At 35.8% G+C, this 72,089-nt stretch overlaps 1 long non-coding RNA gene across 1 annotated transcript; it reads left to right on the top strand.

The window, feature by feature from the left end:
- Positions 1-33,871: 33,871 nt before the first annotated feature.
- LOC145795400 (uncharacterized) lies at positions 33,872-59,824 on the top strand. Its single transcript, XR_014336314.1, has 2 exons — positions 33,872-34,544; positions 59,335-59,824. It is a non-coding gene; the product is annotated as an uncharacterized LOC145795400 (long non-coding RNA).
- The last annotated feature ends 12,265 nt before the right edge of the window (positions 59,825-72,089 follow it).

Here is a 72,089-nt window from a genome sequence, read left to right on the forward strand (position 1 = left end):
TGAGCGCGAGTTAAGGAAGACTAAGGCGGCCCAGGCACAACCCCCCGGGCACGGAAACCCAATCATGGAAGAAAGGGTTACCAGTCGGCTCATCAGTTCCGCGCTTGCCGATTGTGAGACGGCGAGTATGTTCGCAATGGAGAACGCGAAGGGGAGGGTCTATGAGAAAGGTTTCCATGAAGGCCGAAAAGTTAGAATCGAAAACACCAAGGAAAAACTTGCCGAAGAAGTTTGCCGATGTGAAAATCGTAGATTTAGGCACGGTTGGATCAAGGCATCTCAAGCCGCAGAAGCTCTTCGTGCGTCGGGCATTGATTCGGCATCGCCACTCTACCACAGTAAACATTTTTCGTTTTCTGCTTTTGAAGTCGAGAAGAGTGAGGATGAGGGTGATGCCGTATAAGTATACTTATTGTAAGGTTGAAACGCAGATCGCGTTCGAAACTATGTAATATATTGCTTGTTTTATTGAATAAAAAACGTTCTATCATAAATATTTTGTTGCAGTTCGTATTCAGTATGTATGCGTTTCATTTTACTGTATATGTTTGAATGAATGTATAGACGTTGATCGGCAGGGTTGGCCCATACGTGATAGCCGTTTATTCCTGAATGAGGCTATTATAACTTATGGAAGCCGAAAGCCAGTGGGTAGAGTGGCTGCGGCAAATTCAACTCGGCTCGGGACCTAGATTTTTGGCTAGTGCACGTGCTTTAAAAAGTCATTTGGGATGACTACACCGTGGCGAATGTCAACCGACGTTTTTCTCATGGAGTTTAGTGTTAGTGAAATCACCTCGGGATTGGGGGAAGCCACGGATCTCTTTAATGCCGTGGGCTGTCGGGTAGCGCACAAGCTGATGATAAGTGCTTGGAACGGCCTTCAAAATATGTATCCAGGTTCGCCCTATGATGACATTATACGGCGAAGGGAGCTTTACGACCAGGAATTCTACTTCGACCGTTCTGGAGCCCGCTCGAACAGGTAGTATGATCTTCCCTAACGGGTATTCAGGATTCATATTAAAGCCGAACAATGGGTGAGGCGCCGGAGACAAATCTGACTCGCTGAGGCCGAGTTTGATAAAAGTTTGGTAATACATAACCTCTGAAGTACTCCCCGGGTCTATGAGAATGTGTTCAATGGTGAACCGATTTATACGTAATTTAATGACCAACGGATCGATGTGGGAAGCTGTTATGCCGCTAAGATCGGAGTCATTGAAAGTAATTGTCAGAGCTTCTTTGGGCCATTCAGTCGGAATACGTCGCTTTTGGGGGATTGGATGCGATTGAATTGTGTGCACGGTTGGGGGTGCAGGCGGGCTTTAGATCATATGGATCACGCCAAGTGGAGGTGAGTCCTGCCTCAAGGTTAGTGCCTTGATTGGTTTTCCCTTTCTCACATACTATTGCAGTCGGCCGTCTTGCACTAGTTCTTTCAGGTGATCTTTTAATGCGTAACAGCCCTCCGTTTCATGACCGTGATCTTTGTGATATTCGCACCGCCTATCCCTTTTTCGCATGTCGGACGGCCCCACCATCTTTGACGGCCATTTGAAGAATGGAAGGTGTTGGACTTTGGTCATTATTACAGCGATTGGTTCTAACAACTCTGTGTACTTCTTGTCGGCACGCCTCGAACGCCTACTGTCGACTTGCAGTTGTTCATTCGTCCGGTGGGAGCATTGATCGCTTGATCGGCGAGTATCCCACCTTTTGTCACGTTTAGCGTGTTGCCGAGGCTCTGGGCTAGGAGGTGGCATGAAACTTATTGGTTGAGCAATTTCAGGGGGGGCCGTTCTGTTGGACATTTGGCCGGCTTTTATTCTCAAGGCATCATCTTTCACTTTGCAATACTCTTCAACTTTCTTCATCAACGCCCAGACTGTTTTGGGAGGTCTTCTGGTCAGGGAATTGCGAAGAGGACTGTCAGGATGTAGTCCCATTTTGAAGGCGGTGATGGCCATAGAGTCGTTGCAAGCGTCGTCGACGAGGTTGAAGCATTCCCAATAGCGCGCCGAATACGCTCTGAGCGTTTCTCCTGACTGAATCTGCATAGCCCACAAAGAGTCGGCCTGTTTCGGCTGTACCTCGTTGGTGATGAACCTGGCCCTGAAGGATTTCTGTAATTGATGGAAGCTTTTGATCGAGGCTGGCTCCAGCTTGTAATACCACCTGACAGCTAATGGCCCCAGGCTGCTGGGGAATATTCGGCACATGAGGGCTTCGTTGTCTGCGTGCAATGTCATGGCCTGCTTGTAGTGACGGATATGATCAGTGGGGTCTGATTTTCCATCGTAAAAAGTGAATGACGGAGCTTTGAACTTCTTGGGCAGGGTCGCCCTTGCAATCCGTCGGACAAAAGGATCGTGCTGGTCCTCTTCGTCTGAACAGCTCCTCCTGTGCTTGTTCCTTGTATGTAGACTTTTTTCAGAGGAGCTAGAAGTTTCGGATCGTCCCTTCTTGTTGAGCTCCGTAGGTAATGAGTTGGAGTCGCTATCGGTATCCTTTGGTCGGGCTCGGGGTTGTTGTCCACCGGCCCTCGGAGGTCGTTCAGTCTCTTGGCGCATGGCTTCTCTCGATTTTGCGACTTCGAGGGCCAAATCTTGACGGAGATGTTCATTTTCAGTGATCATGTTCTCCAGCCTTTGTTGGTTCTGCTTTACTTGTTCCATGACCGCCTGCATTGTCTCTTGCGCTGAGGTCGTTGGTGAGTTGAAGTTCAAGGCGCGTCTTGTAGCGATGGTTTCTTTTCCGAGCATATTTGCTGGAGTGAGGTCATCTCCCTATGTGGTCTTGTCAATGGCTACCGGAGGATCTTCAGTCATGCTTGCCATGGATGTATTTGAGTATTCCCACAGACGGCGCCAATTGTGGAGAAGTGGTTTGGAAATACTCTTCAAATCCTGGGAGACGCTAGTGATCCTCAGCTAGTCACCTGAAAAGATACAAACACTCCGGTCGGGGGTGCCGGAATTAGCACTCCGACGGACAAGTTAGTTCAGACACTCAGGATAGCTTGTTTACTAAATTTAGTGAAGTGATTCTTACATACCTTTCAATAACCGTTATTCCTGTATTTATACCTGTTTTTTTTTATCCTCGGGGCCAGGACCTACTTTTTAATCATTGTCCTTTCTTTTATTCGGCCCTAAGGACTTACATTTATTTGGCATATATATTAAATTCGGCTCCCCACTCTCGTAGGATACAGTCGACTAATATCAGTCTTCCAATGGTACGCACCTTCTGATTTTACCATGTATTCGGCTCCCAAAGAGCCAAGTCACTATTTTGTTTTGTTTGGAAGTGGAGGTGGCAGTGGGTCTTGTTCGGCCGTTGGCGTATTTGGCTTCAGCCAAGGTAGCTTCGGCCATGGGTGTTTTCAGTCATGGAAGATTCGGTCGACGGAGGTGGCAGGCATAGGAGACACAAAGTTGTGTCGTGAGAGTAGTGGGGTTGTGCCTTGGGAGTTGAGGCAACCAAGCGTGGGTGACACTAGTAGTGTGGTTTTTGGTGTCTCTGTTTTGGGTTATGTGGATTGTTCTTTTGGGGATTCAAGATTTTTGTTTTTGTGTAGTTAAATCCTTCTTAACTTTAAGGAAAAAAATTAGTTTTGTTTTGTTTTGGTTTTCTTTTCTTTAAAAATTCGTGAGGCCAAGGGGTTGGTTGTTTGTTTCTAATTAGCAGTAGTAGGGGTACTCAGTGCTGTCCAAATCTCTCTCGATGAATTGCATCTTTCTGTACCTTTAATGTCATGTTTTTTTTAATGAAATTTCATTTTTGCTGATCAAAAAATTAAGCCAAGTTGTTGATAGATTGAACTAAAAGTATAAATTGCAGAGCCTTAATGAGTCACATTTTAGCATCTATTACCCATTTCACCTATTCTTAACATAATCATTTTTTTCCATCACTAAATCATGTTTCTTAATACAAACATCTTTAGAAATTGTAACCTTTCCTCTTCTACAAATTGAACATTTTCCTTCACATTTTTTTATAGCTTTTCCAAAGTTTTCTTCGACTTGTTTATTTAATTTTTCATTTTCTTTTCCATCTTCACCAAGATTTTCATCTATTCCCCCCCCCCAAAATACATATTCCTTTAAATCTTCTAATTTCCATCACAATTTATTCATAAGATTTTGAGAAATAAATTCATTTTCCTTTTGTACATGATTTCAATATTTTATACATTCCACATACTCTGAAACTTCTTCGCTAGAAGAAAAACAAAAAAAAATCATTTTTTTGCGACTACTTTTGGTGATGAAGTTAATTTTTTGTATGCCGAAAGCACAATTTCTATGACACAAGTATAATCTTTGTCGGTAAAAGTTAGAGTTTTAGCGACATGATTCCCAATCTATCATTATATAGTCAAAGCATTTATTAGGTGCCAAAGGGAGAAGGCGTGTACCAAAAATGTATTAGTTTTAGCTTGGAATGGCAACGAATAACCTACCTTGTGGGTACCCATGGAGACCTAACCCAAATACATAGGTTTTCTCCTTTTTCTTTGCCCATCGGGTCGGGTACGTGGTGTTTTTTAAATCTCCATCGGGGATGGGTACTGCCCATTTCCCTATATGTTTTCACTACTCTGTTTACTACTAAGGTTCTCATTCTCACTCTCTCTCCGATCTCTAACTTAAAAACTTGAAATTAGGCTAAATTCGTCGAATGAAGAATTATAGAGGTAACTGTCATTGTGTTTTATTCTTTCTTTTCTTTGATTGACTTGAGCTAGCTGCTTTGTCATTCGTATTTGTTTTGGATTTGTTGTTAAATGTATGTTTTAAGGAGTGGAGAGAGAGAGAGAGAGAGAGAGAGAGAGGGATCTCTGTACTTATTCCTGTTATTTGGTTTCTGTTTCTCTATTCATTTATGTGTGTGTTTGGTTGCCGAGAAAACCAAGGTAAAATAGAAAGAAAATCAATTCGTTTTGATTTTTTTTAGTTAATGTTTACCACAAATAATGCTTGTGTTTTTCTTTGTCTTGAGTGTAGATTTCTCCATTTTTTTTTCTTTTTGTTTCTCTGAAACCAAACGGACCAGTCATTGTTTTTTCGACTTTTCTTTCACTTTAACTAATGTGTATTTGATTTTGTTGTTGAGCCAAAATAAAATAAAATAGAATATATATTTAGATTTGGTTGTGAACCTTTAAAAAAAAATGAGGGGCCCAAGTTGGGTTAGGAAAAATCCAAACCCTTTATTAGGGTGTTATGAGAATAGAGAGAGAGAGAGAGAGAGAGAGAGAGAGAGAGAGAATATAACTCTGTATATTTCAATGAATGAATATGAGTGAATACAAGACTCCTTTATATAGGAAAAGGAGAAGCTAATATGGTAATAACACAATATGGTAAGAAGCTAATATGGTAATGCACAATATGGTAATAACACAATATGGTAATGCACAATATGGTAATATAGATGTGTACAGCTAACACCCACCCTCCCTCTCAAGCTTAAAGTGGTAATGCAGATATCAACTTGAGCTTGGAAAGTAAGTCAGAAAGGTGTCTTAGAGGATGAGTCTTGGTGAAGATGTCGGCTGTCTGATTGACGGAGGTAACAAAGATAAGACTAATAGTGCCAATAGTAACATGTTGTATGAAGTGACAATCAATCTCAATATGCTTGGTGCGATCATGAAAGACATCATTATATGCAATCTCAATAACACTCTGATTGTCACAATAGAGATTAATGACAGTCGGATGAGAAGCTTTCATATCAGAAAGAAGCCAACAAAGCCACACAAGCTCTTGAGTAGTGTTAGAAAGAGCACGATACTCAGCCTCCGTATTAGAACGAGCAATAAAAGTTTGCTTATTGCTACGCCAAGCAATGAGAATAAGAGAGTTACCTAAGAAGAAGCAGAACCCTATAGTAGAACGTTGATCAGTAGGATCCCCTACCCAATTTGCATCAAAAAAAGCATGTAGCTGTAGAGAAAAATGTGCTGAGTAGTGAAAACCATGAAACATAGTGTCTTTAAGGTAGCGCAAAATGCAAACCAAAGCATCATTGTGTGGAGAGTGAGGAGCAGCCATGAACTAACTGACAATATGATCAACATAGGCAATGTCTGGACGAGTAACCGTGAGATAGACATGATTGCTAACTAGCTAACGATATAAAGTAGCATAAGATAATAGGTGATCGTTAATAGGTGTGAGACGAGTCTGAGGATCAACTGAGGTAGGCACAATCTTGCAATTAGTAAGACCAGCACGAGCTAAGAGATCAGATGTATACTTCGCTTGAGTGAGAAAGTAACCAGAAGGATCTTGAGAAATTTCCAAGCTGAGGAAGTAGCTAAGTAGACCTAAATCTTTCATCTCAAATTGGCAATTGAGGAAATGTTTGAGACTAGAGATACCCACTGTGTCATCCCCAATGATGATCATATCATCCACATAGAGAAGAATAGGAATAATACCACGCTCTGTCTTTGTATAAAGCAGAATCATGGGCATTAGAGGAGAAGCTAAAGTCACAAATGGTAGAACTGAACTTGGCAAACCAAGCACGAGGAGCTTATTTCAAACCATACAAAGCACGGCGAAGTTGGAAAACTTTGGTGGACGGAACCAGGAGGAGGTTGCATATAAACTTCCTTAATGAGATCTCCATTGAGAAAAGCGTTCTTGACATCCATCTAACAAAGACTCCAATGGTGAGCAGTAACAATGGGAAAGAGGCTGCGAATTGAAGTAAGACGAGCAACGGGGGAAAATGTTTCCTTATAATCAATCCCATATTCTTGAGTAAACCCTCGAGCAACAAGTCAAACTTTGTAACGCTCAATGGAACCATCAAAATAAGTTTTGATCTTGTAAATTAATTTGCAACTAACAGCACTCTTTCTAGGTGGAAGGTTAATTACATCCCAAGTATGAGTTTTATCAAAAGCGTGCAGTTCATCAATCATAGCTTGCTGCCAAAGAGGGTTAGAGCAAGCCTCTTGATAGAAAGTAGGTTCACGAGAAGAAAAACCAATAGAACCAACAATGAAACCACAAAGAAGTATAGAAGGTTGTGTTACTCGAGTAGAATGACGAAGAGGTACCTTTGGTATAGAAGATAATGGAGTAGAATCAAGGGATACAAGAGGCTCACTGTGAGAGGGAATGGAAACAGGGCTAGGGGGTGGAACATGAGTAGGAGCAGGCTCAAGATCAGAGAGTGGAGTAACAAGACCAAGAGACGGACTCGTCATGTCGGAAGTAGGGTCTGTATCAAGCTTATCAAATAGAAGAGAAAGATTTGTAAAGAATGGTGTAGTCAGAGGAGTGGACAAATGAAACTTAGATAGAGAACATAACATCTTGTGTTCCCAAAATACCACATGACAAGAGACACAGAGGAGACGACGAGAAAGAGGATCCCAACAACGATAACCTTTATGTTCAATCCTATATCCTAAGAAACAATAAAATTGGGGAGGTTCTAATTTGGTATGCTCATGAGGTTGAAGAAGAACAAAGCAAGCACATCCAAACACACAAAGACTAGTATAGACAAGAGGTGTGCCATACAAACGCTCATATGGGGTTTGATTGTTGATGTTAAAGGGAAAGGACATAGTTGCTAGTGTAGACGGCTGTGAGAGCAACTTCCCCCTCTCCCCCCCCCCTATAAAAAAAAAAAAAAAAAATTCAGGATAAGAAGAAGATATTAAAATAGCACAGACAGTGTCTAAGACATTTCGATATTTGCGCTCAGCACGACCATTTCGTCTGGAGGTACTAGGACAAGAATAGCGAGAAAGTGTACCATTTTGACGAAGGAATTTCAAAAAATGAGTTTCTTTATATTCCTGGGCATTATCAGCTCAAAAATTTTTGATGGTGGAAGAAACTGAATTTTGACCATTTGTGAAAAATCATAGTATATTTGGTGTAACTCAAAATGAGATTTCATAAGAAATAACTAAGTAAAATGAGTGAAATCATCAACAAATATGAAAAAGTATTTAGATCCCCCCATAGTGGTATTAGGTGAAGGTCTCCAAACATTAGAGTGTATGAGATCAAAAAGTGCATGAGACATAGAGGTACTAGTATGAAATGGTAAAGCAGGTTGTTTGGCAAGTTGACAAGATAGACAATCTACTTTATCATTTGGAATAGGACCTACTTGACCACTTGAAACTAGAGATCGTAAACGACCAAAAGACACATGACCTAACCAAGAATGCCATAAAACAAGAGAGGAACTAGTAATAGCAGGAGCAGCAGTTTGGATAGGAGAATACTAGATGATGAATGCATAGATGGACGAGCTTATACAGACAACCATGTCTGCAACCTATCCCAAGAGTCAATCCCGTCTTCGGATCTTGCACACCACAACCAGTTACATGGTTGACCAATAGAGATAAGATTAAGTGTAAGGTTAGGGCTCAAATAAGTGTGAGGTAGAGAGATATTAGAAGTGGAGATATGACCTATATGACTAACATGCATTTGAGAGCCATCAGTAGTGTGAATAATTGGTAAATTAGAAGAAGATATAATGGAAAAAAAAAGGTGTAGGGTCAGAGGTCATATGATTGCAACAAGCTGAATCAAAATACCAAGAAGAGGTACCTGGAGCGACCGAGAGAGTAGTAGAGGGTGTACTAGAGGTAGAAGTAGAAGGAACCTTTTTCACAATGGCTTCAATATCATGAAGAGTGTAGGTTGGTGAAGATGCAGAAGAGCGACCTGGAGAATATTGAGTATGTGGCTAGTGATGAGTAGCAGTTGAGGCAAAGTAAGCCAAAGAGTGATACCGACTATGAGTCATAGGTGGTTTAGAAGAACCACTATGCTAAAAAGAGTTGATTGAACAATTTATAGAGTGAGCAAAAAGGATCTGGTAGTGTCGAAGTAGAACTGGGTAAAATTGAGTGTACCAGTGAATTCAGATGGTCGAAACCAGTCAGGAAGCAAGCCAAAACAATCAAAATAGGGTCGAAAATAGATTTTAAAAAAAAAATAGTCAAAATAAGAAACAATGACAAATAAGGGATAAGGCACAACACACATTAGCAAAGGAGCGCACGGTGCAAAATATCAGTCAGGAGGTGTGGCGCACTGGAGACCAGGGCTGACGTCAGTGATGAGATCAGTAACAAGCGGCTCATGATAGCAAAGGAGGACGCGGTGCAAGTGTCATAACCTGAACCCATCCCTAAAAGTTTGGGTCATAACCGGCCAACAATCACTTGATTACAGAAGGCCTTAAACAAACATACAGAATAATTATAATAATGGGGCCATGGGCGGAAGCATACAACAAATGAGAAGTCCATTAAGCTATGCCAACATGAGCAAAATTACAAAGTTAACCTCATAACGCAACCAAACATTTATTAAATGCCCATGCAAAAATAAAAGTACCATATGAAATTTTCATCCACATCAATTACATAACCCAAGGCAAAAATAGTAAAACAAAATAAAGTCGAGGTATGATGTGAGTCAAAGACAAAACTCCATCTCGGAGACATGACTCGACTGGGTCACAAAAATAGCTTCTGAAGCTGACTCTAAGGATGGGCTCCATGTTACGGATCACCTACATGTGCATACATAATATTGGGTGAGCGAAGCTCAATGAGTAATAATACAGTAAAGCAGTATAATTAAATGATCATAAGGTTCTCACAATATCCATAATCATAATATGGAACGACCTTGGGCCCATTACATAAACAGAATGGCCTTAGGCCCATTAATATCAAAATGTCCTTGGGGCCCACATATTAACAGAATGGCCTCGGGCCCAAGCATATTATACAAAACGGTCTCGGGCCCAACATATTATATAGAATCACCTCGAGCCCAACATATTATACAGAACGACCTCGGGCCCAACATATTATAAAGAATGGCCTCGGGCCAAACAAATTATACAAAAAGGCCTCGGGCCCAACATATTATACAGAACGGAGTCAGAACGACCTTAGGTCCACCTTGCACATGTCATATAATATTAATGGAGTTCATTCATTTCGTTCAATCACAATGTTGACACCATTCACCATTCATGGTTCGAGGTACACAATTAAGGGCATAAATGTACAATATTATTACTCACAGTGTGCTTGATCTTGCGGTGTCTTCTCTGCCACACGACCTACACAAACATTTCACACACACATTCGACAAATCATTTCTTTCCATTCGTACACTTATCTTTCATAATTCACAACCTTCTTTAATGAGTTTCTAATCATCATTTCACCCCCAAAAGGGTTTAAATAAGGTTGAGAATGCGTTCCGGGGGTTGGGAGTACCAACACGAGAAAACAGGGCTTTCTTCCCTGCCTGGCCACACGTGCGGTCGGTCCAACCGCTCGAGCGGTCTGGCTCCGCTTGTGCAGAAGCTTGAGCCGCTCGAGCGCACAGAGCGGTTTGGTCTAGGCTTGGTTCATGGGTTGCTCGTGCGGAGCCCGTGGCCGCACGAGCGGTCTAGGCACACTCAGACAGTCCAAAAATGGCACAAAAATGCAACTACCCAAACTTATTTCCAACCCCAAATTCATGCAAAACGAACCCAAAAACATGATATACTAGCATGATACAAGTGTAATTTCACTAAAAACATGTCAATCTTGCCTTAACTTTAGATTCATTGTCTCATCTCTTTCTCATATTCATAATTTACATAAACAAGTTCAATATACATACAAACATGGTGAATCTCCCAACAAATCTTGGTTGTATGAACCATCTAGGGTTTATTTCATGGATCAATCACAAGAATGAACTCAAATCAAGCATGGATAAAGAGATTAGCGCTCAATCTCATACATTTAGCTCTAGCCATTACATAACTCAACCCGTAGCTCAAAATTCCCAATTTCTTCTTGATTCCGTGACAAAGATGAGACATATACAATGATTTCAAGTAGATTATCATACCTTAGTTCAAATATAGGGTTTGCCCCTTGAATATCGTCCAAAACCCTAGCTTTGTTCTTCTTTTCTCTCTAAGTCACTCTCTAGAGCTCTGAACAAGAATGAAGAACACAAGGCTAAACACACATATATGACTTAAATCATAAATCTTAATTTAGTCATTACGAATCGTAATTTTTCAAAATTTCACCGTAAGTTCTATAAATCATGCTAATCACAAATATGAAGTTGGTTTTTGTTTATCGCGCCTCTAAGGCTTTCAATTTCAGTTTCAAGTTGTAATTGCAACAGATATTCCTACGTTTAACAATATTATTCCAAATTCACATAATTCACATATTCAAACTTGTAAATTCATATCAAACACATAATCACATGCATAATTAAGTATAGTACGGGTTAGGTTATCACAATCTCTCCCCTTTAGGAAGTTTGGTCCTCCAAACTTGTTTACCTCAAGTCAGAACAATTATGGATATCGTTGTCTCATTTCTTCTTCTTGTTCCCAAGTGGCTTCGCTTCCATGATGTTCTCTCCATTCAACTTTTACCATTGGGATAGTCTTGTTCCTTAGTTACTTGACTTGCCGATCAAGGATTTGGATAGGTTTCTCCTCATAAACTATATCGTCATCTAGTATAATCTAATGATAGTCAATAATATGAGAAGGGTCCCAAAGGTAGCCTTGCAACATTGATACATGGAACACATTGTGCACTTGTTCCATGCTCGGTGGTAAGCAATCTAATAGGTAATTGGACCCAATTTTTCTAAAATCTGGAATGGCCCTATGTATCTGGATGACAATTTCCCTTTCTTCCCAAACCTTGTGTGCCCTTTCAATGGGATGACTTTGACAAAAACATGATCCTTAACTTCAAATTCTAAGTCCTTCATTCTTTGGTCCGCGTAACTCTTTTGTCGGCTTTGAGCAATTTTCAATCTTTGTTAGATAATCTGAATCTTTTCCATAGTAACTTGCACAATTTCGGGCCCAATCAACGTTCTATCCCCAACTTCAGTCCGACAAACCGGAGTCCAACATTTTCTCCCATAAAAAGCTTCATATGGTGCCATTCTGATACTGGAGTGGAAACTGTTGTTATACGCAAATTCCGCCAAAGGTAAATGAGTTTCCTAACTTTCACAGAAATCCAAAACACACATCCGGAGCATGTTTCTTTCAAATTGTCCATCGGTTTGTGGATGAAATGCGGTACTGAACCTCAATTCCGTCCCTAATGCTTTTTGTAAACTTTGCTAAAATCTTGACACAAACTTAGAATTTTTATCCGACACAATGGAAATCGGGACACCGTGCAATCTAATAATCTCAGCAATGTACATAGTAGCAAGTCCATTAGCATTATAAACAGTCTTCATAGGAAAAAAGTGAGCAGACTTAGTCAATCTATCCACAATAACCCATATAGAATCCATATCTCGAGGTGTTCGGGGTAAGACCACAATAAAATCCACTGTTATGTGCTCCCACTTCCATTCCGGAATAGGGAGAGATTGAAGTAATCCGCCGGTCTCTGGTGTTTGGCTTTTACTTGTTGACATTGAAGGCACCATGAAATGAACTTCGCAATTTGTCTTTTCATATTGGGCCACCAAAAAGCTTGCTTGAGATCTTGGTACATTTTTGTATTTTCGGGATGCATAGCAAATCTGGACTTGTGAGCTTCTTCCAAGACTCTTTCTTTAATTTCGGGGCCATTAGGAACACATAATCTTCCCTTGAATTTCAACACTTGAGCTTCTAAAGAAAATCCCGGTCTTAGCTTTATTTCCATCTCATCATGTATTTTCTTGAGAAATTCATCCTTAAATTGCCTTTGTTTAATTTCCTCAATAATAGCCGGTTGTGCTGCCATTGCGACTAACATTCCACCCCATTCGTGTACAATTTCCACTTCCATTCTTTCCAAGTCAAGTAATAGTTCATTTCATTCCATAAGCAAACATGCTAAATTTTTCATTGACTTTCTACTAAGAGCATTCGCTACTGTGTTGGTTTTGCCGGGATGGTAATGAATCTGTAAGTCATAATCTTTGATGAGTTCTAACCACCGTCTTTGCTGCATATTAACCTCCTTTTGAGTAAAAAAATATTTGAGGCTCTTGTGGTCGGTGTAGACTTCACATGTTGCTCCATAGAGATAATGCCGCCATATTTTCAATACAAACACCACTACAGCCAATTCCAAATCATGCGTAGGGTAATTCTTCTCATGTAGCTTCAATTGTCGAGAAGCATACGCAATCACTCTTCCATTCTGCATAAGTACACACCCCAATCACTTATCAGAAACATCACTATAAATAACAAACCTTTCTGTACCTGACAGTAAGGCAAAGATCGGTGCTGTTGTGAGCCTTATCTTCAATTCTTGAAAGACGGACTCTCTCTGCTCTGCCCACTTGAATGGAACACCCTTTTGCGTCAACTAGGTAAGCAGCATCGCAATCTTTGAGAAATCTTTAACAAATCTTTGGTAGTAACCCGTTAAGCCCATAAAACTGCATACTTCTGTAATGTTAGTAGGGGTAGGCCAATTCACAATAGCGTCTATCTTCTGCGGGTCAACAGTCGCACCATCCTTGTTAATCACATGCCCCAAAAACACAACTCCATTCAACAAAAATTCATATTTCTTCAATTTAGCATATAGCTTCTTGTCTCTAAGTGTTTGAAGGATTAATCTCATGTGCTTTTTATGTTCCTCCATACTCTTCGAATAAATAAGAATATCATCAATGAATATTACCACAAACTCATCCAAATAAGGTTTGAAAATCCGATTCGTTAAATCCATAAAACCTGCTGGTGCATTCGTAACCCCAAATGGCATGACTAAAAATTCATAATGACCATACCTGGATTAGAAGGCGGTCTTCTCAACATCCTCTACGTTGACTTTCAATTGATAGTACCCGGATCTCAAGACAATTTTAGAAAACACTTGTGCCCCCTATAATTGGTTAAACAAATCATGAATCCGTGGTAAAAGATATCTATTCTTCACCGTTACCTTATTAAGTTCCCGATAATCAATGCATAATCGGAGTGTCCCATCTTTCTTTTTCACAAACAAAACTGGTGCGCCCTATGGCGATGTAATCGGTCGCATGAACCCCTCGTCAAGCAATTCTTGCAACTGTATTTTCAATTCCTTCATTTCTGCTGGCAACATTATGTACGGAGCTTTTGAAATCGGTTGAGTACCCGGCACAATATCAATAACAAATTCAATCTTACGGTCTATCAAGTCCCCTGGTAATTTCTCAGGAAATACATCTGGAAACTCACTAACAATTGGGATATTTTCAACACTCGCATTGGTTGTCTCTACACACAAAATGCTACACAAATAACCCTTACAACCCTTCTGAAGTAGCTTGCAAGCTTTCATAGCCGATATCAAATAGGGTGGAGGGACTACTCCATGTCCCCCAAAAGTGAACTCATCTTGTCCTGGTCAGCAGAAAACAACTTGTTTGGACACACAATTGATGATTGCATGATACTTAGTTAACCAATCCATTCCCAAAATTATATCAAAGTGTACCATATCAAGAGGTATCAAATTAGCACATAATGGGATATCCCCAAGCAAAAGCTCACATGCAGGATACATAGAAGCACATAACATATAGTCTCTAGATGGCAAGGACACACACAACACATAATTCAACGGTTCCATAGTTCTATTCAAATGAGGAGCAAACATTTTTGAAACAAATGAATGAACAGAACTCGAATTACGTAACAATGAGCAGGTTGACCATTAATAGAGAGTGTACCTGAAACCACAGCATCTGAATTCTGGACATCACCCAGAACAAGAGCAAAGACTCTCCCTTGCCTTACATTGTCTCAAGAAATAGTAGGCCTTGCCGAAGTCTTTGTTATAGGTGTGGAACCTACTGAACTAGCAGTTGGCCTATTCCCTTTTTGTTGCCCAAACATAGGACAATCTCTCATCATATGTCCCATCTTCTCACACTTAAAGCAAGCTCCTGTTTCTCGATAGCAAACCCTTCGATGCTTCTTTCCACATTTCGGGCAAGTTGGTGCTGAATCACAGGTAGAACTTGAAGTGCTGGAAGTTCCCAAATTTTGTTTCTTATTTTGTAAGGACGCCGAACCTTTGTGCATATTAGAACCCTGCCTTTTTTCCCTTTCAATCCAAGTACTGGTTGCGGTTGGCCTAGTTACCTTCCGCTATGATGGCTCTATCCAATACATCCACGTAATTTTGTACCTTCAACACACTAATCTTCTCAAGAATGGAGTCTCGGAGTCCTCCATCAAATTTCCTTGCCTTTTTGTAGTCTGTATCAACCATATGCGGTGCAAAACGGGTAAACTATGCCTCATACCCTGCTACGGTATTGTTCCCTTGCTTCAAGTTTTCAAACTCCGACATCTTCCTGTCTCGAATACTCTGTGGGAAGTACTTCTCATAGAAGATTTTCAAAATTTGAGCCCACTTCATTCCTTGATGTTCCTTTCAGATAAGCATCCACCAATAGCGTGCCTCATCTTCTAGTGCAAAAAAAGCAAGTAAAACTTTCTGTGCCTCCGTGCATGGAAAGACTTCAAACAGTTTCTCTATGTCAAGCACGCATGCCTTTGCCTTCAATGGGTCAATTCCTACTTTGAACAATGGTAGTTTCATCTTTTTAAATTCCTTTGTGAGTGTAATAGTTCGGTCGTTAGCTTGGTGGTCTTGCACTACAGGTGGTGGTACAGACATTGGCGGCGGTGGTGGTTGCTGTTGCTGTTGTTGTTATTGTTGTCTAAAAGCCTCTGCCATTTCCATGATCATTGACTCCATTTTATCAAGTTGTGCGAAGGTTGAATCCTCCTTATCTTCCACCCTTGTTCTCACCATGATCTAGAGGAATACACATTATAACTTTCACAGATAATATGCATATAGGTCACATTTACAAATGCACATTTTCATGTCATATTGGATCATGAATGCATTATGGATGCAACTTAACTCTTTTCTACAGTTCTTATTGCTCACATGGACTCATGTGTGATATTAACTTGTACTCTGATATCACTCTGTCATGATCCGAACCCGCCCCTAAAAGTTTGGGTCATAACCGGCCAATAATCACTTGATTACCGAAGGCCTCAAACAAACATACAGAATAATTATAATAATGGGGCCATGGGCGGAGGCATACAACAAAATGAGAAGTCCATTGAGCTGTATCAACATGAGCAAAATTATAAAGTTAACCTCATAACGCAACCAAACATTTATTACATGCCTATGCAAAAATAAAAGTACCATAGGAAATTTTCATCCACATTAATTACATAACCCAAGGCCAAAATAGTAAAACAAAATAAAGTCGAAGTATGATGTGAGTCAAAGATAAAAATCCATCTCGGAGTGGGTCACAAAAATAGCTCCTGAGGCTGACTCTAAGGATGGGCTCCATGTTGCGAATCACCTACATGTGCATACATAATATTAGGTGAGTGAAACTCAATGAGTAATAATATAGTAAAGCAGTGTAATTAAATGATCATAAGGTTCTAACAATATCGATAATCATAATATGGAACGGCCTTGGGCCCATCATATAAACAGAACGGCCTTAGGCCCATCATATAAACAAAACAACCTTGGGCCCATTAATGTCAGAACGACCTTGGGTCTGCATATTATACAGAACGGAGACAGAACGACCTTAGGTCCACATTGCACATATCATATAATATTAATGGAGTTCATTCATTTCGATCAATCACAATGTTGGCACTATTCACCATTCATGGTTTGAGGTAATTAAGGGCATATATGTACAATATTATTACTCACAGTGTGTTTGATCTCGCGGCGTCTCCTCTACCACATGACCTACACAAACATTTCACACACACATTCGATAAATCATTTGTTTCAATTCGTACACTTATCTTTCATAATTCACAACCTTCTTTAATGAGTTTCTAATAATCATTTCGCCCTTAAAAGGGTTTAAATAAGGTTGAGAATGCGTTTCAGAGGTCAGGAGTACCAACATGAGAAAACAGGGTTTTCTCCCATGCCTGGCCGTAAGTGCAGCCGGGCCAACCGCTTTAGCAGTCTAGCTTCGCTTGTGCGGAAGCTCGAGCCGCTCGAGCGCATAGAGTGGTTTGGTCTAGGCTTGGTTCATGGGCCGGACAAGAGGTTGGACACACCCAGACAGTCTGAAAATGGCACAAAAATGTAACTACCCAAACTCATTTTCAACCCCAAATTCATGCAAAACCAATCCCAAAACATGATATACTAGCATGATACAAGTGTAATTTCACTACAAACATGTCAATCTTGCCTCAACTTTAGATTCATGGTCTCATCTCTTTCTCATATTCATAATTTACACAAACAAGTTCATTATACAGACAAATATGTCTCCTAACAAATCTTGGTTGTATGAACCATCAAGTGTATATTTCATGGATCAATTACAAGAATGAACTCAAATCAAGCAAGGATGAAAAGATTAGGGTTCAATCTCATACATTTAGCTCTAGTCATTACATAACTCAAACCCTAGCTCAAAATTCCCAATTTCTTCTTGATTCCATGATAAAGATGAGACATATACAAAGATTTCAAGTAGATTATCCTATATTAGTTCAAATCTAGGGTTTGCCCCTTGAATCTCCTCCAAAACCCTAACTTTCTTCTTCCTTTCTCTCTAACTCACTCTCTAGAGCTCTTAACGAGATTGAAGAACACAAGGCAAAACACACATATATGACTTAAATCATAAATCTTAATTTAATCATTACGAATCGTAATTTTTCAAAATTTCACCGTAAGTTCTATAAATCATACTAATCACAAATATAAAGTCGATTTTTGTTTATCGTGCCTCTAAGGCTTTCAATTTCAGTTCCAAGTTGTAATTGTAACAGATATTCCTGCGTTCAACAGATATTATTCCAAATTCACATATTCAAACTTGTAAATTCATATCAAACACATAATCACATGCATAATTAAGTAAAGTACGGGTTAGGTTATCACAATCTCCCCCCTTTAGGAAGTTTGGTCCTCTAAACTTGTTTACCTTAAGTCAAGAACAATTTTGGATATCGTTGTCTCATTTCTTCATCCCGTTTCCAAGTGGATTAGGGCTTGCGTCAACTGCTGACGTAAGCAGGAGCAACAAGCGCGTAGGGTCCGTTTGGCAATGACACAGTGCGTAGCCAAACTTTGGGCGGCATGTGTGAGCTCCGATGAAGATGATTCTGGTAGCGTTGGATTCGTCTTGAAGAGACAAAGAGTTTGGAATAGTCCAATCATTGAAACAAAAAAGGACTAGATACGCAGAAACTAATGTGAGAATAAATTACTCTACTAGAGAGACAAAACAACGTGACGAAGAAGAGAAGGCTAGGAGGAAACCCGAGGCTTTGATACCATGTTATGAGAATAGAAAGAAATTGTATGTGTATGTGTGTGTGTGTGTGTGTGTGTGTGAGAGAGAGAGAGAGAGAGAATATAACTCTGTATATTTCAATGAATGAATATGAGTGAATACAAGACTCATTTATATAGGAGAAAGAGAAGCTAATCTAGTAAAGTGCAATATGGTAATAATACAATATGGTAAGAAGCTAATATGGTAATGCACGATATGGTAATAACATAATATGGTAATGGACAATATGGTAATATAAATATATACAACTAACATAGGGGATGGGGAGAGTAGTTCCAATGGGGGATGGGAAATGAGGAATGAGGAAAAATTATTATAAGAGAATGGAGATAGAGAATTAATATCCGTCCCATTGCCATTCCTAATTTTAGCTGCAACTTAGTTGTTTTGGCAGCAACGACTTTGTATATGCAAAGGGCTCTCTCTCTCCATATAATATTTTGGATGTAATTTCAAATTTCTTTTTTTTTATTTATAAATCATGATATTGATTTTTGGAATGCTTCTCTCATGTGGAATGCATGTTTGGTGTTTTGGAAATTCCGTGCTTCAGTTTGAATTGGTTATTTACGAACTGTGGTTGGCCTTTGATTTAATTTGTTGGGTTTTGATTAAATTAATAGTTGAATTGATTCTTCACATGACTTCCTTATTTGATAATAACTATTTCAATTTCTTTATTGCTACATCAACGATGTTCATGTTTGTGCACAATGACATACCATTGTTGATTGAGATACAATCATGATCTTCAGGGGTCGGCCCTGAATATTCAGGGGCACAAAGTGAATTGTTAATTTGGGGTCTTATATTTTTACATATCATTTAAAAGATAAAATTAATTTAAAATAGTTATTAGAAAATTTTAAGAAGATACTATTATTGTTTTATATTTAAACCATTTACACAAGAAAAATATAATACACAAAATCTAGAGTAATAACACCAAAGAAAATTGAACACAATATTACTTACACATTACTGTTCTTTCATTTCTAGTTGTAAAATTAAACCAAGAACTCAAAGGTCTTTATGTTTGGCTGTGATCATAATAGTGAGCCTTGCTAGTTATTGAGATTTGTTGTTTTTTGCCTATTGAGAGTTGTTGTTTGTTTTTGCCTTTCCCCCCCTTTCTATTGGTCCCTCACCAACTCTCTTGGCTTGAGCTTTTAGTTGATTGGGCATTCTTGGTGACAACCTAATTGAGATTAGGAAGTAATGTTATGATGATTTTTACTCTATCGCCTCTTCTTTGTTGATGTAATTCCATATGTATTATATGTTGATTTCATCAATAAAGTATTTTTTTTTTTTTGCTGATAAAAGAATTGAACCAAGAGCTCTTAGTTGAGATTCAATTAATTTTTCAATACTTTCTAGGAAGTATGATTAAATAAATTCAATCTATAATTCAATAAAAAAAACAGTTAATTCAATTATAGTGATTTCAATTTTTAAGTAAACTTAACAAACAATTGAAGTAGAACTTGAAATGATACAAAATCTATAGTCATCTAGAGAGAATATTAAGAGCAAATAAGTTCAATATCAAAATGGTGAATTGGGTTGGAGAGAAGTTTGATAAAGTGAAATCAATTACTTAGAGTGCTCCAGTAAAAAAAAAAAATTAGGGTTGTTTTGGAATTTGGTATTAAGTGCGGGACATAGTTGGGTTTTGATAAGTTAAAATTTGAGTTTGGTGTTAATGATTTACAGTTAAGTGGGTTTAAATATGTTAACAATCAAAATAATTGAGGTCTTAAAAAAAATTAATTAATATTATTAAGATTTTTTTTACATGTGACCCTATTTTATAGCTCAAATTAAGAGCTTTGAGCCCAAAACGGTGACTTTGCCGACTTGCCCCTAGACCGGGCCTTCTTATTGTTGATTGTTTGTGTGGCAACCTTGCTTGTTGAGATGGATAAACTTTCCGTGTAGAATTTGTTAAAGCATTCAATTCAAAATTAATTGACAATGAGTGGATAGGCTCTTATATTATATTAATTAAGCTTGAGTGGTTTTGATTGACAATGTAGGCTTAACTCTAACACTCCCTTTCACGTGCAGCCTGATAGCACGTGGAGGTGATTGAGAGGTTCGATTGAGAGATGAACCATTTGTACCACATAATGTAAGAGGCCACTTGTAGACACCCCATTTTTTACCGTCCTCAAGACTTGGACGTCATCGTTTGAACACTCAATGATCATCCGTGTTCTTGTTCGTTTTGAGTTCCCGAAGGTCTCGGCTGCACGCCTTGTCTTAGGATCTCTCAACTTGTTTGTTTTGTGCTTGGTTGTGGACCAAGGACTTGTGGTTTTGCTTCTGAGGGAAGAGGGTGGCTTGTTTTCCATCCCCCTAACCCACCGGCCAAGGCTTGAAGCCATCGGCCTTGTTTTCTTTCCATCGGCCAAAAGTGTTGGCCGATCGACACTGTTTTTGGTTGGCCGACCCTTATTTTGGTCGATCGGCCATATTTCCTGGCCAAGGCCTTTTCTTTGCCTTTTTCGGGTATTGTGCATGCCAGTTATGCCAGTTGGTGAACACAGACCCTCCCCTCCATATACGTGTATGGAGAGATTTGAACCAAAGCTTAGCTTCTCTAAGAAGCTTTGAATTGGATTTCTATAAGAGGGGAGCCTCCCCTCCCTTTCCAGAGGTTCAACAAAATAGATATAGAGTTCATGTATCCCTCTATCTCTATATCCCTCTCTCTCTCTATATTTGTGTGTGTGTTTGTGACCTAAAGTGTATTTTTGTCCACACTTTTGCACTATAGCACCTCGTAGATCACCTTCCTTTGGTTGCTGAGGCACTAGGGAGTTGGTTTCAGAGTTCTTAGGCTGGTTTTGATCCAAGGGAGTGGCTGGAGTTGTGTTCTTGAAGGTGTTCTTCAAGGGTGAGTAACTAGCCTTTTGTTTCCCCATTTTGGCTTAAGCTTTTAGACCTATTTGATATTGTTTTAAGCTTAACTATAAACTAAAAAAAGTTCTATTTTTGTGTGTTTAAGATGATTGTTTAAGGTCACTTTTTGGTTGGGGGTTGTCTACCCCCTCTTAGGCCTTGTTTGGCCTTGTTTGGAGCCACCTCTTTTGGCCTTTGTTCTTGCTTTGGTTTGACCTTTCTACCACTGAAATCCAGAGGACTTTTAGTGGTGGAAAGGTGGTTTTAGAGTCTTGTATAGGAGAGGGACACCCCTCTCTCCTTGTGTCTCATTTGCTTGCTTTGATGGCTCATAATAGTAACATGTTTGCTTAGCTTGTTTTGGCTCCATTTCAACAAGTATTTGGTGTTATTTTGTCATGTTATACCTCTGTCTAAGGTTGGTTTAGTGGTCTCTTGCATGCACCATATACTTGCCTTGTAATCCTCTCTATTGCCTTAACATGCTTTGTGCTTTAAGCTATGGTTTTAGTATGATTTTGACTCAACCCAAAGGAGCTTTTGTTCATATTTCAACATGGTAAAGCTCTGTTTCATGTTGTTTTGATCATATATGCATTACTTTGCATAGCTACCACACATTCTAGCTTGTTAACTTTGAGGGTCCAAGTCATTAGCATGCACTACTTGGACTCTTTTTCATGATTTGGCATCATCTCATATGTTATTTCAATCCATGTTTCATGCTCATATACTTGCATTTTCCATCCTTTTAAAGCCTTGAAGAGTTGGTGTCTTATGCCTTAAGGTTGGGTCATTGTGCATGCCTCCATGATTAGGTTTTCGGGATGCCATCTAAGCGGGTTTTTGGGCCTATTTTGACATGCCATATCTCTGTTTTTCATTGGTTAAGTCATGCCATATTTGGTTATAATGGGTGTAGTGTAATCCCCTTTGTTGGCCTTACTTGCATCTTGCTTTCGACCCGTCATTTTGGCTTGTTTTAGCTTTGGCCCTTGCATGTTTTAGACTCCCTTTAGCATGATCTAGGACTGTTTTGGTTGTCCTCGGCTCTTTGGAGCTTGTTTCATGTGGCCTTAGTACAAGCTCCTTGGCTAGCCTTAAGCCTTGAGCTTTCTTGCATGTTATGCTTGACTTGTATGTATGATTTGGCATCATCCTTGACATCATTTCAGAGCATGTAGTGTTGTCACGCTTGCATGCTTTTCACTCTTTGAGTGCTTTCGAGAGTTGTCCTTTTTGTGCCTAAGTGATGGACCAATATGTGTACATGTTTGTTTTGCATGTTGGTGCCTTAGTTTTAGTTTTTTACTGATTTGGGCATCGCTGAGGTTTGCCCATTTCAGTTTATGTCCATCTTGCATGATCCTTGTATATTGTTACATGCTTGTTCCATTTCGTCGTTATTGCATACTTGGTACATTGCATATTTGCATGTTTAGGTTGCATAGTATTGTTGCATACTTGCTGCATGCCATGTTGTTTACATGTTGTTTGAGTTATCTTGCATTTGGCATGCTTATGATGCATTACATAGCTTTTCCATTGTTGCATACATTGCATTATGTTTGGTTTGGGGTGTCAAACCAAACATGAGGACTGAGGGACGTTCGTACTTGAAGTGACGAAACGTGCCTCAATCCTCGGTTGCCGACACTCTTGATCCAACATGATAGAGTCCTAGGCCTTCATGTGTTTTTGTGCATTCATTCCATATTGAATCGCACACTTGGCTCCTTTGGCCATCATGCATCGACATACGTGATTGATGGCCCAAGGGTCGAGCACTACACTCCCTTGAGCTCATGACATGATAGGGAGGGTGTTTGTGCATACATTGTCATGAAAATACATTGCCATGCTCTGTTTGTCCTCTGCTGCAGCAAAACAACATTCTGCAGGAAGATATGGCTGGCCGGCCATCTTCAGTGCTGATCGACTAAAAATTATTGGCCGAGATCCTCACAAATGGTCGATGACCAACTCCACGTGGCCGGTGTTCCTATATTTTGGCCGGTGACATCTCAAAGTGCTCAAGGAGTGGTTCGGAAGCATCCTTGGGACTTGTGCAGTTTTCAGAGGTGCAGAATAGTGCAAACAGAGGCAACATGTGACATGGCAACGAGTTTCCGAGCGAGGCGATCGAGCATGCATCATTCAATCATCCCGAGGCGGAGCTGTGGCGGCCTCTTTAGTTTCATAGCTTAGTTAATTTGTTTAAATTAGTTAAGAGTTATGTAATAATTAATTAGCTAGGGTAGTTAATTAATTAGTTGATTTGTATTATTTATTCGGACCCTCCGTCGAGAGGGCAAATGTTGTAATAAGTGTGCGCGTGTGTGTGAATGTCTTCCAACCCCACGTCTTTCTCCCTTTTACTTACCTGCTTTCAATGGTTAGTTTTAGGTCATGTTTCAATTAGCATCCTTATGCTCGCATGTTTGCATCATTCATCTGTATTGCATGCACCGGGCTCGGCGCATCATACTAACCGCATAGTATTTCAATTCCAACTTGAATACGTGTATCAAGTTGTCGCATTTCACATGCTATTCTTAGATAGCCGAGCCTATTTCTAGCTGCATGTTGCATGTGTTGCATTAGGCATCTTAACATAGCTAGGATCATCCATTGATTACTAACTAGCTATTGTTTTGGCTCGGAGTACTAGGTAAGCTTTTATGCTTTAGCATCTTGCATGTGTGTGAGTGTTAACATGATTGCATGCTTACCATGAGGCTAACTGCTTATATGATTAACTGTCTGAATGCCAGTGGGTGAAGGTTAGATTACTTGAATTGGAACAATTCATCGAAATGCGAGTTTTTAAGCCCACTTGAGAGTGAAAAAATCATGTTTTTCTAAGCCCACTTGAGGGTGGCAAATCCACGTCTTAGCCTACTTGCGAGTAGCACCTTCAAACCATTTTCAAATATACATGAGATGTTTTGTTCCAACTTAGGCGATCTAGTCTATACTTGTATGTTGTGCGCATCACGCAGTAAAGCTAGATAATAACCGGAATAAGAACACATGTGTTTTCAAAAACAAGATATCATGTTAGTAAAGGCCGATCTTTGATCGGGCGAGCGGGGGTGCTCATTGCTTGACGTTCCCCTTTCGTACCCAAGTTCCTGAGCCGAAGCAACTTTGGTGATGATGGACACGTGGTCTTAGGCACGAGTCAGGGTTTCCTAAATTCCTCAAAATAAAATATTTAGGTGGCGACTCTGTATTTGGCAAAGCAGTCCATGTTTGGCACTTCTTTACAAAAATCAGTTTTCCAAAACGATTTGCTAAATTTGGACTCTTTGGTGATTTATCAATCTCACATTGCACATTGTGAGATCAGATTAAGAACCGTGACATTTGAGTCCGAACTGTAGTACATCATAAAGCCCCTCGGGGTGCGTCTACACCACTCAAGACTTAGTTCTGATACCATGTTACAACATTGAACTCAAAACCAATTGATAATGAATGGAAAGACACTTGCATCATATTAATTAACCAAACTTGGGTGGTTTAAATTGGCGATATATGTTTAAGTCTAACAGAATTAAAGAAAGTAGAAGCAATATCAGATAGGATTCCATTCCAAATGGCCCTTCTTGGAAGTTTTTCAAAGTTATTAATATATTCTTTAGATAAGCCTGTAGTTATATGCTCCTTTGTTGACCGTGATGTGTCATGCAACAATAATATTAAGGGTAAACTACCAATATCTTATAATAGTTAGACTTAATTCTTATCAAGTCCTATTGAAAATAAATCTTAGTAAAATTGTCACTAAAAATAATTTTTTTGTGACAATTTTTTACATATGTCGCTAAAAATTGACAATTAGTGACTTTTTTTTGTCATGATTTTTATAAATTGTCGCTAAAACTTACAATTTATGACTTTTTTTATGACAAATTTTTCTCATAGAACCTATTAGACAATAAGTTCACTTATTAAGATTTACACGTAAGTACCCCTAATATTAACAAGCTCCACTTTAAGCTTGTTGCTAACAATAATAAAAAGGCCAAAACTTGTTCACCCACTAATCATTAATCCAAGAAATTAATTAGTAGTGTTGGGATACTATTATTTCATTAGTATGAGAATACATAACCACTTTGTCCTTAACTTTCAAATGATACCGTTACTTTTAAAATAAGACAAAAGTAACTTATTGAAACTAATGAAGAAACACAGGACTCTCAGTTTGAAAAATAAGATCAAACATGTGTTTTTTAAGCACTTAACCTTGGAATAGGCATTTGTAGGGCAAAATCGTAAAATATCCACAAAAATGCCTTTGAATTGGTATGGAAATCTTAATCAAAACAACCATAACTTTTAAAAACTAACAGAAGAGAACAAGCATGAGACTTCAAGTTAGAAAATTAAACTCAAACTTGTATCTTTTGAACACCTAGGCTTGGAAATAAGCGTTCTGTGGGAAAAATTATGCAATGTCCATGAAAATATCTATGAACTGGTATGAACACCTTACTACGGATAAAAGTAACATGTAAAAACTAACGGAACAAGCATGGCACTCTTGGTTTGAAAAATAAGCTCAAAATTGCAATTTTTTTTAACACTCGTGCTTAAAAATTAAGTGTTCGAGCGACAAAATATGAAGCCTCCACGAAAATGCTTCAGAATTAGTGTGAACACCTTAATAAAGATAGGAGTAACTTTTAAAAACAAACATAAGAATAATAAGACTCTTGATTTCAAAATAAAGGTCAAACTTGTGGTTTTTTTTTTTTTGAAGACTTAAGCTTGAAAATAAAATTTCGAAGGGAAAAATTATGAAATATCCACGAAATTCCCTTGGAATTGGTATGAACAGTTTAGTAAGAGCAAAAGTAACTTTTTTTAGGTGAATAAGAACAAAAGGAACTTGTAGAAGCTAATGGAACAAGCACGGGTGATGTAGAGTAAATAGCTGAGAAATTTTTGGAACAACTGAACTAGTAAAAGACGATGAAGAAGTCAAATTGAGGGTAATTGCCGTCCTCGACGATGATGCATAGTGGATTTTAGCAAAATTTCTTCTTTTAGGACTTGAAATTAGTAATTTTACCATTTTAGAAAAGTCTCGTTTTAGCAATAACTTTATTTTGAAAAGCCTGTTTTTAGCGCCGTCTATTATAGTATGTTTCTAATATTTCCTAACATTTAGATTTAGGGTTAACTCAAATTTTATATTTTCGGTAATTTTTTTATTTATTTTCTTGCCTAGCAAGGAATTAGTCTAATTCCTTGTTTTGTTGTGCCAAAGGGCAAATAAATTTTTATTTACCATAATTCAGCTTCTCTTTGACAATTATTTATTTCTTGTGGATTCAATGTGTTCTTTATTTGCTAGAACAATATTTAATCTTGTGTGATATATTCTGTTGCTTTAACAGGACTTCCAGTTTGAAAATTAAGTTCAAACTTGTATTTTTTTTTAACACTTAGGCTTCAAAATAAGGGTTCAGCGGGAAAAATTGTAAAATACCCAATAATTCATATGAATACGATAGCAAGGACAAAATTAAGTTGTAGAAGTCAATGGAACAAATATGTAACTACGGTTTGAAATTTAAGCTCAAACTTGCATGTTTGAACATTTGATACGCTAAAATGAAATAAATCTAAGGAATTCATTTAACTTCAACAATATTATTGTATAATAGTTTGGAGTTGATGCATTGATAAGATACTTATGTTTTGTCTTTTTGTTGACACAGATTGGTGATGGACATTCGTGGTTCGGCATGATATGGTGATTGAAGATAAAAGTTTATGGTCATTCTATGTGTTGTTTGTTAGGGAAAATATCTGATTCTCCACACGTAAATCAATCAATGAGAATAAAAATTAATACGGAAAAATTAAATCAAAACCAACACAAGAATTTTACGTGGTTCCCTCAATGTGAGGTACGTCCACGGGATCGAAATCCGATTCTACTATCAACCAAATAGTTTCCAAATGATTACAAACGAGATACGAATGGTCTCACAAACCACCCTTAGGTAAATTTCAAATAATCACAAATAAATAAGAAGAAAGACCTCACCAAATAAATGAACAAAAATCTTTAAAAATCAAAATTGTAGAAGATTCAAAATAACGAACCAAATCAACTTTCAATCACGCCGTTATCAATGAATTCATCTATGCCAAAGTAACAAGCCAATGGAATCATAGACCAAACACCAACTTGGAATAATCACACAGCACCATCACCGAGGATCCAAACAGTATAGCCGCCGAAATATAACACACTAACTCTAATTTAATTCTACTGAATTGGTTTTCCAATCTATCTCCCCACTGCCTTCTCGGAACAATATATATATATATATATTATTGAATCTTGGGTTTTGTAATCAAATCCTAATTGTATCCAAATTGAATTAAGTTTTCACAAATTAGATATAATATATTAAAATATATTATACTTAAACTAAGCCAAATTAAAATTCTTTTTCCAAAACCAATTGGGTCTCAAACTCCAATAAAGAGGTATACCCAACATTGTTCTTGTTGGACATTCAGATAAATTTATTTGGGATTGGTTACATTTTGGAATTGTTGGTTATTTAAAAATATTTTGGAATTGTTATGTTTTGGATTGTTTGATATTTGACTACATTTACAATTGTTTGATATTTGGATGCATTTAGGTTGGATAGTATGTTACATACGGATTTGTTTGTATGTTTTATGAATGTGTTCAAACAAGATGCAGGTTACTGGGACAAACAAGTGTCCGTATCCTACAGAAAAAATTATTGTTGATATATATATATGCCATATATTTTTGGCAACTCAATTAGGGATGTCCATTTAAATCCGATCCGGGGAGTCTGTCCATACCCGCTTGAATAGAGAAAATTTTATTCGACCCGACACTTATGTGGGGCAGAGATAAATTATATTTTGGTCATCTGTAATGGAGATGGGGCAGGGGCAGGGACAGGAGCAGGGGCAGGTATCGCCTCCCCCAATGCAAATCTGATCCGATATAATTAATAATATATATGTATATATAATATAATTAAATAGAAGAAAAGAATACTAAAAGTATATGATTCTGTTTAAATATAAATAGATAATAATCTTAAAAGTCTCACTATTTATATATATAGAAACAAGAGGAATTATTTAATGTGTCAAGAATTTAAATGGTTTTCATTTTTTTGGCTATTTGAAATGTAGTTAGGTATTCGCGGGTATCGAGTATCTATGGAGGCGGAGATGGGATAGAAAAATTCCATTTGTAGCCGGGTTGGGGTGGGGGCAGAGGTGGGTTTTGAAAGCGGGGGTGGGATTGGGAGTAGGGGCGGGATATGACAAACTCGTCCCGTAGCCATCCCTATAAGATATAAAGAATAAAATTCATTTTACCCCCGTGATTTGAAAGCAAAACAAAGTAAAGGGATTGGCTTTCCTTCAGTCCAATTACTGGAGGGTGCTATTGGGCCCTTGGGAGCCCATCATGGGTCCCATTTCGATAATCCAAACCGTTTAATGTGTAGAACTCATCGAGTACTATATGCTTGTAAAAAATCACGTTGATCGGATATCGATAGCTACTTCATCGGAACAGATTTCTATCAACCGTTTATTTTTTTACTATCCATTTTTTTTAATACAAAACTGATTTGATCACGTAACTATTGATATCCAATTAACGTGATTGTTTATAAGTGTGTAGTATTCGATGAGTTCTCCACATTGAACTATTCAGATTATCAAAACGGGACCCGAAGTAGGCCCCCATGGGTCCAACAACACCCTCCAGTCCGTGATCAGATTGGAGAGAAGCCAAACCCATAAGTAAAAATAGTTCGAATATGATGATTGCGTGACATTTTTGCTTACATAAATTTGTATCGACAGAAAAGGAAAATGAGTGAGATCCTTTTTTTGGAGGACCCTTACAACTCCCAAAGTGATTCACACCATTCATGATGTGTGGGGCTCACATCATGAGTGGTGTGAATCATTTTAGAGGTTGTGGAGATTCTCCAAAAAGGGGATCTCTATCATTGTTGTTGGACAAAAAATTAGACTTTTAACCACCCAATATGATGAGTCAGCAAAAGTAGGTTTTTGGTGACACACAAGTTAGTCGGTAAATGTGTCCTTTTATTGTAAAAGGTAGTTGGCACCGTCATGTTGTGTGTTTGATTCTCCTACAGGCCCGACCTAACCCTTTGATAAAGTCTAAAACAACACTATAAAAAAATTAAAGTTTTAGAAATCAAAATTTAGGGATAAAATTATTTTTTAGGAATTAAACATTTTTATTACAAAAAATATTATTATATTTTTAGCAATAAAAATTAGATATTGGTGATGAATTATTATCTTTTTAGGACCAAATTTTTTGTTTAAAAAAATAAACAATTTTGAGATCAAATTTTTTTGTCTCTAAAAGTCTATTTATTAGTGTCATTTTCAAAATTTTATCGCTAAAAACCTTATTTTTGATTTTTCAGGACAACCTTTAGCGACTATCCTCACGACAATAGAAATTGGTCCCTAAGTGTCTTTTACAACAAAATTTTCACTTTTAGAGACCAAAAAATCTAATCTTGAAAACTCTTATATGTGTAGTGAAAGTAAAATTTTAATAGAATTGCTTTTATATTTAAATAATTTTATATGCAATTTATATTTCTAATATTAAAAATAAATTTTGGTATTTTATTTTGACACTTTATTTTTACCTGGGTCTTTGTTTGAGTAAATGTTTTGTGGCCCTTTAGAAAATTGGAAGAATTTTTTAAGAAATATATTAAATAAGTCCTATTTTTCAATGAAACAATTATTGAGTTCTATTACCATATGAATCAACCCTTGCAACATAAAACTCATATGTTAATTCATGTGTTGAGATGGTTGATTCATAGATTAATAGGATTTAATGAAAAATTCATTTGAAAAATAATAAACATTGATATTTCTCATTTTTTTAGCCTTTATAAATTACCAGTTGATCTTAATAGTTGAATTTAATTCTCATCAAGTCCTATAGAAAATAAGTCCTAATAAAAATGTTGCTAAAAATAATTTTTTGTGATGATTTTTTGTATATATCACTAAAAATTAAAAATTAGTAACTTTTTTTGTTACGATTTTTATAAACTGTGGCCAAAACTTACAATTAGTGACATTTTTTCGTGATGAATTTTTCAAAGTGTCGCTAAGTTAAAAATTAGTGATTTTTTTGTGACAATTTTTTTAAACTATCGCTAAAACTTATAATTAGTGATATTTTTTATGACAGTTTTTAAACTATCGCTGAGGATTAACAATTAGTAACATTTTTTAATAGTGTTTAATGAAAAATTCAATTAATTATCATAGAACTTATTGGATAATAAATTCACCTTTTAGGACCTATACGTAACTCCCCTTACAATTATGGCCTTTAATCATTTTTTTTTGCAAATATATTTATTATGATCCTTTAGATACAATTATATATATATATATATATATGTTTTCAATTTTTATAACCGGAAATATTTGACAATGAGACTTTTTTTATTTTTTTTTCCTCATGCCGGAATTTTGTTTTCAGAATTTTAAATAAAATTTATTCTTTTAAGCCCTCAATAGTGTTAACATGTCTTGTAAAAAAAAAAAAAAAAATCATCATTAACTAAAAGTATTAACTGTATAAAAAAAATTTAAGAAAAAAATAATTCACAATATTAGGTTTTTATTCTTGGCAACCCCGTTTGACAAAACTCTTTTAAGTTGTATTTGTTTTCGCACTTTTTATTTCAGTGAAGCTATGAGTGTTTAGATGTGAATCCAACCCGAATTGTGTCTTGCAGAGAAGTTTGTGATGCTAATACTTTTAAGATTGCCACTTCGCTGATTATGACGGGGATCGAGCTACCCGGTCAGCTCGTGGGGGTCGAGAGGGCAGCGCCCCTTGGCAGGTCCAGGGCAGCGCCCAGGCGGGGTCGAGGGGCAGCGCCCCCGAAGCAAAATGAAAAATTGCATTCGAAGTTGCCTGTCCACCCTTGCTCGCTCGAGCAAAGGAGTTCTCGCTCGAGCGAAGGCTGCGTCCGTATAAAAACCTAAAAGAGATGATTTCACGCTCGAGCGCAGGTTGTTTGGCTCGAGTGAAGCCACTTATGGAAAACACACGTTTTTGGTTCCTCGCTCGAGCGAGCATTGCGATTCAGATTTCTATAAGTACGTGTTTCTGTCAGATTTTAGGATTACTTCTCCACATCTTCTTTTTGGATATTAAGATTTATCTCTGGAGATATTTTGCTAGTTTTCTTTGATGTTTTGATTGAGTATTCAACTCATGGTTTTAGAAGTTTACATCAAATGATTGTTTGTTTAATTCTATACAAAAGAGAGAGTTGTTCTTCGGTGGATTCTGAAGAATACGAGCCTGAAGTTTTGATGGATTCTGGAGTGGCTCATCATCAAGACAATTCCAAGGTGAAGACGGGGTTGGAAGAGACACATAGAGGTTGGTTCAATTCGGGCGTGGATTCGTTAGGTAATTTGAGAGTGTACCTGTGTAATTCCTTTATATCTTTTTAGTGGATTGTTTTGTGGCTTGTTTTGTGACTTTTGCCCGTGATTTTTTTATCACAATTGGAGGTGTCCAATTGTGATTTTTTCACGTAAAATCGTTGTGTCGATTTGTCTTGATTGTTTGATTGAGATTGTTGTTTACTGCTTAAAATTGATATATAATCACAAATCAACATCTAGGGGATTTCTAAATTTTTCACACAAGTTAAATTTAATAAAATTAATCTCTATTGAATGAAATTATTCATTAGAAGATTTGGTTTCAATTCAATTTTATTTTCCAACTTTATAAAAATTATATCCTATTATTATTTCTTTTACTAACTCAAATATTAGAAGAAAAATACATAATGTTCAATTAAAAACAAAAACAAAAACAAAACCAAAACATATATTAGTCTTTTAAAATCCTATCAACATTTGTCACACATTTAATCATGTAAGGCAAAACTCCTGACCACATCATTGTGAATAAATTTAAAGGTCTAAATTCGCTCTAATATTTTCAAATCTTTTTAAAAATTTGATAAAGTTATAAAAAGAAATTTGAAAATGCCATAAAATACTAAAATATATAAATAATTTTTCATTAAACAAGTTATTCGTGTCAATTTAGTGTTATGCAAGTTTAATAATAACTTGATCGGTTTAACATTCATGTTATCAAATTATATCATATATATGTTTGTATTAAAAAATAATTAATTTTAATCTATTAATTTCGTGCACCGTTCAAATTATATTAGGTGTATTGTCAAAAAATTGTATCCTCATAGGTGAGTTTTCCTTTTCGGTGTAAGGTAGGCTTCATTATTTGGTAGTTTTGAAATATTATTCTACACTATTTATTACATACACTTATCAATTTATTTCTTAAAAAATTAATAAAAAGTACCGAGTCTCACTATTTTAATTAACAAATATCAATATACAACACTACATAAATTTATGGCCACAACTTCTTCCAATCCAAAATGGAAACTGGACAATGCTGTTGGGTTGTGGTGGATTCGATTTCGAGCTCATTTCTATAATCTAAACCGTTAGTGTGTATAACTCATCGAATATATAATTTTTGTAAAAAATCATATTAATTGGATATCGATAGTTATTTGATCTAGTTACATTTATTTCAATGGCAATTATGATTTAAAAAATAAATTACAAATACAAGTATAAACTGGTCAAGTAACTATCGATATTTAATTAACATAATTTTTTGTAGATATAATATACTCAACAAACTTTATATATTACACGATTTAAATTATCAAAATAAACCAAGAGTTGAACTCACTACGGTTCAATGGCACCGTCCAATCTATAATCAGACTAGAGGGGAGCTGGATCCTAAATTACTCAGGACTACCAAATAATTTTTGGGTAAGGTAGTGGCCCTGTCATTATTGCGTGTTTGATTCTCTTTTGTGTGATCTTTCTTTTTCGGAACAAGGTGGTGGCCCCTCCATTATTGCGTGTTTGATTCTTTTGGGGAAATTATAATTACAACTTAGTCATGACCACCAAATAATTATTGGGTAAGGTAGTGGCACTGTCATTATTGCGTGTTTGATTCTCTTTTGTGTCATCTTTTTTTTTCGGTACAAGGTGGTGGCCCCTCCATTATTGCGTGTTTGATTCTTTTGGAGAAATTATAATTACAACTCAGTGAGACAGTAATCAAATAAATTTCCCTACATAAAAATTTTATTGGCCCAACTTTATTACATAAAAAATTATTAAAAAGTCTAATTTAAGGAGGGTATAAAGTAATAAATTTAGTGAATATATTTTGTTATTAAGAGATTCACCATTTATGAAATAATTTAGTGAGATTTTTTTTTGTTGTTTTGCAGAATATTTTATTTTTAATTTTATCCCTTATCTATTTGTTGAATTTTTTTGACTATATGTTTAATTTTTTTTGACTATTTATTTATATTTGTATCTATCTATTCAATTTTTTCCTCTTATTTGTTGAAATATCTATCCAAATTTTACTATCTATTCAATTTTTTTCCTTATCTATTTAAATTTATCTTTCCAAATTTCATTATCTATTCAATTTTTTCCTTTATCTATTTAAATCTATCTATACAAATCCCAAAATCCTCCATATGTTTAAATCTATCTGTTGAACAACACCTAAATCCTCTATCTGTACAAATCCCAGAGATATCCTAAAATTCTTTATTTGTGGAGACCACGACCTCTTATCTCTTTCAGATTCGATTTAGATCTATCTAAATCCATCATTATCTCTCATCTATTCAGAGACCTTCTCAAACACCACATTATCTTTTTCCTTCATCTCCTTATCCTCCGATGGTGGAGCTATCTTTTTCACTGCTATCACCTTCAACGGTATCCCGGTTTGGATCACCGGCACCTCCTACCCAAACGGAGATGCCTCTGACACCCTCCAATTCTTTGCTGATGGCAACCTCTGCCTCGTGAATGGCTCATCTTTCTCTGTCATTCGTCGTCTAGTAATCTAACACCGTCGGCTGCAGCATCTTCTCTATTGCCCTTGACGACTTAGATAAGTTCATCCTCCAAAACGCCATCGCTTCAGTTTGGTATATCTTCGATAACCCCACTGATACACTAGACCGAGTCGTCGTAGTAAAAGATGGCGTCAGACTCGACGATGCTGGAGTCTCCAATGTAACGATATTATTCTTGAGCTACAAGATTAAATTTAATTATTTAGTCATTATGGTGGCCCACATGATATAATAATATGAATTATAGATTTAATAAGATTATAGTTCTATATCTTGAACAATAAGTTATTATCTGATTGGTCAATGGATGGAGTAGTTCCAAGTCTCCTACTTTGATAGGCAAGTGGAATAAAATTGAATAAAGAAACTGATTCTCTTTTTACCTATAAAAGTATATTTAGATCCCTCATCAATTATTCTGAATATAACGTATTCCAAAGAGGGTTAAGAGAGGGAAACATTTTTCTGCTAATATTGATATTAAGTTTATGTTCAATCAATTTTGGATCACTCGAAAATTTCGCATAACTGATCCATGTATGTTATTTATTTTCCACATAATGTTATTATTTGTAAAAATCATGATCGTTGACAATTTTGGATTATGAAGGTTGTTATATGCATAACACCATAAAATTATTTACATGTGGTATCAAAGCACTGGTTAGAGAACATCATGATTTTTCATTAAATAAAATTAATGATTTTAATTTATGTCTATCATTGATTGTTTGTATATTGTTAATTGTGAGACATGATTTGAACAGATTACGATTTGGGAATTGTACTCAAGTTTGATGCCAGTTTTATTGTGTGTATATATATCTTCCATGAATAATATTTATGAATCTACAATGCACGCTTTATGATTACACCTATTATTTTAATAAAGTTATGTGCTCCATCGGTTTGTGGAACACTTTTGATTGATAACCCATCCATGATCATCTATATTGGTGGTAAATATTATGTTGAATTATTATTTTTAGATAAATCAAATAAATTAATATTTGAATAATTTAATACTTTGCATGATTTAATTGTATTTATTATGAGAAAAAAGTTTGGTCAGTCATCTATATTGGTGGTAAAGATTATGTTGAATTATTTTTTTCAGATAAATCGAATAAATTAATATCTGAATAATTTAATACATTGCATGATTTAATTGTGTTTATTATGAGAAAAATTTTGGTCAGTAATGATCACTCTATTGTTTGATTTAGTAATGACTAACGATATTCGTATTACATAATGAGTCATTATTATTCATGTTTTGCTGAATTTTATATTATTAAATTTTACTGTGAGGCATATTAAAGTGTTATTGTAATCTTTATAGTACTAAGCAATATAACCTCTAAAAATTATTTCAGTATAATGTTATTACCACCATTATGTATAAGTTTGATTTTTATAGGTGGTTTGATGAGGTACAAAAGTATCTATTCTTATGTGATATAGAATATAAATTGTGTTAATATTTGTTGTCTTAATATTATTCTTATGATATAGTAATATGCATTATGATTATGATGATGAATAATTGTGAATAAATTATTATTTATTCAATAATGTCCATGCAAAGTATTTGTTTTGATTTGAAATCTAAATTATGATACGATTGGTAGTTGCTAAAGTGACCTAATCGGAATAACACATAGATATCAAATCAAATAATTGAAATTTAATACCCTTCCCAAGTATTAAAAAAATGGGATGGGCTTCTCTCTAGTCCGTGATCGAAATGGAGGGTACTGTTAGGCCCATGGGGGCCCACCTCGAATCCCGTTTTTGATAATTCGAATTGTTCAATGTGTAGAACTCGTCAAGTACTATGTGTCTATAAAAAATCACGTTGATCGGATATCAATAGCTATGTCATCGGATCAGATTTCTGTCAACTGTTTATTTTTTTTACCGTCTATTTTTTTTTTATACAAAACTGATTTAATCATGTAACTATCGATATCCGATCAATGTGATTTTTTATAGACATATAGTACTCGATGAGTTCTACATATTGAACGGTTCAGATTATCGAAATGAGACTCATGGTGAGCCCCTACGCACCCAACAATACCCTCCAGTCCAATCATAGACTGGAGGAAAGCCAGCCCGTTAAAAAATAATGACTTTGCAAATCGCAATTCTTTAATTACAAAGATATTAGGTTGGCCTAAAGGTGCACCACTTCTAAATAATTGTTGAATTGAAATATGATTGTTGATAGATATTCATAATTGATATTGGAATGAATACCCACACGTAACAGACCTACTTAGTTATGAATATTTTATCAACTAGTCTTATTGGTGAAAGAGAATCACCATAATTGTTAAATAGTATGCCATTATATTATCCCAAAAGTAGATCACGGTGATACTATTTGTGATTGTTTAAACATATGTTTATCTTGACTAATTGTCAATTTTTGATTACTCTTAGCATTAATGCAGTGAGTATGAATTATTGATTAAAGTTTCATTTCGCTATATTTGTATACTTTGTTTGTTTCAATTTTAAATTTTAAAAAATGATTTCTCAAAATGAATAGAACAAATTTAGTTTCATCTCGATGTTTTGAATTTTGACTTAATGTTACTATTTGAGAAATTTACTGCTAAGGATCGAACAAATAAAGTTTTATGTTTTATGTGAATGATTATAGAAAACATTAAGTTTTAACTTCCTTAAACTGATAATGTTAAATAATGTGAAAGAACGTTTATGAACTGCTAATAAGTTTTTTTTGCTGAGACACTTATGGTTACACTTACCATCATAAAGTTCGATGGTATGCATAAGATATATGAGTGTGTCATTGAATTGTCTAACTTAACTGCTCAATTAAAAAATTTAAGAATATTTATGAATGAATTTATTTTTGTGCAATTTATTTTGAACAATTTGTCTCTTCAGTATGAGTCATTTATATTAACTATAATTCTATTAATAGTAAGTAGAAAGTTAATAAATTGACTAGTATGTTTATTTAAGAAGAGACAAAACTTAAGTAATTGAGATATCATTTATTGATCTCATAATTCAAGGAGCCAAAAAGAAAGGGAGAAAGCATAGAAAATGGCATAAAGAAATAGCCACCTAAAGAAAATGAGTTTGTTCAAAATTTTTAGTCTCATAAGAAAGAAAATGGCTATTCATGTTTTAATACGATGCAAGATTATTTTTAAACCGATTATGTTAAAATCTCAATTGAAATTATTGGGACTTATTGTTTATTTTGTGACATTGATCATTATTTAGACTTTAATTTAAAATTTTATGTTCATTCTAATTTTGAAAATTATTTATTGATTTGTCCAAATTTAATTAACCTTGATGGTTATTTTCAAAATTTAGAATAAAATTTTAATTTATTGTAAAAACCTCTTTTATTAATTTTGGTATTATTTATGATGGTTTATATAAATTAAAATTTTAATGATTTCTCAAAAATTTAATTTATCTTGCGTCATTATGTTGGTCCTAAATATAGCTTGATAAATGAAAACTCTTTAAACTTGTGACATAAAAGATTGTATTATTTTTCTATTAAAAAAAAGGAAAAAAAAAAGAAGAAATTTTAAAAACTAGTAAAGATTAGATTCTTTTGAATTTAGATTTTATTGCTTTTAGTGGGAGTGCGAGTTGCATTAAGAAAAATCAATTCAATTACATTAAGCAAAGTGTCACAAGATATACAGGGTTTCTTCATGTTACCCAAATAGATATTAATGTGCCCTTTTGATACTTCATGTTTGGTAAATAAAGTTATTTTATCACTTTTATTGATGAATTTTCATTTTATGATTTTGTGCTCTAATGAATATGACTAAGAGTATGTTAAATAATTAAGAAGCATTATTGTGCTCTAATGAATATGACTAAGAGTATGTTAAATAATTTCTATATAACCATAACATTGTGGATGTATGTCGTTATGATCTATTATTTTTATATATAATCGGGTTCCTAGTAAGGCAGTTCCAAACACTTATTTTGATTTGTGAACAGGAAGGAAACCGAACTTAAGACACCTGTATGTTTGGAGTTGTCTACAAAATTAGAATTATTGATCCACATGAAAAGAAATTAGATTTTAGAATAATCAGTGGTTGTTTTGTTGATTATCTTAAAAATTCAAGGGATATTAGTTTTACTATCTTGGCCATAGTACAAGAATTGCAGAAACCGATAATATCATATTTAATAAGAATGGTTGGGAATGATAAATCATGAAATGTGATTATTCAATAAGTTTTGGTGCAAGTATCATTACTCATAATTTTGAAGAAAATTGTCGTTCCTATAGTTGTTGAACAACTTAATGCTATGGAACAACAAAGTAATAATCAATTACTCCATAATGTAATTATCACCAACGAAACGTTGTAGAAGAACCACAAGAAAAAATATTAATAAGATCTCATAAAATAAAGAGATTTGTCATTTAGGATGATTATGTGGTATATCTATAACAATCTTATTATGATAAGCAAAGACTCGATTTTGTTGTCATAAGTCATAGAAAATGTTGATTCTATTAAATGAATTGATGTCAAGAATGATGAGTTGAAATCAATAGACCAGAATGAAATTTGGGATCTCATTGAATTGCCTAAAGATACAAAAATATTTATTATTCGAAGGGTAATATAAAATGATGTAATGTTAGATATGTGATCAAAGATTTTACTCAGAAAGTAGACATTGATTACAAAAAGATATTGTTTTTACTTATTTCTTAAATAGATAATTTAGAATCATTATGGCATTAGTAACTCATTATGATATTGAGTTGCATTAAATGTATGTGAGAATTAATTTTCTAAAAAAGAGTTTTGATGAAGAATTTTGTATAGATCAGCCTAAAAGTTTTTCTATTGAGGAAAATAAAAATGTGACTTGCAAACTTTAGAAATCAATTTATAAACTTAAACAAGTTTTCTAAAAATTGTATCTTAAGTTTTATGATACTATTTTTTCCTTTGGATTTAAAGAAAATAATTTTGATTAGTATATATATCCAAAGATCAGTAGGAGCAAGTTTATATTTATGATTTTATATGTTGATGATATTTTGTTTGCCAATAATGTACGTGATTTATTATACGAATTAAGAAATTTCTCTTTAAGAACTTTGAGATGAAATATATTAGCGAGACAACCTATGCGTTATATGTCACGACCCGAACCCGCCCTTATGGGTTAAGGACGTAACCGGCCAGTAATCCTGAGATTACTTACGGCCTCAAAACAAATAAGACAAAACTCATCAGAGTAAGAGGGGCCGACGGAGGCAATAATCAAAAGCTTTGTCCATAGAGCCGTGCTTATATGCACTTCAAAACAAACCATACTCATATACGTTAATAACCCACATCAAAAGTACAGTACCATAAATTTTTTTTTTTTTTGCAGACAGGATCATCCAACTAAGTCAACCCAGGACAGACTATTTACAGATATACATAAAGTCCTTGCCAGCAAGACAAAATATAGTTACATAACAAAATGGCAAGGATAGGTCTCGTGCATGAGACACAAGACAGACTTTCTCAAAACTCATGTTGTTCCTGGCAGACTTCACTGGGGCTGGGTTTGGACTTCCCTCGGCTCACCTACAAACACATGAATGAGCGTGAGCGATAGCCCAGTGAATAATATCAAATACAAAAGTCATATAAACAATATGTAAAACAACATACTCCAAACGGCCTTGGGCCCAATTCATATTCCTACTTAACATATGTACATTTATGCAAGGTTTAGATCGAGTGACTGTAGTTCCAAACATACTGGCCTTTGGCCCATTCATTTATGTCAAAACGGCCTTCGGCCCATATATATATGGAAAAACGGCCTTCGGCCCATATATTTGTGGCAAAACAGCCTTCGGCCCACTTATTCGTGTCAAAACGGCCTTCGGCCCACTGATTCATGTCAAAACGGCCTTCGGCCCACTGATTCATGTCAAAACGACCTTCGGTCCATCCATATATGTCAAAACGGCCTTCGGTCCGATCATGTACATCAAAACGATCTTTGGTCCAGTCATTTCTACCGAAACGACCTTCGGTCCATTTATTTTTATCAAAACGACCTCCGGTCCATTCATTATTATCAAAGCGACCTTTGGTCCATTCATCTCTATCAAAACGACCTCTGGTCCATTCATTTTTATCAAAACGACCTCTGGTCCATTCATTTTTATCAAAACGAACTTAGGTCCAATTATTTTCATGTCAGACTTTTGTCCACAATCCCAATCAGCAATTCATAAAGCTTATAAGGGAATAAACAATTGAACATTCACAATTATTCAAATATCGATATTACTCACAGTGATCGGCTCGTGGATTTGCCCTGGAGCTTGATCCTACACATTTCACGAACACAAAAGGGTCACTAACAATTCAATCCGTTCCTTAATTCACATATTTCTCTTTAGGCTTTATTCTTATCTCACTAACTCATTTACAATGCTTAACATATGCCTAAGAGTGATTACAAGTGAAAGAGAATAGAAAACGAAACACAGAACGCATGAACAAAATTTCAAAAAATAGGGTCCCCGCTCGAGCGTGGACTTCCTCGCTCGAGCGGACTTCCTCGCTCGAGCGGACCCAAGAGGCCTGCAAAATTACTGGTTACCTCAAAATTACGCTCGAGCGTGAGTTAGGGTGCTCGAGCGGAAGGCCTGTCTACAAAAGCTCTCTGCTCGAGCGTGAAATGTCCCGCTCAAGCGGACATCCAACTCTGTAAAAAGTGCTGGGAGCACGAAATTTACACTCGAGCGGCGGTTTCCCCGCTCGAGCGGACACCAGAATTCTGGAAAACCCAGAATTGTTCTTGGGCTTCAATTTCGATGTTCAAAGGCTTCAACTCATGATTTTGGTCCCAAAAACATATAAACACATTATATTGTATGAGAGTGTAAGGATATTACATCAATTTGTTCAAAATCATCATCTAATTCTTAAACAACTCTCATTTCTTAAGTATGAACAAAACTCCTATATTACAAACTCCAGATAAGCTCCATTCCTCAAAAAATCAAACATGCATGTATGTTTTGGCTCCCAATTTGAGTTCAAATGGTACAAATGGCGATTATAACATGAGCTTTAACCAAAACTCTACATGAATCATGTGTTTCAAGCTCAAACATGCAAATTCAAAGTAATTTCTTATATGCATGAGTTCTAAGACTTCAAACTCAACAAACATCAACTCATTACATGTTCTTGATCACAAACAACCCTTGAACTCATAAGATCAAAATTTCAAACTTATGAATTCAAGACCAAATGCTTACCTAGAGGCTCAATCTTCCAACTATAATAATTCCTTGAGTTTAATTCTTCAATTCTTCACAATTTGAGCCAAACATCCAACTCTCCTCTTTTCCCTTCTCTCTAACCGACTCCCTTCTCTATCTCTTGAGTTTAATTCAGCCAAGAGAATAACGAAGAGGGTATTGAGTGTATAGTACCCCATTAAGTCATAATATAATAATGTAGAGTGATTGGGCACTAATTCATCAATTTAATCGGTTTAATCTAACCCGAATCAATTTTCAATTAAATTTCACCGTAGGCTCTAAAAATTATGCCAATCACAATGGCGTAATCAAGTTTGGGTTCTGTGGCCGATAAGGCCCTCAATTTAATTCTCGAAACGGTAAAATCAAACAGATATTCCTACGGTGAGCAGATAGAAGTTCAAAACCACATATTCTCACATAATTGGCACACAAAATCATATCAAACACATAATCATATTTAAATTAAGAACCAATTAGCACATTACGAAACAGGGGTATCACAGTGTCCCCCCTTTTAGGAAGTTTGGTCCTCCAAACTTCATTTACCTTCGTCGGGAAACAAATGTGGATAGCTCAGTCGCATTTCCTCCTCTTTTTCCCATGTAGCATCCGTCCCATAGTGCTCTTTCCATTCCACTTTCACCATTGGGATGGACTTGCTTCTCAACTGTTTCACTTGTCTGTCAACAATCCATTCCGGCCATTCAGCATATTCCATATTTTCATCAATAGCAACCTGGTGATAATCAATCACATGAAACGGGTCTCGGAGATAACCCCTCAACATCGACACGTGAAACACATTATGGATTTGCTCGAATCCTGGTGGCAAGGCAACTCTATAAGCAACTGGACCAAGCCTTTTCAAAATCTGAAGCGACCTAATGTAGCGGGGCGACAACTTGCCCTTTTTCCCAAATCTGACTTGGCCTTTCATCAGAGAAACACGGATGAACACATGGTCACCAACCTCATACTCAAGAGGTCTTCTCCGAACGTCTGCATAATTCTTTTGTCGGTCCTGAGCTGTTTTGAGCCTTTGACGAATAGTCTTGATTTTCTCAGATGTGTCTTGCACAATTTCTGGCCCAAGCAAAGCTCTATCCCTGACCTCTGTCCAACAGATAGGTGATCTACACCTCCTACCATACAAAGCCTCGTATGGTGCCATACCGATGCTGGAGTGGAAGCTGTTATTATAAGCAAATTCTGCAAGTGGCAAATAATCTTCCCAGCTCCCCTGAAAATCCAAAGCACACATGCGGAGCATATCTTCCAATGTCTGTATCGTTCGTTCTGACTGCCCATCTGTCTGTGGGTGGAATGCAGTACTGAACCTTAGTTCTGTTCCCATACCTTCCTGTAGACTCTTCCACAATCTAGATACAAATTTCGGATCTCTATCCGACACAATAGATACCGGAACTCCGTGTAAACGGACAATTTCATCAACATAAATAGTAGCCATTCTATAGGCAGTAAATGTAGTTTTGACAGGTAGAAAATGTGCAGATTTAGTCAGTCTATCAACTATAACCCAAACAGAATCCATACCTTGAGAAGTCTGAGGTAGGCCAACGACGAAATCCATAGTCACATGTTCCCACTTCCATTCAGGAATAGGGAGAGGTTGAAGTAGGCCGCTTGGTTTCTGATGTTCAGCCTTACCTTGCTGACACTGAAGGCACTTGGACACATATTCTGCAATCTCTATCTTCATTTTAGGCCACCAATAGGTTTGTTTCAAATCCCGATACATTTTATTGTTACCTGGATGCATAACAAATACGGACCTGTGGGCTTCATCTAAAACCCTCTTCTTTAGTTTCGGGATATCTGGGACACATATTCGGTTTTGGAATTTCAACATTTCATTCTCAATACTGAATTCTGCTTTCGGGCTTGCCTTCGTCAATCACTTTCTTGAGGTACTCATCCTCTTTCTGTTTCTGTTTGATTTCATCAATGATCGCCGGCTCGGCTGTAATAGCGGCTATCAATCCGTCCTGTTCACACATTACCACTTCAATTTCAGACTTCTCAAAATCTTGCAAGATCTCTCTCTGTTTAGTAAGCAAACAGGCCATACTTCCCGTTGATTTTCTGCTCAAGGCATCAGCAACTGTATTAGCTTTCCCGGTGTGGTACTGAATTTCTAGGTCGTAATCTTTTAGTTCCAGCCACTTTCTCTGACGCATATTCAACTTTTTCTGCGTGAAGAAGTATTTCAGGCTCTTATGATCCGTGTAGACTTCACACTTTGCCCCATACAAATAATGCCGCCAGATTTTCAAAGCAAAAACAACTGCGGCCAATTCTAGGTCATGTGTTGGATAATTCTTCTCATGTGGCCTCAACTGTCGGGAGGCGTAAGCAATAACCTTTCCGTTCTGAATTAACACACAACACAAACCCTTATAAGATGCATCACTAAAGATTACAAAATTTTTCGTACCTGAAGGTAATGTCAAAATCGGTGCAGTAGTCAATCTTGTCTTCAAGTCATAAAAGGCTGATTCCCTCTCATCGTTCCACTCAAAGGTTGCCCCTTGCGTGTCAGTTGGGTAAGAGGCACTGCTAATTTCGAAAAGTCCTTCACAAACCTCCTGTAGTACCCAGCCAAGCCCATGAAGCTACGAACTTCTGTCACATTAGTCGGTGTAGGCCAATTCACAATTGCCTCTATTTTCTGCGGGTCCACTGAAATTCCTTCCTTGTTGATCACATGCCCTAAGAAAACAACCTCATCCAACCAAAACTCATATTTCTTTAGTTTAGCGAACAATTTCCTTTCCCGAAGTATTTGTAAAACAGTCCTCAAGTGATGCTCATGTTCAAGTCTTTCTTTAGAGTATATCAAAATATCATCGATGAAGACTAGAACAAACTCATCAAGGTAGGTTTTAAAAATTCTATTCATTAAGTCCATAAATGCTGTCGGAGCATTAGTCACTCCAAACGGCATAACAAGAAACTCAAAATGGCCATACCTTGTTCTGAATGCAGTTTTCTCAACATCCTCTGCCTTAACTTTTAGCTGATGATACTCGGATCTCAAATCAATCTTAGAAAACACCTGTGATCCCTGCAACTGGTCAAATAAGTCATCAATACGGGGTAAGGGATATTTGTTCTTTATCGTTACCTTGTTCAATTCCCGGTAATCAATGCACAGGCGCAAGGTACCATCCTTCTCCTTTACAAATAACACCGGTGCACCCCAAGGCGAAGTGCTAGGCCGGATAAACCCTTTATCAAGAAGGTCTTGCAACTGTTCCTTTAATTCTTTCATTTCGACAGTAGCCATTTTGTAGAGAGTTTTAGAAATAGGCTGGGTGCCTGGCACAGTTTCAATGGTAAACTCGATCTCCCTGTCTACCAATTCCCTTGGTAATTCATTCGGAAACACATCTGGAAATTCTCTAACAATAGGAATATTATTCAATTCAACATTCTTAGATTGTTCAGACAACACATAACACAAATAACCCTGGCATCCTTTCCTGATCAGTTTACATGCTTTCATTGTAGATATCAAATAAGGTAGAGGCTCTACCCCATTACCCACAAACACGATCTCTTTCTGTTCTGGTAGGTTAAATACAACCCTTTTTGTCACACAGTCTATGGTGGCACAATACTTGGTCAACCAATCCATGCCCAAAATTACATCGAAATGTCTAAAGTTCAAGGACAACAAATCTACATATAGGGTAGCATCCTCGATATGCATGTCACAAAACCGATATATATAATCACATAGCACAAATTCCCCCGATGGAGCAAACACACATAACAAATATGGCAATAACTCTAGGGGTCTATTCAGTCTAGATGCAAATGTATGTGTCACAAATGAGTGCGTTGATCCAGAATCAATTAATACAAAGGCATCCTGATTACATATTGAAATTGTACTTGAGACAACAGCATTGGCGTTTCGTGTATCGCCCGGAACAAGTGCAAAAACCCTCCCCTGTCTCACTGTATCTCCAGTAGTAGCAGATTTCAAGGTGTTCCCCGGCTTTGGGATCGATGCAGTGGAACTAGCTGCTAGTTTCCCACAGTTCTGATTACATTCTCGGGCTATGTGCCCTTGCTTCCCACATTTGAAACAGGCTCCCGATACACGGTAACAGACTCCACGGTGCCTTTTGCTACAAATGTTGCACATGGGAGCTGTGTCTCGGGAAGAACTCGAAGTATTTGAGGAGCCCGTGTTTTGTTTTTTTGAAAATTTCTTCTTCGAAAAGAAGCCTTGCCTTTTATTGCCCTTCCATTTTGTTGTTGGCTTAGCTTGTCTAGCTATGTTAGCCTCTGATATGATGGCCCTGTCTAGCACCCCAATGTAGGTCTCTAGCTTTAGGACATTCACCCTCTCTAGGATGTCGCTGTGGAGTCCACCTTCAAAGTGTCTTGCCTTCTTATAGTCTGTGTCAATTACATGTGGGGCAAACCTGGCCAACTCAGTGAATTTGGCCTCATACTCAGCTATAGTCATGCTATCCTGATTGAGTTCCATGAATTCCGCTACTTTCCTGTCCCGGACGCATTGTGGAAAGTACTTGTCATAAAATATTTCTAGAAACTTTACCCAATCGACATCCTTATGACTTTCCCGCATCAACATCCACCATCGTCTTGATTCGTCTTCTAGCATAAAAGTGGCTAGAAGCACTTTCTGAGTCTCTGAACAGGGGAACACTTCAAATAATTTCTTAATGCCAAGGACCCATGCTTCGGCTTTCAACGGATCTAATCCCCCGTGAAACTGTGGTGGTTTCATTTTCTTGAATTCCTTGGTGAGAGCTATAACCCGGTCATCATTTTGATTATCTGGCACGGGTGGTGCCGGAGGTGGAGGTGGCGGGTGTGGTTGCTGCCATTGTTGTTGCCACTCCTGTTGTTGCCTCAAAGCCTCTGCCATTTCCTGAATCAGTCTTTCCATTCTGTCCAGTCTGGCAGTAGAAGATTCCTCTATCTCATCACCTCTGGTCCTCACCATCTGATTAAACTTGCATTATACTTCACATAAAAGGTACACAAGTATGCATACACTAAGAAGCACATATTTCTAGGTGATTTGTAATGCAAGTAGTTCACAACTTACGACATCCAATTGTTTATATCAAAACATGTAGGCATATAGTCAATGCTTCCAAATTCATATTTATCACATGAATGCATCCTAGATCTTATCTAGACGCTTATTGCACTTTTTAGACAAGTGCGTGAGTTATTAACTCGTGCTCTGATACCACTCTGTCATGACCCGAGCCCACCCCTATAGGTTAAGGACGTAACCGGCCAGTAATCCTGAGATTACTTACGGCCTCAAAACAAATAAGACGAAACTCATCAGAGTAAGAGGGGTCGACGGAGGCAATAATCAAAAGCTTTGTCCATAGAGTTGTGCTTATATGCACTTCAAAAAAAACCATACTCATATACGTTAATAACCCACGTCAAAAGTACAGTACCATAATTTTTTTTTTTTGCAGACAGGATCATCCAACTAAGTCAACCCAGGACAGACTATTTACAAATATACATAAAGTCCTTGCCAGCAAGACAAAATATAGTTACATAACAAAATGGCAAGGATAGGTCTCGTGCGTGAGACACAAGGCAGACTTTCTCAAAACTCATGTTGTTCCTGGTAGACTTCACTGGGGCTGGGTTTGGACTTCCCTCGGCTCACCTACAAACACATGAATGAGCGTGAGCGATAGCCCAGTGAATAATATCAAATACAAAAGTCATATAAACAATATGTAAAACAACATACTCCAAACGGCCTTGGGCCCAATTCATATTCCTACTTAACATATGTACATTTATGCAAGGTTTAGATCGAGTGACTGTAGTTCCAAACATACTGGCCTTTGGCCCATTCATTTATGTCAAAACGGCCTTCGACCCATCCATTTATATCATAACGGCCTTTGGCCCATACATTTGTGGCAAAACGGCCTTCGGCCCACTCATTCGTGTTAAAACGGCCTTCGGCCCACTCATTCGTGTCAAAACGGCCTTCGGCCCACTCATTCATGTCACAATGACCTTCGATCCATCCATATATGTCAAAACGGCATTCGGTCCGATCATGTACATCAAAACGACCTTTGGTCCAGTCATTTCTACCAAAACGACCTTCGGTCCATTTATTTTTATCAAAACGACCTCTGGTCCATTCATTACTATCAAAGCGACCTTTGGTCCATTCATCTCTATCAAAACGACCTCTGGTTCATTCATTTCTATCAAAACGACCTCTGGTCCATTCATTTCTATCAAAGCGAACTTAGGTCCAATTATTTTCTTGTCAGACTTTTGTCCACAATCCTAATAAGCAATTCATAAAGCTTATTTGGGAATAAACAATTGGACATTCACAATTATTCAAATATCGATATTACTCACAGTGATTGGCTCGTGGATTTGCCCTGGAGCTCGACCCTACACATTTCACGAACACAAAAGGGTCACTAACAATTCAATCTGTTCCTTAATTCACATATTCCTCTTTAGGCTTTATTCTTATCTCACTAACTCATTTACAATGCTTAACATATGCCTAAGAGTGCTTACAAGTGAAAGAGAACAGAAAACGAAACACAGAACGCATGAACAAAATTTCAGAAAATAGGGTCCCCGCTCGAGCGTGGACTTCCTCGCTCGAGCGGACCCAAGAGGCCTGCAAAAGTACTGGTTATCTCAAAATTACGCTCGAGCGTGAGTTAGGGCGCTCGAGCAGAAGGCCTATCTACAAAAGCTCTCTGTTCGAGCGTGAAATGTCCCGCTCGAGCGGATATCCAACTCTGTGAAAAGTGCTAGGAGCATGAAGTTTATGCTTGAGCGGCGGTTTCCCCACTCGAGCGGTCACCAGAATTCTGGAAAACCCAGAATTGTTCTTGGGCTTCAATTTCGATGTTCAAAGGCTTCAACTCATGATTTTGGTCCCAAAAACATATAAACACATTATATTGTATGAGAGTGTAAGGATATTACATCAATTTGTTCAAAATCATCATCTAATTCTTAAACAACTCTCATTTCTTAAGTATGAACAAAACTCCTATATTACAAACTCCAGATAAGCTCCATTCCTCAAAAAATCAAACATGCATGTATGTTTTGGCTCCCAATTTGAGTTCAAATGGTACAAATGGCGATTATAACATGAGCTTTAACCAAAACTCTACATGAATCATGTGTTTCAAGCTCAAACATGCAAATTCAAAGTAATTTCTTATATGCATGAGTTCTAAGACTTCAAACTCAATAAACATCAACTCATTACATGTTCTTGATCACAAACAACCCTTGAACTCATAAGATCAAAATTTCAAACTTATGAATTCAAGACCAAATGCTTACCTAGAGGCTCAATCTTCCAACTATAATAATTCCTTGAGTTTAATTCTTCAATTCTTCACAATTTGAGCCAAACATCCAACTCTCCTCTTTTCTCTTCTCTCTAACCGACTCCCTTCTCTATCTCTTGAGTTTAATTCAGCCAAGAGAATAACAAAGAGGGTATTGAGTGTATAGTGTCCCATTAAGTCATAATATAATAATGTAGAGTGATTGGGTACTAATTCATCAATTTAATCGGTTTAATCTAACCCGAATCAATTTTCAATTAAATTTCACCGTAGGCTCTAAAAATTATGCCAATCACAATGGCGTAATCAAGTTTGGGTTCTGTGGCCAATAAGGACCTCAATTTAATTCCCGAAACGGTAAAATCAAACAGATATTCCTACGGTGAACAGATAGAAGTTCAAAACCACATATTCTCACATAATTGGCACACAAAATCATATCAAACACATAATCATATTTAAATTAAGGACCAATTAGCACATTACGGAACAGGGGTATCACATTATATGTGATAGAAATTGAGATATTTTTGAATGAATCACATAAATTGTTGAGATTGTCTTAGACAGTATATATTAAAAATTCTATAGAGATTCTGTATGAAAGGATATTCACATAAAGATATACATATTCCAAAAGGAAATAAATCCAGTCTTTTGCAAAAAAAAAAATTTATAATCAATTAGAATGGAAACAATTCTTTGTACATTTGTTGTAAGAAATTTAATGCTCAGATAAAGAAGTGATAAAGTAATCATAAGGAATAAAAGATTACTTGCTCACATTTATGAGGTCTGATAATCTTGAATTGATTGACTACTTAGACTCAGACTTTGGAGGATGAATTAATAGTAGAAAAATTCACTTTTGATTATTTATTCTTATTATGTGAAGAAGAAATATTATGAAAATTGTGAAATGAACTATAATAAATATCTCTTATGAAAGTTGAATTTGTGGTGTGCTTGTAGACCATAATTCATGAATTGTTATTGCGAAACTTTATCTCAGGACTTGGAATTGTCAACTTTTGTTGCCAAGTCGTTGAGAATTTATTGTGATAATTTCATAATTGTTTTATTTTCTTAGAATGACAAGTATTCTAATGACAAGTATTCTAATGATACTAAACACATAAAATTGAAATACTTTGTCTGTAAGATATATGTAACGCAACGGGTAAAAGGATTCAAACCATACCTTGTGTGATAGAATTCGAAACGAAGAACCTTGTGGGTAAATCATGTGCTTCTTTAATCACGAACTAAGAACACTCAGCAATGGGGTGATACCACAGTATGAGTATCACCCACTCTAATCACAGTGTAAAGGCTGGATTGTTCTCTGATATGAGAGAGAGTTAGAGAGAGATAGAGTATGGGAAAAATGTTATGGGTAAAAACCACATAACGTATATGATATTCTATTTATTCAAAATATATAATCAGATATATAACAATATATATCCATCTATCCATATCTCCTAAAGATATGATAGATGTAAATAGATAGAGGGTTATCTTAACAAATAGGATAATCAAGAAATCAAATTCAAATTACATGGGTAATTTGAATGGGATATGGGTCATGCTACATGGGCACCCAAATTCGGGTCCAATACCTGACCCAATTTCCAACATCTCCTACTTGTACATGAGTTGGCATGACACTGCCACATCTCTATCTCAATCTCCCAAAATATTTCACAATCTCATACTAGCCAATGAACCATGCGACTGCTGAGAAACACCTATATGTGGGAGCTCTATACTAGAACTCAAAAATGAGCCAGCATAGAGACATCAGCCCGAAAATAAAAATAGTGTCTCATATACTCCAGACCGATCTAATTACACTGGTCCAAAAAACATCTCTAATCCCTTAAAAGAGCATGTTTGACTCTCTCAATTCTTGCAATATATTTACACTCAATCCGCCTCTCATACAGAGCGATGTGAGTTGCTTGCAGTGACTATACAACAGTGGTGTAATACTAGATGATCTTCCCTTTGCCCTCATGCCATTTAGTTTAGGATTGATCGCTTTCCCAGTGATGTCCCTTAAGGCCGAATCATACATGACCGCAGGCAACATAGCAAAGTAGCAGAATATCAACCCCTTACCTTATGACATAGTCAAAAGTCACAAAAGGGTACATAAATGAAAGTCATCTTAATAATGACATGTAAGACTCACACGGTGAGGAAATAGAGATCCATTCTCTCACCTCATTACTCGGTCACCAAGCATATGCAGTATGAATACATGCTACGGTTGAGTAACTCTTCCAAAGAGTGACGCCATACTTGATACACCATACAGATCTTAGTCTAGTCGCTTTCTAGCACCTACCCAAATTCTCTATTTGCTCGCCTTCTAGGCGCCAAATGAGATTTCGCATCTGGCTAATCATAACAGGCACAACATGGAAAGTGGGTACTAACATCCATGTTTGGTCGTTAACACGACCTCATCTTGGTTGTAACCAAGGCGACATACATAGTGAATAATTTAAGCCTCTCTTGGTTCCAAATAAAAATAAACCACTAGTCTCATCCTTGGTCGCTCTTAAGCGCTAAGGGCAATTGCTTGTGTGAGTGAGCCAATCTTGCCTGCTGACATCATTATCTGCTAATCATTATGACACAAACCATAATAGTGTCAACATTCCATCATCTCACAACAAATAAGTGATCGATTTTAAAAAACACGACCACAGTCTGCGCAATTCTAGATTCCAAGCATAAGCCTTATCAACACCTCTTGCGATAAGCATATACAACAGAATCCACCATGTACGCCTCACATGAAGTGGTTCAAGATCACTACCTCTGGCGCAAATACCTCTCTAAAGATATTTTGGTGACCAATCTGCATTCATTCCAGATGCGCCCAACTAGCGCATTGAATCTTACAAGGGGCAAATTTATATAGTACTAGTAAAGCATTCTATCCACAGTCCAATGAGCAAGGTCAATGTCTAAACTACTCAGTAGACCATTTACCAAAGATAACACTCATCATGACGAATACGCCAGCATAGCGTACTTTAGGCTCCCACAAAAAAAAAAAAAAAAAGATCAAGGTATATAGGTCATCTGTTTCTCCCAAAGACAATCCAATGATTCACTCAATAGCTAAGGCTCTAGCTTTCATCGATAGGTAAGTCAATGGGTTCGCAATTTTGCATCTAGAATCATTCTAGGATATTCCTTATGTAAGTCATCAAAGACAAACCGGGAATTCTCCTAAAACAATCCCTAAGGATCATACTTCTGAGCATATAAATTATATCACCCATGTCCGTCATATCTAAAATAAAGGATTGCCCACCCTAGGTGTCGACAACCTTATAAATTCCTGGCTCATAATGACTAAGTAAAGAAAAACTTCTTTTGGACCATTGATCATGCCTCAGTGGTCTTCATCGATCATCGTTGGCCTATCATGGCTTGACGAAATCTAAGAACCACTATTTGGATAACTATTTTAGGCTGTAAAAGATTTATTGGAACTAGCAACCTTTTTGCGATCTTAACTTTTCACCATAAAAGCAGAAGGTAAATCCTTACGGATCTACTTATCCAATTCTCCAACGAGAAGTTGGATCACAACATCCACAAATAAATGTTCCGAACTTATGTCAATCATAGCCTAAGTCGAAATAACCGCACTCCCTAGGAGGAAGTCTTCTTATGGTCTACACCTTCCTCAATGGTGTGACTTTTCAATATCTTGCGTGCCTTATGCCTCAACAATGACTATCCAAATTGCGCATAACTTTAGAACAGTTTCGCGTCATAATAGAAAGTCAACCAAATTATAGAAATGGTTAATTCTCAAAGACTTTGTCTTAAACTGCGCAACATTGATCCACTTTCTAAAAACGAGGGACTAGAGCTTTTGGCATTATCCTAGGCTCTTTATCATCTTGCGAAGCAATCATGAATGTTTGCCTCTCAATCACCTAGTGATGACGTGGAAAATTTTCACATTCGCTACCACGCAACAAAGAATGTAGAGTATTCTTCTCTAATGGTGTAATCCACTAGTAGGCACATCGCTCCCATTGTCCCTAGGATATTGGAAATTTCTTTCCATTCTCAACTAGACTACATAAAGCTCTATACTTAAAATTCTCTATCTTATAGAGTTCCAAAACTCTATTCACGTCACCTTTACTAAGAAAACTTTATGTGACTTAGTTACACTACCACAAAGCTGTTTACCTATATGCACATGAGCCGAAGGGTTTACATGACAGCATACAATAATGCGCCACATGACCCTAAGGGTGTATTTGATTGGACGGACTAGATAAGGGGGGATTAAAATCCATCGGACCTGAATCCCTGGACTATTTGGTTGGATTGGATATGTATCATGTGTTTGTTTTCTCATGGCATTAGATGTTTGGAAATGACTATTTTTAGTGAATCCAATGCTTGGTTAGACGGACTGGATAAGATGAATGAGCAAAAGACTATTTTACTATTTTTCAATTGTTTACTAAGTAATAGCAATATTAAACATATCTTTAATATTTTAATTATTTTTAGCTAGATTAAATAAAAATTTATTTTATTTTATTTTTTACCCAATTAAATAAATTTATTTTTTAAAAATTAAATAAATAAAATATCAATAAAAATATATGCTATTTTTTAATTAAAATTTTAAATAAATTTGTTTTTAAAAATAATAATAATTAAACAATGAAATTAAATAAAACATCTATTAAAATTTAAATAATGAAATTAAATAAAATATAAACAAAATTTTAAAATAAAACATCAATAAAATATCTATAAAAATTTATTTTAAAAAAATTAAATAAATAAAACATCAATAAAAAGTTAAATAAAATAATTTTATTTTTAAATTGAGACATTTAAATTTTATTGAATTTTATTAAATATAACACATAATTAAATAGTAGAGGGTCAAAATGGTTATTTTACCACCTAATCCCAACAGTAAAGAGTCCCTCCAAAATTGGCCCAAACCCCTCCCTCCCCCCGCGGGATAGTATAATCCCCCATATAGGGGATAAGGAGTTCAGCCAGACTCCATGTCCGGCGGACTAAAAAAAAACAAACGATGGACTACTCACTCCTTCAGATAAGCAATCCGAACAGTGAATAATCCCCCCCTAATCCCCCCAATTAAACGCACCCTAAGTGTTTACAAGACAACATACAATAATGCGCCATAGAACCCTAAGTCTTAACTTCGCAACCTTATGAGAAGTAAAACAAAGGTAAGCTACTTAACGGTTACAGATCGCCCATAGATGGCTTTCTGCTAACCCATTACTCAAATGGAGTGTAAAATCTGATATGAAGGGCACTTAGTTAGGGATATAGGAAATAAACTAAAGTGCAATTCCCAATTGGGAAACATTTTGCCCCATCATCCACCTAACATTAACAATATACAATTCCTTATCTCTACTACACCATTGTGTTGCTGAGTACTAGGAATAATCAATTTTCTAAGTTTCCATTTCTCTTCATAGTGCTTTGTAAAATAACTCAAATAGATACTCGCCAGCTTGGTCAAAACTAAAAACACAAAAGTTGTTATCTGATTGATCTCGACCTTATATGTGCAATGTCAAAAATCACTTCAAAACTTTTGACTTATAGGAGATCAAATAGTCTTGACTCAAATGCATATCGTAATCTATAAATGTGTCGAGATTGAGGCTTAGCTATCATACCCTTACACATATCTAGTCACAAATATCATAGTGGACTAAATGTGCCAATACAAATGCCCTTCTGCGGCTTTCCTACTTACTTGTGCACAACCATTGCGAACAAAGTTACACATTCACATGAGAACAGGATATCACAAGTGAGTGGGCCCGAGAGGGCCTACTCAAACCATCCAAGCCATTTTCTCATTAATGTGAGTATAATAAGCCACCGGTTCATGACCGATGTCATAAACTAATTCCAATCATCCTAATGTGTGAGTTCTTGAAGACAAGTTTCAAAGGTTTAGGCCCAACTAGGTAATGACTCACGACTAATTCATGTTCACTAGATTATAAAAGGATGTCATGGAGATATCAAGTGCGCCTAAGTCGCAAATTTAACTAGTAAGTGTTAATCCCCTGCACCTTCAAGTCAATGTTATTCTCCATACACTTTACTGCATCTAGTTGGAAGATGACGATACTCCTCTTGCCATCTATGTTTCTTGCTTCATAGTTACTTGTAATTAATTCTACTATCCACAAGAATGAGAGAATAAGCTATCAATCTATGACAGCTCCTGAAATAACTTAAGCGCGAATTAGGCTACAGAGTATAATTCAACACAATGCTTTCACAAGCGATGCGTCAAATTCTTAGAGTCATAAAAACCTTGTCGGCCTTGACCTCTTCATTACTATGTTGCAACGTTTGCGCTTAGTGGTAAACGTTATTCAAAAAATGTTAGCCTAGCTAAGGAATCATACAAAGAAGCACCTTCTCATGTCTCACATTCAAGTGTGGAAATAGTAAGTGTCCAGACTTAGACAAGTTGTCAATGCTAATAGATTTTGCAGCCACTTGGCGCTAATCTTTTCACTTAGTGTTAATAGATTTTGTTGCTACTAAACGCTAATCTTTTAACTTCAAGTGATACTTTAATGCACACTATTATAGTGCATGAAATTTTGCTCCATCCACTCCCAATAGTTGGATAGAGAGCAAAACACTGCTCATACTGCTACTCGTCTTACACTTAATGACTAATCATTTAAGCTCGCATTTCTTGGATGACGTGACTCTTAAATGTTACTTCATCCAATGATGCAACATTATTATAAGTCAAATTACAAAGTCAATTCGCGCAGCTTAATAGTCAAGATCATATGTTGATCTATTGAGGGCTTACTAATTTCACAACTCCAAAACTTGCCAATCAAAACTACGTAGCATGCAGCTAACCATAGTGCACACATCGGTTTTTATTGTGCTAAACAAGGCAACAAAACCACGGTGATTTTGAGTCATGTTTCCTTACTTTGGCTCAATTAAGGTCTGACCTAAAATCTCCAAGACTTTTTTCTTATCTAACGAATATGATTGCATTGTTCACATTTGAACATCTCTACTAAGTCTAGGCTAACCAAATTAACTTCCATAAGCTAAGTCAATTTAGAGAGAAATTCGCATTGGGATTAATTTGATTAGCATAATATAATTTTGTCGCAAAAATCTAAATTAAATAGTGATAATATTACACAAGTCGCAAGATCGAAAATCCGCTATGCTCATAATCATCTTTTGCGCCACATGTGACAATTATCCAAAATTTAATTTAATTCATGTGCAAAATATTAGTTTTCGGGAGTAAATCTACAAAGATTTCTCTCAACCCAACAACCTCCCACTGACTATGGCATGTCTAAAGCATGATAATATATTCTAATTCCATACAATAACATCATAATGTAGATTCACAATCAACTCATGAATGTTACAATTAATAATGGAATTTAAATAAAAAAAAGCAATTAGTCATGCTACTCTAATCACAACATATTAGAAACTCTAGGCAAAAAATAACAATATGCTGTATTTAAGATTCAGATTATGTCATAACAAAAAGTATATCACTTTTGAAATTTTTTTGAAATTTTTTTGGAATTTTTTGGAATTTTAAATAATTAATAAATACACATAAAATCAGGAATAAATATTCCAGAATCTAGGAAAATGAAACAATCATACCAGTAAATAGTAAACCATTACAGTAGTCTACTGTAAAAATTTCATCCTCAGAAACTTAGTCATGCAACACCAGAAGCATTTTAAAGCAGAAATAATGAATTATTATTTCAAGAAAAATATTTTTTATTTTCATAAAATTTTGAAAATTTACAGTAGATAAAAAATTTAATTCTAAAACCAATAGTACCAATCATGCTTAAAACAAAGCTATAACGAATTAATTATGATCATTTAACGTGATTTAGAATTTAAAAAAAAAAAAAAAACAGCACCTTACACCCATCAGCCAAGCTAGCCAAGCCAGCCAAGTCGGCGCAGGAAATCGCGTGGCTTGGCTCGGCGCGTGCGGGTTGTGGCTGACGCGTGGCACACGCGTGGCAGCGCTGACATCGTTAGATGGCGCGTGTGGCTCACGCGCTACCTTCCAGGGTGTTTTCTAGTTCAATTTTGGTACTGTCAGACTCCATTTTCCAAACTAAAAAGAATGGTGGTATAAAAAATGACATTTAACAAACCCAAATAATAGGGTGTATCACACACTCTCTCAAATGAGAGTGGAAGTGCAGAAACTTTGCACTTTATCTTCTTCTTTAAGCCACTAAAAAATACAAAACGAACCCAAATTAGGATTTGCTTTTCTCATCAACCGTAAGTCGGAATCAAGCCCATAATATACCGTTTCGAAGGTATCGAAACAAGGATTCCAAATATATAATTTTCATAATATAAAAACAAAACTTGTAAAACCAATGTTAAAGTTACGAAAAATTAAATATGAATCTCAATTTTTCTCAAAATTCGACCCTTAGATTTTTATTAAACTTGGCAGATATATTCTACATGGAATATACTACAACATATGCAAGTTTCAGGTTGATCAGAGAAATTTCAGAAAAATATTATTTTTTCACGCATATATCATATGTGTATATATATGTATATAATTATATACATATTTTAATGCACAAAAACAAGCACCAAATATCCATTTAAGGCTCTGATACCAATGTAAGATATATATAACGCAGCGTGTAAAAGGATTCAATCCATACCTTGTGTGATAGAATCCGAAACGAAGAACCTTGGGGGTAAATCACATGCTTCTTTAATCACGAACTAAGAACACTCAGCAATGGGGTGATACAACAATATGAGTATCACCCACTCTAATCACAGTGCAAAGGTTGGATCATTCTCTGATATGGGAGAGAGTTAGAGAGACAGTATGGGACAAATGTTATGAGTAAAAACCACATAACGTATTTGATATTCTATATAGTTAAAATATATAATTAGATATATAACCACATATATCCATCTATCCGTATCTCCTAAGGATATGAAAGATGTAGATAGATAGAGGGTTATCCCAACAAATAGGATAATCAGGAAATAAAATTCAAATTACATGGGTAATTTGAATGGGCCATGGGTCATGCTACATGGGTGCCCAAATTCGGGTCCAATACCCGGCCTAATTTGCAACATTGTCACATTGTCATTAAAGAAGAATTTTAGAAACAGAAAGTGTCAATAAAACCCATAAGTACATAAGTACAGATCTATTGATGAAGGGATTACTATGAAAGACAATTAAGAAACTTGCCAATTGAATGGATCTTGAATGTAATTCGTGATAGTTGTTTATGATTGATTGTGTTATTTGACACATTGAGATCTCATTAATTGTATTTCTGATATATTTCTTGTTATGAATGGTGTACATACATAGATGAGAATGTATGAATGATAACATAAATAGTCTTTGATAAAAAAATATTATTGAACCTTTAAAAGACGCTCCTCACTTAAGGACTATATTAAATTAGTTGCTAGTGTTGCGGTACATGGAAGAAACTATGCCGCATTATTGGTGTAGAACTTTCATGACTCGCATTAGTAAACTATTTAATTATAGTATTATGATAATAACCAAATTAAAGTAAGGTTGGATATGATTTATTGCGCCTAATGTTACCTTATTAAATCTTGATGTATATTATCATATAGGCCAAGTGGGAGAATAGAAGACTAAATTTAATTATTTAGTCATTATGGTGACTCACATGATATGTCAATATGAATTATAGATTCAATAATATTATAGTTTCGTATCTTGAACCACAAGTTATTATCTGATTGCTCAATAGATGGAATAGTTTCCAAGTCTCCTACTTTCATGGGCAAGTCAAATAAAATTGAATAAGGAAACTGGTCCTCTCTCTACCTATAAAAGTATATTTAGATCCTCCATCGATTGTTCTGAATATAACGTACTCTAAAGAGGGTCAACAGAGAGAATCCTTTTTCCACTAATATTGATATTAAGTTTATATTCAATCAATTTTGGATCACTCTAAGGTTTCGCAAAAATGATTCGGGTATATTATTGATTTTCCACATTATGTTATTATTTGTGAAAATCACAATAGTTCACAATTTTGGATTATGCATAATACCATAAAATTATTTACATGAGCTCCCACCATCGTCGATTGAAGCACCACGACGTCGATCGAAGCACCATGTTTGCCAGAGACAGAGCTGTGGTGAAGATACCGCTGACGGTGAAGTTGTTGGCCTTGGATCTGAACAAGAAGGCAGATTGGTCGAGCAGGCCTTCGGCAACAGCAGCAATAGACGACGAAGGAGGTCGAAGATCTTAGACTCAGGAAGAGTAGGGTTCAAGCGACCAGGTGGAGAAGGTGGTAATGAAACCTATCGGTGGGTGACACCGATAGTGGAGGTGGCTACGGTAGTGGTGTTGGTAGAGAGAGGAGTGAGGATTTACTAGGGTTTAGAGAGAGAGAGAGAGAATGGTTTTTATAAATATAATTTTTAACAGATAAAGAGAGTGGTTCCAAACAAATAAGGTAGTGAACTTTTGAGGATAGTTTAATCATTTTGCAGAATGATCTCCTTATAGACATATTATTTTAGTGCCTGGACATTTGAGTAAAAAATAAATAAAAAATTAGATTTATTGCCCAAGCAACTTTAAAAAATTTATACCAAATATAATAATTGACTTATATCATATGCACAAGAGACTTAAATTACTGTAAAAATAAAATTATTTATCCACGACTGAAACTAATTTTTCCATTCTCTTTTATGTTATCTTTCTTTTTCCGTGTAAGTTGGTGGCTGCTGGTATTATTGCATTTTTTATTTCGTTATGTGATTTCTTTTTCAGTGGGAGATGGTGGGCACTGTCATTACTGTATTTTTATTGCCCTTTGTGAAAAAATTATTGAATAATTTTATGTATTCCATCTCAATTATAATGTGTGATTGTGATTTATTTTAAGTGTTGATATCACTGTATAAAAAATAATGTGTGATTCATTTGGTCTAAAAAAATACTTAAAAAAATAATGTGTGATTGTGATTTATTTTAAATATTGATATCACTTTATAATAATTGAATTTAGATTACACATACTTTTCAAGAAAAAATTCCTGACATTTTTTTTTCTTATGGTTCCCAACTTTTCTCGGAGAGGAATGGGGGATGGAGAGGAAGGGCTTACAGAGGTAGGTTAAGTTTGGATATTGGGATGGTGTGTGGTTAGGTGAGGAAGGTCATGTGTGTTTGTGGTATTAAGATAGGATACAACTGATAAAGAAGTAACAAAAATTTAATTTTCAATAAGGGTAAGATAGTAAATTTCATAAATTTCGTTTCTTATTGTAGCAAACAATTCTAACAAGGGAGGTTAATGTAATTTTAAAAATTACAAGGGAAGTCTTTATAATTGTTAGATATCTAAAGGGAGATTCGTGCAATTAAACCAACTAAAAATTTTATTTTTTTATGTCACATCAATTGTTACAAAAATTAATAATTTATTAATTTGTAAATATTTTTCATAAAGTATACTTCCGTAGGAGCAAAAATAGCCTTAAACGCCCTGCGTTGTGTTCAGTGGATAGGGCTCAACACTAAAACCGCTTTAACCCGTGCTCAAGTCTCCATTGCCCCTCAATGTGGTGCCCTTGCGTCCCTTTGTTCCAACTTGCTAGTTCGATGCTCGGGGCCTTACCTAGGACTGGAGTCTGGCTAAGCCTGGACCCCAAAAAAAAAAAAAAAAAGCCTTAAACCACCCCCAACCACTCATATGAGAGGCTTGGGGATAATACCATGAAAAATGTTTTGGAGCTCTAATTTTTGAGCTCTAAAGGTAGCTCTAATGAGTTGGCAGTGGGCTCCACTCACAGTGATGTGATGTTTTGGTCTTGGTTTGTTTTTATTTTATTTTTTTTTTTGTTCATTGCCATGTCAATAGTGTTCTATTAGGGCACCAAAATTAGTGGTATGAATCGTTGCTGTAATACCATTGAGTCAGGGCATCTTCGAATTCTGAGCCTTTATGTTCAAAAATTATTTTTGATAATTTCATTAAAAATTTGTTAAATTAAAAGATAAATTATTTTTCATTAAATTTTGAATTTAATAAAAAATCAAAAAGATAAAGTATTGAAGATGATTTTTTTTTTAATGAAATTTAATAAAAAAAAATAAAATTTGGAATAATAGGATAATTTTTAATAAAAAATTGATAAAAAAAAGTTAGAGTAATTTATATCAAACTAAATTTTTATTCAAATTTAAAATCAAATTAAATTAAAAAAAATAATAATAAATAATTGGAAATGCTTTGAAGTCCTGTGTCTTTACACCTCCTTTTAACTATCCTGAAAACATCTTTATTAGACTATGTGGATAACACACTACAAAAAAATTGACTTTTTGCGATGGTAAAATACCGTCGCTAATACTCCTAATGCCGTCGCTAATACTTTTTGCGACGGCAAGAGAGGGGTCGCAACTGCAGGGGTTGCAAAAGAGTTTTTGCGACGGTAAGTGCCGTCGCTAATGTTTTGCGACGGCATTTTTTGCCTTTTTGCAACGGCACCGTGCAGTCGCTAATAACGTTTGAAATTTCTTGACTTTTTTGCGACGGCCCTATTTTACCGTCACTAAAAATGTTATTTGAGACGGCAAAAAATATCGTCGCTAATAGTCTTTTTTTTTAAAAAAAACACTATTTTTTGCCACGGTGTGGTGCCGTCGCAGAAAGTATAAAAAATATGAAATTTTCTATTTTTTGCGACAGTGTAATGCCGTCGCAAAAAATATTAAAAAATAATAAAATTTCTATTTTAAATAATAAAATTTCTATTTTTTGCGACAGTATAATGTCGTCGCAAAAAGCAAAACCTGTAACAAAATTAATAAAAATATTAAAATTTTCTATTTTTTCCGACGGTGGTGCCGTCTCTCACTCTCTAAGAGCTGATTATTTACATTCCATTCACAAAAACATCATAACAGAAAATAAAAATAAAAATTGATCAAACCATCAAATTCAATATTTTACAAAGAACAATTAAACTGTACATGTTCATAAAAGCATATTTAAATTATAAAATTCACCCAAATCCTAAAAAAAAATAAAATAATAAAATAAAATCTAAAATTCACCAATCAGCACATTGGATATTTAAATGCTCTTACAAAAAATAAAAAAATAAAAAATTTCCAACAAGATCTCAATTTTGAGCCTATTTTAAAAATCAAGCTGCAAATTCCTTACTTCTAGAATCAGATCTTCCCCTCGGCAAAATTTATCCTTTTGACCTACAAATAAATAGATAACAGTTGCAAATTATAATCTTTTGGAGAAACCAACTATTTATACACCAGTAATGAAGACAATGAAGACTGTGGAAAGAACACTTACGTTGTCATCAGGAACAACAGCATATCTCTCAATTGGAGAAACCAAAGCTTTCCCTGCTCACAAAAAAATAAAAATAAAATAAAAATAAAATAAAAATAATAATAATAATAATAATAACAATGGAATTCAATGTAGTCCAAAATAGTGTAATAAACTCTTATTGTAATATACCTGGGGAATTTTTTCATGTCTAATGGGAGTGGGAAGGGTTGGACTTAAAGGGTTCCTACCTGTCTTGGATTGTAGAATACACAAATTTATTTTGTAGGAACTCACATGCAGAGGGTCCATCATAAAGAATTGTGAGAAGAATACTAATATGTGATTACAATTAACTCTATATATGGTAGTTAATCAGGTGTAATGAGCCAAATTCAGTGGCCAATAACTTCAGACTAAATATAGACATTGTTCTTAATCCAAAATGGCCTCATGGTCTATATAGTCATTTTGTATAAGTAAAATTTTATAACAATCATCTCCTGGAGGGGGAAAAAAACAAATTTAAAATTTAAAAAGCCAAAAGAGACTTTGTGGGTAGGTTATTGAAAGCTCAGCAGCAACATCTTCACATGGCTTGGAGTGTGTCATACCACATCAAGTTGCAAATATATGTCAAAACCAATCAAACTCTCAGTTATTTATCAATGAGGACTGTGAGGATGATAAAGTTGTTATGCTATCCTCCACTTGAATTGAAAGAGCCAAGTGGAAAATTTTTTGACAAATTGCAAATTAGTGAAAGAATGAAAAAGTAACTGTAATTTGATAAAAATCTTTTTGTTTAAGTTTTTCATGATTTTGTTGCACATGTTATTTGCGAAACAGTCCTGCTTGGACCCCCCCAGTGGGGTAACCCCCAGCACCCCCACCTCCACGTGGGGGGCAGCAAGTGAATGAAAAAAAAAAAATTTTTTTGGCCAATCAGACCCCACTGGGGGTCACCCCTAGTGGTGGTCTGATGCATTTTCCTTTGCGAAATTGCCCAAATAACACTTGAATAAGCACCTGCACAATTTTTTTTTTTTTAAAAGTGCAATTATTTTGCCAAAGTCCCTGTTTTTTGCAATTCTTCACCAAAAAAAGAAAAATTCAAAGACAACACAAATGTATGCACATTCAAAATTTTTCTTATACTATATTGTATATGCCCACCCTTGAATGTTCATAATATGTTCACACTTTCAACACTACCCTGCTAAATTATTCCTGCAGTAAAAAAAAAAAACTACCTTTATTATACTAGCCATATTAGTTTGGGAAAAATATCATTCAATGGTACTTCAAGAAAATTATTACAGATTTATGATAAAAGTTTGAAATAATTTTTAATAGATGTAAAATTTACAGTTGATTTGTAATTATTTTTTAAAATTTATACTAGATTGAAATTTTCTATTATGTCAGGCAAAATACAAAGAAAAAGAAGTGGGAGTCATTTTCTTGAAGCTAACATATTATTACTTTCTACAACATATATTCTTGTGGCAGAGTGACAATTACTTGTAGGTGGATATGAGTCACCTGAGCCATAAATTGACAGCTCCATATGTGTAGTATATGGATGTATATGAAATCCCAAGAATGTCATATATATACCTACATAAAATTTATGCAGATATATATATATATATATATATATCTATACACACATGTAATTTTTAGTTGTGAATTTATCATTCTGAAAGTAAAAAAACTCATCAACCTATCATTTAATTACAAAAAAGCATATGCTTTTCGTGAGTGGATTAAGATTGAATTTGTTGGGTCATGTTTGTTTATTAAATTAAATTGAATGAAATCACGAGTACGGTGAGATTAATTGGGGAGATTGATATTAGGTTGTGGATGTAAATGAATTTTGTATATTTGTGTACTTGTGTGATAATATTAATTGGTTAGGATTAAATTTATGAAATTACATAAATGTTCTCGTTGTATAAAATATGACTTTGTTATTTTTATAAAATGGGATAATAAAGTCTTATCATCTCCAATCCACGGGATGAAATTGGATTAACAAACCCAAAACTCCCAAGGGATTGTTAATCCTCACTTCAAAGGAGTTTCATAATCTCATATAATTTTTAGTTTATAATAATTTTTTAAACTAAACATATATATTTGTGAGATTCGCGGATTAACAATCTAATCCTTCCTTTTCCAACTTTTAAACAAACTAGGTTTGACAATCTTGTAATTGGTTTCTAGATCTCTTACAATTAATAGATTAAACCATTTAGCTTATTGGAGAAAAGTTGAACACTAAAAAAAATTTAACCATCACATCATTCTAAACCAGGGTTCACAGTCTAAAGAAAAAGAAAAAGAAAACTACTTCATCAGGTAAGTAGAATCCATGTTGTCTACAAAAAAAAAATGTAAAAATTCTTCATACAACATTCAAACCCATCACAAAGATAGCATGCTTATCAATTAACAATCAGAATCAATTTTCAGATTAAACAAAACAAATTCATATTTCAGATTCAAATTTAGATTTCAGAATTAATAAAATTAACATACAGATTTCAGATTTCACAACTAAGATCAACATTACACAGTGTGAGACACAACTAAGATCAGATTTCAGATTACACAGTGTGATCAACTAAGATCAACATTTCAGATTCAGATTAACATACAGACATTACAGACATCACTGAATGAGGGAGACATTACACACACAGATTCGATCAGTGCAGTGCAGTGCAGAGATGAGAGATCAGGGAGAGAGAGAGAGAGAGGCGCTTACCTGTGAGACAGTGTGAGTCTATCGGGGCGAGAGAGGGAGGGACAGAGATGGGACTGATCTGATGAGATGAGAGAGTGAGGGAGACAGATTAGATCAGAGATATATCAGATATAAAACAACCATCAGGCCGAGAGAGAGAGACAGAGATTGAGAGAGAGAGTTTACTTGTGAGTAGATCGGCGGTGCGATGATCGGTGCGAATCGTTGAGATGAACAACGAGAGAGTGAGAGAGTGATCGGTGTAGAGATGAACGAGATCGGTGCAGAGATAAACGAGAGGGTGAGAGAGAGAGAGAGAGGCGACTGAGAGAGTGATGTGAGGGAGACGATTAGATTTAGGGTTTTTTTTGGTTTTAAAGAGATTGGGGATTTTGGGGCGCGAGAATAGAAAAAATGGGGGGAATCGAGCGGGGGGGATGGGAAAAAAAAAATTTCATCATAAATAAATATTTAAATAATAAAAATAAATAAATAATAATTTTTATTTTCTTTCCGTTATTAAGGTTGATTTGTTTCATATATATTTTAATGAAAAATATTTTCACTAAAATAAAAGGTAATTTTCTATAGTCAATGAAAAATATTTTTCTGCGGCCTATTTTTTTTTATTACTAAAAATCATGAACTAATTTTTTGTGGTAGAGGAAAAGGAGCGGCAGTAGTAGTGAAGGTGGTGGATAGGAGATGGTGGTGGTGATGGTGATGGCGAAAGAGATTAGTGGTGAAGTTGTGGTAGTGGTAGTGTAAATGGAGTGGCAGGGGTAAAAGAGAGGTAATGGTAGTAGTAGTGGTAGTGGTGGTAGTGGAGTGGTGGCGATAGTAGTAGTAATGGTAGTCGTAGAGGCGAAGTGGCTACAGTAGAAGTAATGGTGGTGGTGGAATGTTGTTTGCAGTAGTGGTGAAGGTGGTAGAGGAGATGGGTGGTGAGAGAGAGAAATGAGTGAGAGACAGACAGAGGAGAGAGAGAAAGACAGAGTGATGAGCGAGCGAAAGAGAGATAAAGAGAGAAAGAGATATAGAGAGAGACAGAGATATAGAGAGAGAAATAGATAGAGAGAGACATATAGAAAAATAGAGATAAACAAGAGATGAGAGAGACATATAGAAAGAGAGCGAAAAGAGATGAACGATAGAGAGAATAGAAAAATAGAGAGATAGAGAGAAGAGAGATGAGCGAGAGAGACAGAGAGAGAAAAGAGATGAGAGAGATAGAGAGAAGAGAGATGAGCGAAGGAGACATAGAGAGAAGACAAATGAGAGAGATAGAGAGAAGAAAGATGAATGAAAAACACATAGACAAACAGACAAACAGATAGATAGACAAACAGACAGAGAAATAAGAGTGATGAGTGAAAGAGAGAGAGAGAAAGAGAAGAGTGGTGGTAGTTGAATGGCATTTGCAGTAGTGGTAAATGTGGTAGAGAAGATGGGTAGTGAGAGAGAAAGATGAGTGAGAGATGAATAGAGAAAAGAGATAGAAAGACAGAGTGATGACCGAGAAAGAGACAAAGTGGTCGCTAAAAGTACATTTTCTTGTAGTGGATCGATAAATCGATAGGGAGCTCAATAAATAGAGAAGACAGATAATTCAAAACCCTGGTTCAAAACTCTGTTCAAAACTCTGTTTAAATATTTTAAATATTTAAATATTTTTAAAATATTTTAATTTTGTGAGAGACAGATAAAGAAGAGAGATAGAGAGAGAGAGAGAGACACAGAGATAGAGTGATGAGCGACAGAGAGAGATAGACAAAGTGGTTGCTAAAAGTGTATTTTCTTATAGTGGATCGATAAATCGAGAAGGAGCTCGATAAATAGAGAAGATAGGAGTAAGAGAGTGAGCAAGGTGAACATAGTGAGGGGGAAATAGACAAATAGACAAGTAGACACAGAGAGAGAGAAGAGTGATGAGTGAGAGAGAGATAGGGAGAGAGAGATAGACAGAAAAAGAGATAGAGAGAGAAAGAAAGAGAGAGATGGAAAGATAGAAAAAGAGAAAGAAACAAGAGATGAGTGAGAGATAGACAAAAAAAAGAGAGAAATAGAGCGAAAAGAGATGAGCGAGAGAGAGACAGAAAGAGAAGAGAAATGAGCGAAAGAGATAGAGAGAGATAGAAAGATAAGAGAGAGAAAGAGAGAGAAAAAAAAAGAAATGAGAGAGATAGAGATAAGAGAGATGAGCGAGAGAGACAGAGAGAGAAAACAGATGAGAGAGATAGAGAGAAGAGAGATAGGCGAGAGACACAGAGAGAAAATGAGAGAGAGAGAAACATGAAGACATAGAAAGAGAGAGAGATAGAGATAGAGAGAAATGAATGAAAAGAGATAAAGAGAAGAGAGAGAGAGATAGAGACAGAGAGACAGGAAGATGAAAAAATGAATGAAAAGAGAAATGTTATATCAAAAGAGTAAGACGACATTGTTTTTTTTAATTTTTTTTGCGACAGAAAAATACTGTTGAATTTATTCATACCATTTTGTGACTGTATATATATGAAGCTATCTCAAAACCACAATCACCAAAATCTTTTAAAAATTCACTAAATACCAAAAATACAAAAAAATACCATAATTCAATACTTTTTTTTTTTTTTTGTATTTTTATGTATTTATTAATTTTTAAAAATATTTTTTCAGAATTTTTTTATTTTTTAGATACATCTAAGTAAGGTACATCTAAAAAAAATATTTAAAATTTTAAAAATATTCACTAAAAAAAAAAAAAACACGAAAGCCACTTTTTGTGACGGCAAAAAATGCCGTCTAAAAAAAGCAGAGTATTTGCGACAGCACCATTTGCCGTCTCAAAAAAGCAGAGCATTTGCAACGACACTATTTGCCGTCTCAAAAAATGAGAGTATTTGCGACGGCAGAAAATAGCATCGCAAATACTCTCATTTTTTGAGACGGCAAATAGTGCCGTCGCAAATGCTCTGCTTTTTTGAGACGGCAAATGGTGCCGTCGCAAATACTCTGCTTTTTTTAGACGGCATTTTCTGCTGTCACAAAAAGTGACTTTTTGAGACGACAAGTGTGCCGTCGCAAATAGTTCCGTCTCATATACCCAGTTTTCTTGTAGTGACATTTAATACATTTACATCTTAGATTTATTTATAATTCGTTTGGAAATTGATCTTTTTAGTGTCTTTTAGTTTTCGACAATGCTAGGTAGCTCAAATTTTTGTGGCTCAAATGGCTCAAATCTGTTAAAACGACATCGTTTTGACAGATTTTGAGTGTAAAACGACGTCGTTTTGACATATTTGAGCCATTTGAGCCACAAAAATTTGAGCTACCAAACATTTTCCTTTAGTTTTTTACAAAATAAGGTGTAGAAACGTAAGAAGAATGAATTAGTTTTTTATATTTATTTTTTTAAACTAATTTAACTTATTGTCAAATAAAGCATTACTTTCTAAATAAAATTCAGATTTTGAAAACGACATATGTGTGGAAACAAATCTCAAAATTGAAAAAAAGATGAAAGTGAAAGGTACAAATCAATTTCAACAAATAAAGCCTACATTGAAATTTGTTAAGAACAATAACATGTCAGAGAGTTTCAAAAAAAAAAAATAAAAATAAAAAAAAAATGATAAATATTCTAAATAATAAAATTTTTCATTATTTTGTACTCCATCCGTCCCAAAATATTATTATTTTATTTTATTTTTTATTATCCCAAAATATTAGTCATTTTTCAAAAATTAAGTATAAAATTAATATAAATTTCCTATTTTACCTTTCTTTTAAATTAATTAATAACACAAAAAGTACAATTACGATATTGATAATTTTTAAAAAATATACTATCAAAAGATAATTTTAAAAAATTAATTTTTTTAAAGTGTAATAATTATACTACTAAAAAAAATTAAATTCTTTAAAAAAAATTATTATTTTAAGATGAGGAATAATACTTTTTGAAAATATTCTCTCAATAGTAATTTCCTTAATTTTTTACCACTGTCACATCACGGGTCGTTTTTTGTTTTTGCCAAATTGTTGCTACTGGACAATGAATGACCTGTACCAAATATTGGTTGAGAAAAGAAAATTGTGTATAAACGGGAAACTTTTTCCCAATTTGTTGTGCACCGCTGCCAAAAACAAACACCAAATACACAATCACATAAGAAAAATAATAAGATTTATGTGGCTTAGCAATGTGCTTTTGTCTACGGGTAACGAATTTTACTATTTTGAGAAATTTTACAAGATTATAACAATAGAAGAGGATAACACTCTCAAACTCAACTCAACTCAAATCTTACACTTTTGTACAAAACACTCACTAATTGCTACTCTCTATTACTCTGCTTCTGGTTGCCACACTTAAAACACTAGACTCATCTCATATTTATAAACAAACTGAGAGGATCAAGGTCAGTAACCACCTACTAACAAAATTGATGGTAGCCTCCCACACAACCACTCTACTACACTGAGAGGATCAATCTCTGGCTTCGTTTGAGAAGTGAGTTGGCTTTTTGATTTTTTGACTTTTTTAACTATTTTAGCTTGGGACTAAAAAGCCTCGTTTGGGAAGAGCTTTTGGCTTTTTTGGCTTTTTTGTAACGCCCTCAACATAAATACATAAATCAATCATTTATAAGATGGAGCAGTGCTTCGGACCCCCTGTACGGCAGCACCCCCAGCACCACCACCTCCACGTGGGGGGCTGCCAATGGAAGAGAAGAAGAAGAAAAAAAAAAAAAAAAAAAACTTTTTGGCCAATCAAAAGAGACTCCAGCACCCCCACTGGGGGTCTCATGCATTTTCCTATAAGATTGCAAGCTTATAAAGGAAACATTATATTATCATCCATCCGAGTCCTTTGTACAAAAGATATTACATGTTGACAACAAAAGTAAATACCCTATGGGCTTACAACTTTCCAAGTCAACACTTGGTTACCACAAAAGAAGAGTCATAACTCTTTATATATTAAGCCCTTGGCTTGAAATTACATATATTATCAAAATAAGGATAACCAAAAAGAGACTTCAACTCTCAAAACCTTCCAAGCTAAGACCTTGGAGGCGGCATATCATCTGTATCTGAAAATGATGTCCCATATAGGATGAGCCACAGCCCAGTAGAGATATGCTAAACATAATATGAGAATTAACTAAAACATTAGCATATGATAAAGATTAACAATTCAAAACTATCTTATAACCTTTCCATGATCAACCAACACTGACATTTACACAGTTCAATCCACTTCCATTGTTTATCCATTCAATTCACTAATACAGTTCAATAGTACCCAAACAGTGTGAAATGAGATTACAACCCAAAATCAACACTTCAAAAACAAATTCCATTCAACACTTCAATATTCTTGCCATTTTACGGAACTACGTCCGAGGGAACCGACACCCATAAATAAATAAGGTTTCAGGACTTTCACCCAAGACACTCTAGCCAACTTAGTTATCAATGGAGTCCATTCCCTATCTCCTCTCACACAATGGAGTACATCCCCTATCTCCTCCCACACAATATACATATACAATGTATTTAACAAGTTATCACATACAATGACTAAACCATTCACATATACAATGTAATTCACCAAAACATCATATTCAATGACATATTTCACTTGATTAGTTTCAATTCTCATAATCATCATACAGTGTCTACAACAATCAAGACTATCCTCCACCGGTAGCCCAAAACAATTATTTCTAAATAAATAATAAATTTATCAAACAGATAAATTAACAACATTTTCCATTGGTGAGTGATTAATCAATCCGACCACACCATTCCATCTCATACTTTCCCAATTTCATTATTTCCATCTCGATTTCATTTTCCCAAGGTTAATTCCATTAATTGCACAAATGATCCATTTAGATCCAATTAGGACATCTTCCCCATTTTCTCAAGCATTGACCTGAAAGTCCAAATATCATCATCATACATCAATAACCACATTTTGAGACCCACATACACATATGTAGTTCAAAAGGAACAAAACCCCTATTTTCAATATTTCAAATCTCAAACCCTAACTTCCCAAATCTAACCATTTATACAAAATGCCCGACATCTATGTTAAAGCTCATAAAAATGAGTAGTTATCCCTATCTTAAGTGTAGAAGACGAGCCTAGCAAGGGAAGAACTCCAAACACGCCGAAATCACCTTCCACACAGATGAAAATGGAGACCTTGAAAAGCCTAAGCTTTTTAATGAAGAAAGAGGAGCGAAGTGATCACTTGATCCAAGCTAAAATGTAGAGAGAGAGGGTATTCTAGAGAGAGGAGCTCTCAAATTAGGGTTTTGTAAAGTTTTAGAAAGAGAGAGAGCCGAAAAAGTGTTTTAAAAAGTCACTTTCGCGATTTGATATACGCGCAGTCCGTTCGAGCAGAGAGTTTGACGCTCGAGCGTCAGACACAAAAATCCTACCCGCTCGAGCACAAGAAAGGACGCTCGAGCTCCAAGACACAACAGCAAGGCACAACTTGCTCGAGTGCAAAGATACCCACTTGAGCGTAGAATACACACTTCCAGTATTTTACAGACTTCAGACAGACGCTCGAGCGCAAGAAGGGACGCTTGAGCTTATGCCCGCTTGAGCGTAAGATACGCCGCTCGAGCATGAAAAACACCTCTGCAGTATTTTTGTAGACGAGCAAAATGCTGAGTAAATGCAAACTCCGCTCAAGCGCAAAAGGACCCGCTCGAGTGGAACACCAAAATTCTGGGCAACAACTACTTGTTCCAACTCACAACCAACC

Source organism: Camellia sinensis, chromosome 7, assembly GCF_055761805.1.
Source record: "Camellia sinensis isolate YWXY chromosome 7, ASM5576180v1, whole genome shotgun sequence".
Classification (NCBI taxonomy): domain Eukaryota; kingdom Viridiplantae; phylum Streptophyta; class Magnoliopsida; order Ericales; family Theaceae; genus Camellia; species Camellia sinensis.